General features: G+C 36.7%; 2 protein-coding genes and 1 long non-coding RNA gene across 4 annotated transcripts; 2 read left to right on the top strand and 1 right to left on the bottom strand.

Annotated features, from left to right (window-relative positions):
• The first annotated feature begins 2,488 nt into the window (after window positions 1-2,488).
• SAMD7 (sterile alpha motif domain containing 7) lies at window positions 2,489-20,263 on the top strand. The gene is made up of 7 exons (XM_079155952.1): window positions 2,489-2,712; window positions 3,984-4,108; window positions 6,469-6,547; window positions 7,287-7,915; window positions 9,179-9,300; window positions 15,402-15,512; window positions 18,488-20,263. Exons 1-7 carry the CDS (start codon window positions 2,627-2,629, stop codon window positions 18,668-18,670), a joined length of 1,335 nt encoding a protein of 444 aa, XP_079012078.1. The 5' UTR covers window positions 2,489-2,626; the 3' UTR covers window positions 18,671-20,263.
• A 21,109-nt stretch (window positions 20,264-41,372) lies between these two features.
• Window positions 41,373-67,386, top strand: SEC62 (SEC62 homolog, preprotein translocation factor). 2 transcript variants are annotated; one of them, XM_079156030.1, is made up of 8 exons: window positions 41,373-42,125; window positions 48,806-48,914; window positions 49,741-49,846; window positions 55,846-56,050; window positions 56,282-56,374; window positions 59,132-59,192; window positions 61,435-61,554; window positions 65,546-67,386. In XM_079156030.1, exons 1-8 carry the CDS (start codon window positions 42,090-42,092, stop codon window positions 66,013-66,015), a joined length of 1,200 nt encoding a protein of 399 aa, XP_079012156.1. In that variant the 5' UTR covers window positions 41,373-42,089; the 3' UTR covers window positions 66,016-67,386. The 2 variants fall into 2 exon arrangements, with proteins under 2 accessions (XP_079012156.1, XP_079012157.1); XM_079156031.1 differs by lacking the exon at window positions 41,373-42,125 and adding an exon at window positions 44,855-44,975.
• A 637-nt stretch (window positions 67,387-68,023) lies between these two features.
• LOC306670959 lies at window positions 68,024-70,458 on the bottom strand. The gene is made up of 2 exons (XR_013766546.1): window positions 70,342-70,458; window positions 68,024-70,220 (listed from the first exon to the last, which is right to left on the bottom strand). It is a non-coding gene; the product is annotated as an uncharacterized lncRNA (long non-coding RNA).
• Between the last annotated feature and the right edge of the window lie 1,631 nt (window positions 70,459-72,089).

The raw sequence follows: 72,089 nt of genomic DNA, 5'->3' as shown, positions 1-72,089 counted from the left end.
TGTGTACCACAAAGTTTTCTTAGAGAGTCCCAGCAGGGTTGAACACCAATTCCCCACAGTGGTAACCCACATATCAACTCATCCTTTATTGACTTTTCACTTCCTGTTCTCACTTTCTTATTAACTCTCATGGACTTCCTCCAATTGCTTCTTAAATATACTATCTGCACTACACTCCTTGTCTCAGGGCCTGCTCTGGGGATCCCAAAGTAAGACAACCTCCTCTGCTTTTAGTGATTCATCTCCATGGCATTTCCCAAGGGCAACATGCTGAGGAAGAGGGGTGGCCGGCCTGTAGGCAATTCTTGCTCCTCTCCGCTTCCCTCTCCTTTTTCTTCCTTCTTCACCCAATTTGTCTCAGACATCACATCAAATACAAGATAAGCACTGTATTTTTTAAACAGCTTTGTTAAGGAATAATTGGTACAAAAGAATTACACATGTGCAGTGTGTACAATTTGATAAATTTAGACATACACTCTATCCATGAAACCATCACCACAATCAAGGTAATAGGCATATCCAACACCTCCCAAGCTTCCTCTGTCCCTCTCCTTTTGTTTGTCTTTGTGATGAGAATACTTAGCATGATATCAATCCTCCTAAATTTCAAAATGTAGAATGAATGAACTTTGAACACATCGTGCTAATACTGCCTGATTCCACTTCTAAGAAGTGTCTAAAATAGTCAAACACATAAAAGCAGAGAATATAATAGTGGATACCATAGGTTGTACCTGGGGGAAATGGAGAGTTGTCACCCAATGGAAGTTTCCACTTTGCTAGACAGATAGCTTGTAGATATCTGCTGCACAGAATAGTTCTTGTGCATCGCATTTTATAACTTCAAAAAGTAGTGCTTGCTTCGCATGCACAAGGCCCTGGATTCAATCCCCAGCAACACACACACACACACAAAAAGTCTGTCTCACTCAAGGATAAGTTTAAATTTCTGTCCAAAACCATCAATTCATGACACAAAGACCAACAATTTTTCCAAGTAAAACTCCAAGTGTGTCCCACTCTATTCTGTTGTGCAATGGTCTAGGGGACGAAGGTAGGACTGTGCCCAAATCTCAAATGCAAACCCACATCCTACTCAGCCACATCTCTGTTGGCATTCTCACCACGCTTCCAAGTGCCTGGTAGATATTTTTATTCTTATTTTTTAATATTTTTTTAGTTGTAGGTGGACACAATACCTTTATTTTATTTATTTTTTTAATGTGTGCTGAGGCTCAAACCCAGTACCTCACACGTGCTAGGTGAGCACTTTGCCACTGAGCTACAACCCCAGCCCTCAGATATTTTTATTCTAATCTCGAATGTACCCTGCCTAAACTCTCTGAGGCCACTATCAGAGAAGAAATCATACTGATATCCCGAAGATGCAGTGATAAGAAATGGAAAAAAAAAAAAAGAGTCAAATGCAGTGGCTCATGGCTGCAATCCCAGACTTGGGAGGCTGAGGCAGGAGGAATGCAACTTCAGGGCCAGCCTCAAACACTTAGTGAAACCCTGTCTCAAAACAAAAATGAAAAGATCTGGGGATGGAGCACAGTGGTAAAGCACACCTGGATTCAATCCCTAGAATAATAATAATAATAATAATAATGGCCAAAGGCAATGTTAGGTGACACATGGACATGAATTTTCAATTTCAGCAGTAGGTTTAGGTCTGAAAAAGAAGCTAAAGAAAGGATTGCACACTTAAATGCTGTTACTTTTAGATTTGGAACCATGTGAATAAATTAACTATATTAAAAATTAAATCAAATAGAAGCACAAGAAAGGAAAATAGGAAAGACAGACCACTATGATGGAAAACAACATTTTCTTCCTGACTTCCTTTCTTTACATATAGTTGTAGGTATCTCAGATTTTTTTTAAAAAGTGACAAGAATGGAAGAGCTAAAATGACTAGTTTGACTAATACTTGCTTAATATTTTAAATTATTCAAAGAATAATAATTAACAAGCAGTACTAAGGCATATATTATCCTTTTAACGGTTATCCTTTTTTCTGATCACTAGGTTCTGATAATAAATTTTAAGAATATTTGTGTTTATATAAGATTGTATGTAATTTGGTCACTTTTTCTAATTAAATAGTCTCACACATTCAGCCTGTGTCGACCCTATTCAGATATATTTTTAGTTATTAAGAAGAATCTTCCAACTAATTTTCTGTTTCCATCTTATCAACTATTTAGGAATATTTTTCCAAAGATTGAACATACAAGAGCATGTATTTATTTGTACCCCTACAAATGAATCAAAACAAGTCATAAGAAAGGAAGTTGGTATTCCTGGAATCTTGAAAGACTGGTTAATTTTATTATTGGTTCTCGTATGGCATGCCATTACCTGGACTGCAATAAATTCCAAGGGCATATTTACAAAACAGTTCTACCGTTGTCTCCCAGGGCTTCCTGTAGAGGGGTTTTGTATAACCAAAAGCTTGGTGTTGCCAGTCTTCCCAAGCATCGTGAAAATACAAACAATTTTCATTGTGTTCAAGAGGAATTCAAATATTTCACAAAAAGCAGAGATCTTTGTTAATGTGCTTATTTGGTTCTTTTTAGAACTCCATCAGAGGCAAGAGCTACTGATTTCAAATTCAGTGATGGCCATGAACCCCTTACTGACAGCATCAGGACAGCAAAGGATTCCACTGGTTCCCTCACCATTTGGACCTCCAATTGTGGACAGGTATTTCTTTCCAATATAATAGTCCAGTAAAAGGAGAGCACAGTTCAACATTAACTTTTAGACTGATGTTAACTCCAGTGTCATTCTATTGTCTAATGTTGTCTCAGTGAGATGTGCTGCAGTAATTCAAGTCAAGTTGCTGGTCTCCTCTGCCACTACTTCATCTTCAAGGCCTGCTTGACCTACTTGCTCAACAAATAACTAGCCAACACTTACAGGCCTTGTGCAGATACAAACATTGGTGTGTTAGTCTTCCAGGACTGCCATAATAAATTACACTACTGGATGCCTAAATAACAGAAATTCATTTCTCTAGTTTTGAAGGCCTGAAGTCCAAGATACAGGTGCTGCCCAGTGGGTTTCCAGTGAGGCCACTCTTCCTGGTTTGCAGACACCCATCTCCTTACTGGGTCCTCAAATGGCCTTTGTTCTCTATGTAAATACAGAGAGCACTCTGGAGTCTCTTCCTCTTCTTAAAAGGACACTGGTCCTATCAGATTAGGGCCTCACACTTATGCTCTCATTTAACCTCAGTTGCCTCCTGAGTGGCCTTATCTCCAAATGTAGTCATACTGGAAGTCAACACTTAAAAATGTGAATTTAGGGGGAAATGATTAAATTGAGTACTTGTGATAGACAATTCTTTCTCTTCAACAATAGCGAAATTATAAGTATTTTGGTCATACACTCTGTCAGTATTCTATCTTCCCATTTCTGGAATGTCTTTGACATTCTGAGAAGAAAATAAGACACATTATTCTTGTTTAGGAAATGTGAACAATAAAGTTGGACTCCTACATACAACTGAAGTTTGGGGGAAAAAAACAAATTGTTCACATAGATATTCAAACATTGATCCCAGATGGCAATCCCAACCAAAGTATGTCCATTAAATAAGAACAGAATTTGTGGTAAGAACAGAATGCTGGTCATGAAAAATCATTAAGTGTCATTGATTTGATAAAATCATTTTTTTCTAGATGTCCCTTAAAACTTTCCCTTCCTGTTTTTTTCTGTTTTGTTGTCACCTGGGTCAATCTTCCAGAACTAGAGAAATGAATTTCCTTGACCCGGCTCAAGTCCTTCCTCTTAATCCTTACTGTATTTGTACACAAACCAATAAAAATCACACAACTTTTGTACTTCAGTTTGGAAAGAGATGATAGAATCCCATGTAGCAATTTTTTTAAAAAAATCTCCCTGCCTAAGCAATGGAAATTTGTCCAATTTCATTCTCATTTTCCCTATTTTATATCTTTTTTTCTCCCTAGAGATGTGTTGCCTCCCACCATAGGTCCAACTGACCCAAGGCAGTTCTGCGTTCCTTCCCAATTTGGATCCTCTATTCTACCCAATGCAAATATGCCAAATATGATGTCTAATCGCATCTACTCAGGTATGAGCAATTGATGTTTGGCTCTCATTTGTGGAGTCATGGTGACCAGAATGGCTGCATTAAGCTTGCCATCATTTTGCGGCTGAATTTTGGTGACAGAACTGTGTGGTGAATTTTGAAGACTGCTGTGTGGTAGTTTCTGTAGTTGTTACCTAGGTTCAAAGCATGGTGCCACTAGAGTGTGACCGAGTTGAAGTTGCTAGCCTCCTGTAAGCATCCCTTTATTCATATATCAATGAAGAATTTCAATAGTCATGTCTTTTTTATCTTACACATGAGAAACTAATACAGTTATGAGAATCAGTGGACCTGAGCCCCTAACGATGGCCTGGGTTGGGGTGTAGCTCAGTGTCAGGGCACTTGCCTTGCACATGGCAGGTCCAGTTTTGATTCCCAGGTACTGAAAACAAAAAGCCTTGTGACCTTTGAGGTCATAGTCAAAATGTGGCTTTTATTCTGAGTAAAAGGGGAAGTCTTCTAGGAGTTTGAGTAAAAATATGACATGTCTGACTTAAAGGCTACCAGGAACATTCTGGTTGCTGAGATGGGAACACTTGCAAAGTTCAGGGGATAAACTGATAGGAATTAAGCAGCTGTTAGAATAGTTGAAGAATTCTGGTGGTGAGGCCTTGGGTGGAGGGAACAGAAATAGCAAGATAATTAGATTCTGTAATTATTTGGGTGGTGTCATTGATTTGATAAAATCATTTTTAAAAACAGGATTTTTTCTCAATTTGGATGTAGGAGGTGAAAGAGAGGTTTTACAAATAACATCAAATATGTTGGTCTGGGAATAATCCAAAAGGTAAAGTTGCCGTTCATTGAGCTGAAATTGAGGAAGATAAAGGAAGAGTTCTTGGAGAGGGAGAGATATCAGAGGCTTAGCTTGCTCAGATCACATTTGAGATGCCTAAGAGCCACCAATTGGAGCTTCAGGAAGGCAGCTGAAGGCAGGGAGGACTTGTGGAGAAAATCAGGAGCCATCCCCTTGGAACTCATCAGAAAATATAATATCAGCTAAGACCATCTATGGGTGGAGAAGTTCAAAAGATGATCCCTAAGACACACCAACAGAGTCCAAAGATGAGGAGGAATGAACATGGGAGAAACAAAAGGGGTAACCAGCAAGGTTGGAGGAAACCCAGGAGAATATATGGCCACGGGAAGAAAGTGCTGTAAAGGGAGAGTGAGCTCTGTGTCAAATACACCACTCTTAACCCAAGTGAGATGAGGACTCCTTAGATTAGCATGGATGTCATTAGTGATCTTTCTTTTTCTTTTTTGATGGTGTTTGTATTGTTTTCATTCCAATCTCTTAGAAAATCTTCTTTTGCATTTTTAGTAAAGTATTGGTCCATGATGGGTGAAAAACATATTAAAATGAATTTAAAAACTGGTTCTTTACCATGGATGGCTTGAAAAGCACCAGAATAGACTCCTAAGTGCATTAGGAGTCCAGAGAAAGGAAAAATCAACCAAGTTACCAGGCAAGAATGGAGCCTGAAACCTGGTAATGCTGCTGTTGAGGTATTTTGGAAGACTGATGTGAATACAGGATGTATTTACTGCTCAACTCCATCAAAATCCATCTGGAAAACTTATTTTACCTCAGATATACTGAAAAGTCTAAATATACATAGAGAACATTATATAACCTTATTTATCTACTTAACTCCTCATTGCATTTATTTCCTGGGATTTTGGTACATCAAGAAACATTCTTTTAGAAAAGGTCAACTAATTCTTGTATGAAAGAAACCTATCAATTTTTCTTTTAAATTAAGAAATCCAGGTGAGGTAAATGGGGAGATTTTGGTTAAATTGTACAAACTTTCAATTAGACAGGAGAAAGTTTGAGATTTATTTTTCATCATGGTAGCTATAGTTAATAATAATGTACTATGTACTTGAAAATTGCTAAGAGATCTCCAATATTCTACCCACCAAAAATAATAATTAAAAAAACAAATGAAGTGATCATATGTTAATTCACTTCTACAATGTATACATATATCAAAATAATACATTTTACCCCTAAATGGATACGGTTAAATAAGACAAGAAAAGATAGATCAAAGATTCACAGCTCACCCTCTTTCATTTGCAATATGGCAGGAAAATGTCACCTATAATGAGAATAGTGGTTAAAGAAAAGAACTAAAAATTATTTTGAGTTTATCATGCTGTTACCAAAGATGATCTAAGATATGGAACATCAGTGATCCGATACTATTTCCAACATTGTGTTCAACTGGTGGGTTATTTTTTGCAAACATTGTTTTAAATCATTATACTTCATTATTTTCAAAGGTGTGCTTTTCATTTGTTTGTGGGATGGAATGATGACTTTCTTTTTTAAGGTTGGGGCCTTTTACCACCTGAATCCATAAGGGCAATGAGCAGAAGGAATGAAATGATTCGAAGGCCTCACACTGCCAGGTAACTTAACAATGTTGTTGTATTTATTTTCTGTTCATAACTTGTCTATTTATAAATGAATATATATGACAAATGGACACACACTCACACAAACACACACACACTCTGATGACTACAGAAAAAAATTACAAAAAGAAAATATACAAACACGTATACAGGTTTGTTAACAATAAATGCAAGATTAAAAACCACATAGAGAAGATAACAGTACTATATGTTGTGATAGTCTGTCAAGGTCCCATAATTAATGCATAGGTGTGATGCCTCTGAAATTCATATTGGCATTTCTGGCTTAAATGACATTAGTTCTGCCCCAAGGTAGGAGCCAAGTTTGCCAACCCCACTTCGGACACTGTCAGATCCCAGAAAACTTGACATCAGCCCAATAGTGGCTTTCAACTGCAGCAACCTGCAGAAAGAAAAACAGAGCACTATATCTAAGGTATGGCCCCAGGGTGAGAGAAGGCATAGAATCAATTTTCTCATCACTGAACCCTGAGGAGTCCAGCTAACCACCAATAAGAAAGTGAAGTAAGCAAAACTACTAGCAAGTCCTCCTTTCCCACTCACCCCAGTCACTTGCCTTAATTGATAACCACTGAGACTTATGTTAACTCACTGAGTCCCTCTAAGATTGTGCTGAGGAAACAGAGGTGCTACCTAAGGGAAGGAGGGGCCATGAAAATTATATTTCCAATGGTTTTCTTGGGTTGTATAAAATATATTGTTTTGTTTTTAGGGCAGAAATGGGAATGTATTCTATTTACCAGCAAAGGAAAATGGAAAAAGTTAACCCAAAGGGACTAGGTGGCTTAGAGATGCCATTCCTCTATGGTTCCAGTATCCCAGCTTGCCCAGCCATCTGCCAAGGCAGGAGCATGCTCCCTGCCAGTGACCTGCATTTCCACAGAAGCACCCTCAGAAACCTTCGGGGAAATTCCATTCTGGTGGCAACTGGACCACACTTTATAGAAAGTTGGGGGCAGAAATATCATCGACTCAGGAGAGATTCAGGGAATCAGAAACCTCTAGACAGTGATACTGAGAGTTCCAAAAGTCAAGCAGAAGAAAAAGTCCTAAGCCAGATGCATGCATTTCCACACGAAGAGGATGAGCACGCAACAGACCCAGAAATTAAAATATGCCACAATCAGAAGTCAAGCGAAGCCAATGTCAAGCCAACTACAGCTGTCACCAATCCCTGTGGAGCGCTCCAGCCCACTTACGGAAGAACCCTCAGAGTTCACACTGCTCCCCTAGAAGTGAAGACCTGGGATAGTGAGAAGGAGAAGGCTTCAGAGAGAGGTCTTGAAGCCTGTGGTGAAACCAACAGGGTTTGCCCTCCAATTGCTCCACTGTCTCGGCTAGGTGAGTGTCCAGGGGTCAAGTGCAGATCCCCACTAGTTGCAGATTGTCAAGTCCCGACCTTTATACACAGAGAACTGCAACAATCATGCCTCTCTTTATCCTTCTTTTTCTTAATCCTGTTTAGAACAACCTTTTTTTTTTTTTTTGGAGGTGGGTACTGGGAATGAAACCCAGGAACTCTTTACCATTAAGCCACATCCCAGTTTTTATTTTTATTTTTCGAGAGAGTCTCACTAAGTCGCTGAGGCTGGCCTTGAAATTGTGATCCATTTACCTCAGTCTCCTGGGTCTGGGATTATGGACCTGCACCACACCCTGCTTAGAATAACTTTTCTGTGTGTGTGTGTGTGTGTGTGTGTGTGTATGATTTATTTTACATTTTAGTTCAGGAGTCTCTCTTTTCTCTCCCCCATTCCCTCCAATCTAGAATGACCTTTTTTTGAAGTCACTTTATTATATCGGTTCTACTAAGCCGTATCAATGACGCTAGTCTTTATTTATATATTGAAAAACAGAAAACTTTCAACAAAGGCTAAGGAAGTATGAGGAAACCTACCAGAATTTTAAATTAAAAAGTTAATTTAAATACTGTTAATTTCTTCAACACAAAGTAGACGGGCTTTTTGCTCTAGAGTATGAATTCTATCTCTTCTATATCTAAGTGTAGAAAAAAATAGGCAGTTAAAGAGAAACTTAACCTCTCGGTGTCCATTACTGTTGTGATACCTTCTACTCTGAGGGTATCACATATAAACACCACTGCCAAAACCATGCAGTGACTAGATTCTAGAACTTTTTAGAAAAAAAAAATATTTTAAGACACAGAGATTCAGGGGTGTATGAAATCAAGCCACCATACTAATTAACTACTTCTCTACAAAGTGTTAGTTTGCCATTTTGATGGAGATGTAGCTAAATTCCTAACAGAGAGTGTGATAATCACAGAACATGGTGGCATTGATCTGGAGAATGAAATCCACAAGGCCTTTCAGTTGGAATCTGGGAGTAGATGGAATAAATCTTTGTTTGCTTATAATACTGTTGTCACTCAACATCCTTTCAGGAAAGGAATTGAAAGGCAGAGGCAAAGCATTTCCCAGGGACTGACTATCTTTTTAAAAGGTTACAAACTGGCACATATAAAGGGAGCATGTTCTGTCAGTCTAAGAGAAATTCATATAACTGTACAGAAACCTCTGCTCCAAGCTGCTCCCTTTTCCTGAAAATTTGATGTCACAAAATAATTGCCTTTCCATCTTAAAGGAACACATGCCCTGGTTACAGTTGGGGAAAATCTTTCTTTGGATGAAGATATTCAGAAATGGACTGTGGATGATGTGCACAACTTCATTAGAAGCCTTCCAGGTTGTTCAGATTGTGCCCAGGTGACTCAATATTTAAGTATTTTCATAAAATGGCAACAATTTGAAATTTATTTCCTGAATAATGAATTTGGTCAAACTTGCCTCTTGCCCCCTTTCTCTATGATTGGCTTCTCTAGGACAGGTGTCTCTGATGGGTGGATATGGGTCACATGCCACAACCAGCACCGAGAAAGGCTTTAGCTTCTGTCCCAGCAAGACTCCTGAGAAATGGAAATTCTCCCCAAAATTAGAAGGAGGTTCAGAGGCTAAGCATTCAAAAAGAATGAGAGAGTCCTGATACATTCCCTGCTCATGCATATAGCAAGCATTTTTAGAGTACATGCTTCTGTATCAAAAGTTTTAGGCTACTCATCCTAAATACCAGAAAAATAAACTTCATTCTAAAAAAGACAAGAACCCATAGATCTGAAAAATAGAAAATTAACAGGATTGATTGATTGATTGATTTTGTGAGGATGTAACCCAGGGTCTCCTACATGTTAGGCAAGAACTCTACCTCTGAGTGACATACCCAACTCCTTAACTATTTTTAAATTCTACATTTATGCTGGGACAATATGTAAAAATGAACACACATAATTCAATCTGGCAGATAAATACTAATCTTGAAATTATAATGAACTGTCAAGACGAATAGAAATAAAATTAGCCTCATTTGTGTGGGAAAATTGGTGACAAAAATCATGGGTTACAGTTTTTGAAATTTATATCACTGCTACATTTTTATGCGTATAGTTTATCTTTGAATGGTTTAATAACAATTAAAAGCAACCAAGCATCTACTAAATCTGATATCATTCTTTGGTTTACATATTTTAAAAAGAAGGCAAGAAAAGGACATTAAGGTTTATCATAATCATTGGATGCTAGAGATAATTATTTTTTTCAGATCTCACTTTTGTGAAATGTTTTTCTACAGTATAATGCTATTAATTCTTTTATTGTTTTCTTTTCCTTTTTTTATTCTATTCATGGGACTTATGGAAAAGCCATTGTAACTAAGAGTATGACTTCTAAAGCCAGAAAGTAACAAATTTAAATCCTGTCTTTTCCATTTTCTGAATATATGACTTAAAACAAGTTTCCTCTTTTCTATGTGCCTTTCACCTACAAAATGAGGATAATAGTAATAATACATTTTCAAATGATTTCTGTGAGCTTTAAAAACTGTCTGATACCTTCTGAGTACTTGATAAATGCTAATTTCATCATTTGCATAACCTGTTAACGTTGTTTTCCCTATGTCCTCCTGATCAATGGGTATAAACTTATTTTACTACTAGTCACTAGTCCTGGGTAAACCACTTTTAAAATTCATATCTACCATTTATCAAGTGCCACATCAAATACAGACATAATGATGTTATTAAATTCTGATTATAGCCAGAAACAAACAATCCTTTGTATATAATAAGCATATGATTGCTGACTTTGGTGAATTAAATTTGTTGGAACTTTGATTATTCTTAATAAGTCAGTGATCCAGTTATTAAAGTGCAGTTTATAATAAACTACTTGCAATAATAATCCCCAAAATCCCTTTGTGGGTGATACACAGAAGTCACCTAAACTTGAGTACCCCAAACATTGCTGACTTGCTCTTTCAGAAATAGGTCAGTGCCTTCAAGAAGAAATGATATCAATTATTTTTGGATGCTTCTCAAATGTCTTAGGGGTGAAAACACGTTTTAAAGTCTTCCCCTCCAAGCTACTGCAGGTAACATCAACCGAAAGACTGGGTTTGCTGTGGTATGCTGTCCTTGCTGTGCTCAGGGAGGTTCCTGTGCACAGAAATGGGGAACTTCCCTGATGTAGCCCAGTGCATTCTGGGTGCAACAGCCCAGAAGCAGCACTGCTTGTACACGGGTCCCTTGTCAACAATGTCCTGTCCACTTTCACTCCAGCCCACCTCTCTGTATGAGTTGCACTTTGCCCATAGGTTAGTCAGAGCTGTGCCCACTGTCCTCCCCTGTCTTCCCCTCCTCACCTCTGCCTTAGGTGCCCATTTAGCAATATCCAACCACCCACTTCCTGCTGATAAAGGAAGAAATTGAGGGAAAAAAAAAAAAAAGATTACAGCTAAAACCCAAACCTCTGTGCAATTAAGCTCATTTAAAGAGATGTCTCTGGAGGGTTGGTGGCTCAGCTATTTAGAGACCCATAGGACAACCTATAACCCATTTTGTTATTCTAAATAAATGTCTAATTCCAAGAATTCAGCAGATAAAATATTTTTATCTCTAAAACTAACTGAAATTACTAAAAATTGGAGCACATTTCCATCATATACATGCCCAAAATGCTCTGGTAAAGACAAAGGGGGCACATCTGAGTGACAGAGGTGTGTCACATGGTGGGCCTCCTGTACCTACCATGACCGAGGGTTAGGTCCTCACCCACCAGTCCCTGGCTGCCTACCTCTCTCCCTTTTAAAGTTTATTCATGTGTTTTCTTCTTCTTTGGATGCTCACAAACGCCCCCTTCACCACTCACTGGAATCACTACAAAGTAATAAAAATGAGGTGAGATTTCTACCATCAATATAATCAACCATTTTCATCAGCACTCCATCTTCTGCATGGCGGTGAAACACAGCAGGGAAAATCCTGGGTCAGAATCATGAACAATATGTTATTTAGCAAGTTTTTCTTACTGTGTGTGTTGAATAACTCAACCTTTTCTACATCGATTCTCTTGTTTACCAAAAACTAATAATGATAATAATGCCTAGAGTGACAGGCACTGTAATAGACACGTAACTTACATTCTCTTTTAAATACAATTTATATCATAATCCCCCCCACCCGAAAAGATACTATCCTTATTTTGCAACTGAGTAAAACTGAGCATCAAGTTGACTAAAAGGGAAAATACTTGGAAAATATGCATGTGACTACAAAACCTGTCCCTTTCTATTATAACCACCCTTATATTAAGATTATTGAGCTATATGGTTTCCAACCAAGCATGCCTGGTCTCCTAGAAATTCTCTAAGGTGGCAAAAGAGGCATATTGCTTTTGATATTTTAAAAAACTATTTCTAAGAAAAGTAGAATTCCTCCAAAATAAGGCTAGGCAGACTAACCCAAGCTGCCCACATTTTTACTGTGGTTCAAATTAAATTAGTTCATATTAGCCATTTTGTGATTTGCTTAATTGAAATAGGAAAACATCTAATTACTTAATACAATTTGTAAATGACTCAACTCTTGAAACTCAAGATCCTGGTCTAAGAGCTTTCCAAGAAATTTCTGTTTTCCAACTGGTCCCAAGGCATGCCCTCCAAGGCATGGGCTCACACAAGGAAACATGCACACGTGGTTCCTCTTCTGAAGAAACTCAAAGTCCAGATGAGGGACACCAGTCTGGGGTCCCACATCAACAGAAGTGCTCTTGCTCTAAGAGGGGATATGAGGTGTGTAGGAACACATGGGAGGAAATCATGGTCCCCTAAAGGAAGCAGCCTCTAAAGTGAGACATGAAGACCAGGAAGGAGGAAAGGCAGAATGGAGGGAAAGAGGGAGCTTTCCTGTGAGGGCCAGAGCCAGAGAGAACTTCACATACATGGATTTTGAGAATAGTTTCCAGTAGCATGGAAGGCCAGGACCAAGGTGGGAGAAATGAGAACAGCAAGACAGGATCCTAAAGAGAGAAAAGGGGCCAGGTCACAAAGAGCTTTGAAGACCCAGGGAAGGATTATGAGTTTATCCTAGAGGCAGTGGAGGTTTTAAGCAGGAGAGGCATGATTCCCTTTATATGTCAGAAATGTTACTCAGGTTGCTTTTGTGAAAATAGATCAAAGGGAGCAAGACCACAGAGCAAGAAGCCTCACGTGAGCTATAAGGAAGTTAAGCCAGGGTAGGAGCAATGTGGGTGAGCAGATAAAACACTATCTAAGAGGCCGAATTGGCAGGATTGCACTTCTAAATTAAACACAGACATCAGGGAGCCTTCAGCATATAGAGATGGTCATGTTCACAGAGGAGTAGTCATCAATGTCAAAAGCATCCAGGAATTGAACAAATAAAAGAAATAAGAACTAGAAAATGTCCAGGTGTTTGATACAACGGAGGCACCAGGGAACCTGAGGAGAGCAGGTTTAATGGAATGGAACGGACAGAACTCAGAACATGTAAGACTGAAGAATGACCAGGAAGTGAGAACATGAATGCCGAGAGGAGCACCCAACCCCTTTTGAGAAACACAGCCGTACAGGGAAGGAGAGATGTGTGGCAGGATCTAGAAATGACAAATGTGTATGTTGTCATTATTGTTCATTGAACAATGGTGGAGACTTGCTTAAATGCCAGTGGGAAGAGTCAGCAGAAGAGGAAAGGTTGAAGACAAAAGAGGAAATTTTCTATTGAGTGAGGGTCCAAAGTGAAAGAGGCGAAGACCCACAGCAAATGTGGAGAGACTATCTGTAGTAGTCAGGATATTCGGTGCTCCGCAAAAGCCTGAGTGTGAGACAAAGCAAGAATGTTCAGAAGTGAAATGAGATTGCGAGAGCGGTAACCTAATCTGTGGATTAATCCACGTGAATGAATTAAATGGGTGGTAACTATAGGCAGGTAGGATGTGGTTAGAGGAAGTAGGTTACTGGAGGGTGTGCCTTCAAAGTTTATATGTTTTCCCTGGTGAGCGGAGCTGTTTCCTGGTTGCCATGTCCTGCGCGTTTTCCTCTGCCACACCTGGGCCCAGTGCTGTGGAGTCAGCCAACCATAGCCTGAACCTCTAAAACCAGAAGATGAGATAAACTTTTCCTCGTCTAGGTTGTTCTTGTCAGGCATTTTGGTCACACCAATCAAAAACTCAGTAAAAGAAACCTGTCTTCCATTAACCAGGACAGTGGGAGAAATATCAGTTGTTAAGTTCATTATTCAGATGTCGTGGAAATTCTTATTTATTTATTGGTTTTTCTTTCTCTCTCTTTTTAAAAGTATTTTTAGTTGTAGATGGACACAATACCTTTATTTATTTTTATGTGGTGCTGAGGATCGAACCCCAGGGGTGCTTATCCACTGAACCACATCTCCAGCCCTTTATATATTATGTTTAGAGACAGGGTCTTACTTAGTTACTTAGGGCCTTGCTAAGTTGTTAGGCTGGCTTTGAACTTGCAATCCTACTGCCTCAGCCTTCTGATTTTCCTGCCTCAGTCTCCGGAGCCACCATGCCTGGCCTTCTTTCTTTTTCTTTCCTTTTTAAATTAGGAAGCTATATGATCTGCTGAAAACAAAGGAGGACTCTTTTGGGTCTAAAGTTTAAGGAGGATGGAGAAGCCCTCAAAAAGAAGGAGGGAAAGCTCATGAGTAATCACAAGGATTGCCCGGCAGCCTGAGGTTGGAAATCATGAAATTATGGTCTCACCAATTGGTCCAGGCCCGTGTCTTTATTTGCCTGGAAACTTGGTTCACTAGTAGCTTTCCTAGCTTCTGGAAGAAAGGAAGGCACGGAAACATCCACTGCAGAGTTCGAATGAACAGGCCCTGCTGGAAAGGCCCAAGGGTGACTGCTTTTGCATCTGCAAACCAGGAGGCGATGTTTGCCTATGAGCTTTACCCCCATCCTTTTACTCAGGGTACTTGTCCATTTGTTGATTCATCCTGCAGTGTTCATTGCACATCTTCTCCCATAAACCACACTGCCTTATGGGTACTTTGATAAATAGAACATCAACCTTGTCCTCAAATAATAAGTGCTTTAGGTCGGAAATGAGTCTATAAACAGAGAATTACAGTCTAGTCCAGGGGTTACTAAAGAGCACAGTGTACCACTGGGACACAGGAAAGAGAACAAGTAGAAATAAGTTTGGGGATGGGAGTGTAGAACTGTGGTATAGCACTTGCCCAGCAAGTGCCTTGGGTCCAATACCCAACACCAAAAGAAAGAGAGAGAGGGAGAGGAAGAAGGGGAAAGAGAGAGAGAGAGAGAGAGAGAGAGAGAGAGAGAGGGGAGGAAGAGAGAAAGCTAGTTTTATAAAATTTTGTGTGTTCCTCAAATAATCTTAATATTTCTACCAAAACTAAAATATCTGTATACAAAGCAAGAATATTTTTTAAGACATTTGGACAAAGCTGACACCTTTTGTGTTTAACAAGGTATTTAAAGATCATGCAATTGATGGAGAAACTTTGCCATTACTCACAGAAGAGCATCTTCGAGGTGCCATGGGATTGAAGCTAGGGCCAGCACTAAAAATTCAATCACAGGTATGGTGATTTCATATACCTAAATATATATGAATGGTGTGATGATTAGATGTAACATAAAGAATATTTAACCTCTCTATTGAGCTTTCCTCTCGGTGGTGGGGACATGTTAGAAGTGAAAGAACCTGAAAACACTAGGTAGGAGGGGTGGTACAGACTCCTCGGTATAACTGACAAGGCAATAAGAAGTGGTGTGTGGCAAATGTTTAACAATTAGAACTTCTTAAAACAAATGAACCCTGATTTGTAGCATTTGCCGATCTCTGTGACATAAATCACTGGTCAACAACATCATCATGACACTGCACACAGAACTGGAAAGCAGCCCCACATTTTAGAGTATTTTCATCAAATACAATAGACATATTGTATCTCAGATATAATAGGTATAAATAATCTTATGCATGCAATGATAAATAATATAAACTTAATTAGGAAAAACAATTAAGAAGGCATAATATTTAAATATTTATGACTTTCATTCCAATGTAATTTTTAAATTTTAAGGTGTTCTGTTTTTTGTGGTACTGGGGATGAAACCAAGGGCACTCTACACTGAGCCACATCCCCACCCTTTTTATTTTTTTTATTTTGAGGTAGGGTCTCACTAAGTTGCCCAGGCGGACCTCAAACTTTCAACCCTCTTGCCTCAGCCTCCTGAGTTGCTGGGTTTATAGGCAGGCACCCACACACCCAGCTTGATTTTAAGTTTCAATAATGGCTTGCTCAACAATTGGCTCACAAACTTCCTACAAATTTAGTAAGTGGCTCTGGTGAGCTGGAACAAGCTGGTTCCAGTCACCCACCACTTCTTCATTCTTGTCTAAAGCACCATTGTCTCTCGACTACTGTGTGAACCTTCTGCTGTTCTCCCGGATTCTGCCTTTGCAGAGTCCATTCACCAAACAGTAAAACATAGTCCTTTTTATATGTAAGACAGATCATGTCACTCTTAGGTTCAAAACTGTGCTCCCCACTTCCCTCAGAGTCAAAGCTAAGGTCCCATATCAGTTGCACCCTCCCCACCCGCCACAACCCTGCCTTGCTGACCTCACCCTCCACTTCCACATCAATAGTCAGTACCGCTGCTCCTGCTTACCTGTCCCCAGTTGCTCCTTAAATGCTGGAGGCATACTCCATGCCAGGGCTTTCCCAGTGACTGTTCCCTCTGCCCAGGGTGCTCTTCCCCTGACGCCCTCATTCTTTGCTCTTTCATATTCAGCACTGAGGCTTGCTCTCATCGCCCTATTTTAATGTCACACTGCCCAGACCCCTATGCATGCTCCTGACATACCTCTTCCTGCTCTCCTTTCCCCCACATAACACCTGTCACCTTCAACCATAAGTGTGATCTATTTGTTATATTCATTATTTATTATTGCCTTACCCTTGCTTCCATTACAATATAAACAAAAGAGAAAGGATTTGTGTGTTTTGTGGGCTGGTGTAACCTCAGAACATGCAAGACCCAGAAATAGGTCAATAATTAGCTTTCCAAATAATGAGCTTTCGAAATGTAAAAGGAAAGCCAAAAAACAGTAACTAATTTGTTTCAGAATTCATACAGGACCATACCTAGTCACCATAAATGTTTATGCCAGGAACTAAAATTTCAGAATGTTCTTTGAAAACCATTTTTATTTGTCTAAAACTTTTAAGGTAAGAAAATTCTTTTTTTTTTTTCTCATATAAATACTTGAATGTTTCCATTGATAGTCTTTTTCAACATTTTATTTTGGAATGATTTTAGAGATAGTGAGGTTGTAAAGATTGTACATAGTTTACCTAGTTCTCCCCAATTTTAACATTTTATACAACCTGGTACATTTGTTAAAACTGAGAAATTTACATTGAAACAATATGGCATTCATTTTTAAATTATTTACTTTTCTTTAGTGAGGATATTATATTCCTTGGCATACTTATAATGACTTCATGATTTTTTCCTCAAATCAAATATTCTTTGGCTTCAATATATCATTCATTTTAATATATATATCATTTATATATCAGTATATTATATATAATATATATCATTAATATATATATATCATTCATTATAATATATATATATATTAGAATATATACCTCTATGAAGCCCAACTGAGCTATTATATCTCAGGCACCATGTGCCAGCATAAGAGGACAGGGCTCCCTCAGAAGATCAGGGGAAGGATGGTCATAGAGTCCTTGGGATTGGGAATTGAAGTGGCAGAATTGGAAGACTCTAAGTAACATGTGGAAGATCTAGAAGGTAAACAGCCAAAGTTCATCACTGGATAAGATAACAAGGTCTCGACATCCAAGATGGAAATTAAAGGAAAGCCCTATAATAGCCAGCACAACCCCCAAGCACAGAAACTTAGAAAGTGGATCTGAACTAGCCATACAAGGAAAAGGATGGATGGAAGAAAAAAAGTTACTGGGACTTGGAACTCAGATATATTATCAGAAGAAAGGTAGTTTGGGATCTGAGCTGAGACAGTGTGGCCTGGGTTCCGTCCAGGGTCAGGTTTGTAGCAAGATCAGCTGAAGTCCAGAGTAGGGTCTCAGTCAATGACAGGGCACCAAGCCTCAGAGCAGCTTCATTTGTCTTGCCAGTGACCAGCCAGGAGAAGGACTGGCTGGCTGTTGGTGGAGGTGGGGGGTTGGGGGGGACCCTCTCATGGAACCACTAGGGAAGGTCAAGATGGTGTGCACTGGGAGTAGAGTCATGACCAGTGCCCGTGAACCACAGCAGAACCAGGAAGGGGAACTGGAAAATCAGAGCCATGCTGACACACAGCTTTATGGATGAAAACACTGTATGATTCCAAGAGAAAGAAAAAGCTCACCAGATTCTAGCACTGTGATCCTGCAAACCCTGTACAGGCTCCATGTCTGAAATCACCTCAGCCTCCCTGCCATCTGTGGTTAGTGCTGGGTTAATGAATGAATTCACAGACTTAATTACTGTAATTATTTTGTCTTCAAAGGTATCTCAACATGTGGGAAATATGTTCTACAAGAGAACTCTTTCACTTCCAACCCATACAAGACAAGCATTTGATCAACCAGCAGATACAGCTCCTCTTTTGGATTTTAAGTCCTGTAGTGATATGGTAAACATTCCTCGTTCCCAGGACATAAGGATTACTAAAAGTAGTTCGAGAAATTAAAAACCCTCAAAGAGCAAGGGCAGTCTGCACCAGTGTTCCAAAGAATCTAAGATTCACCAAGGTTGAGTGAGATCTTCCCAGGACCAGAAGGAGGATGAGAGGGAGGGAGCTTCTCATGGGGCTGTCTCAGGAGGTTTTGCCAGGGCTGAAGTGACAAAACCTCCAAGGAGCTAGAGAATTGTCCTTGGAAGAAAATACTAATGAAGAAGAGAATTTGCAAACACAAAGAAAGTCACAGTTGAGTGTTTCTGTGAGAAAATCTCTGAAGAAGCCAAAAGAGCTAAAATGAAAAAAAAGTTCTGGAATTCCCATTCCCCAGCCTAATAAAGACAGACTGAGAAAGGAGGCAGAAAAAGAAGGGGAGAGGCCCACAGTTCCAAGTCTGACTATGTATTGCTCAGGACTAGATCTTTTTTCTGAAATGAAACTGTTATGACTGAAAATGACTGGAGAACTCTTTCCCTGACAAGGAGATGAAAAGTCACAGTGTTCACCTCAGATTGTATCCAAGAAGTAGGAAAGAGTTATCTTTGCAAAGTAGGTTTGAACTGGCAAGAGAGAGGGGAACATTAAAGTGGCTTTCTGCTCATATCCATGGAGCTCCTCTTTTCCAGCTTAATGTTTGGCAGAATGTCCCTGAAAGGATACACAGGAAAATGATAACAATTTGCCCAAGGAGGGGACTGGCAGATAGGAGTATGAGGAAAATTTCTTCCTATGAATCGTCTTGAACAGTTTAAATCTTTAACCATGGGAATGTATTTTCTATTTTAAAATTCTACATTTAAAGGTTGGGAATGTAGCTCAGTGCATAGAACACTTGCCTAGATTATGCCAGCCAGCCCCTGGGTTTAGTCCCCAGTACTGCAACAACAACAAAATATTACATTTAAAATAGCAGACTACAGCAGGCAGCCTCTAAATTAGGCCCCAACAATATCTCTTCCTGGTGATTTACTCCTCTTAGGTGGGCTGGACTTACTGAGTCTTTTCTAATCAACAGAAAATAGAAAACGTGATGCAGGTCACTCCTGTGGCTTCGGACTCAGTGCAATCTGGCACTCTCCTTGGATCGCACTCTTGGGGCAGCCAACTTCCATGTCTCCCTGCAGTCCCCGTGGAAGGCCCCACATGGTCAAACTCAGCAATGGATCTTCTGAAACTTGCCAACAGCCACATACTTTTCAGGTAGTGAAGCTGCTATAGCTCCAGCCCACAGCTTGATGGCATCTCATGAGCAGCCCGGAGCCAGAGGCTCCCAGCTAAACCACGCCCAGGTTCCTGAGCCACTGAGACTGAGATGATGTGTGTCATCTTCAGTCAGTAAGTTGTCATCTGTTGCACCACAATGGAGAACCAAAACAAACACGTTACATTTAGTAAACACAAAAAGCATGCTACCTACCTCACTCTGTGACTTGGAAGGCAGATTTTCGGAGTCATAGTCCCACAAGCATGCTAATTTAGTTGAACTGTGCTTTCTTTCACTTTTACTATGAAGACAACAGTTTGTTTGTTTGTTTTTTATGACATACAACTATATTATACCATCAAATATACTTGCAAATTGCTAGTTTACTTTCTTGGTACCTTTGCTGACAGACAGAAGAAAAGTCATCCCCTAAAATTTCAAAATTTTATTTTGTACAAGATGCTTATGATGACAATAAGTAGATGAATAACAAGGATCAGGAATTTTACTAAAAATAAAAGATAGCCTCTTCAACAAATGGTGCTGGGAAAACTGAAAATCCATATGTAGCAGAATGAAATTGAACCCCTATCTCTCACCCTGTGCAAAACTCAATTTAAAGTGGATCAAGGACCTAGGCGTTAGACCAGAGACCCTACCCCTACTAGAAGAAAATGTAGGCCCATATCTCCATTAAGTCAGCTTAGGAACCAACTTCCTCAACAAAACTCCTAAAGCACAAGAAGTAAAATCAAGAATCAATAAATATGATGGTATCAAACTAAAAAGCATCTTCACAGTAAAGGAAACAATCAAGAATGTGAAGAGAGAGCCAACAGAATGAGGGGAAATCTTTGTCACCTGCACCTTAGATAGAGCATTAGTTAACCCCCAAAATATATAAAGAACTCAACAGACCTAACACCAAAATTACAAATAACCCAATCAATAAATGGGCTAAGGAACTGAACAGGCACTTGACAGAAGAAGAAATACAATAGATCAACAAATATATGAAAAAAAGTTCAACTTCTCCAGCAATTAGAAAAATGCAAGTTAAAACTACACTGAGATTCCATGTCCCTCCTGTCAGAATGGCAATTATCAAGAATAAAAGCAACAATAAACGTTCGCAAGGATGTGGGGAAATAGTGCACTCATACATTGTTGGTGGGACTGCAAATTGGTGCAGCCACTCTGGAAAGCAGTGTGGCAATTCCTCAGAAAACCTGGAATGAAACCACCATTTGACCCAGCTATCCCATTCGTAAGTATATACCCAAAGAACTTAAAATCAGCATACTACAGTGACACAGCCACATCAATATTTATAGCAGCTCAATTCACAATGATTAAGCTATGGAACTAATCTAGGTGTCCTTCAACAGATGAATGGATGAAGAAAATGTACACCACACACACACACACACACACACACACACATTACACAATGGAATATTACTCAACCATAAAGAAGAATGAAATTATGGCATTTGCCAGTAAATAGTTGGAACTGGAGACTATCATGCTAAGTGAAATAAGCCAATCCCAAAAAAAAAACAAAGGCAGAATGTTCTCTGTGATATGCAGATGCTAAGGGGGGGGGGTGCTAGGAAGAATAGAAGTTCACTGAATTTGACAAAGGGGAATGAAAGAGAGGGTGGGGGTATGGGAATAAAAACGTCAGTAGATTGAATGGTACATAACTTTCCTATGTTTATACATGAATACATGACCAGTGAAACTCCACATTGGGTACAATCACAAAAATGGGATCCTAATTAGAATAAGTTACATTCCATGTATGTATAATATGTAAAAATAGACTCTACTATCATGTATATCTTAAAAGAGTAAATGACATTTTTGAGAATTTTTTTAAGTTTACTAAAAAAATTTTGAAAAATACCTCACTTTTTCATTCCCTCTTTGTAGTCATTCAGTGCTTAATGTGCTGAAGAACTGTTTTGTCACATGATCTTTTACTTGCTATAATTCCCAGCATTCACAAGTTTCACAAAATGCGTGGTGTAAGTTAGCAGATGCTATGGTGGGGGATAATAAGAAAGGTTTAATATTGTAGTGGCAAAGGGATTGTGTATTTCAATCCATATGATGATTTTTAAATATTTTAGTTCTGCTTAATTAGTCAATCAAGTTGGTAACTAATTAATTGATTAGAACAGATGTGTCTCAATTTTGCTCTGATGAAATGTTCTGATATGTCATCCTGGCATGCACTATCACCAAAAAAAGCACTGTGCTTAATTTTAGATCCATGCATAAAAAAGAGCCAGAAAAGATATATTAAGGAGGCTCTCCCAAGCTCTCAGGACACTTCATCAGAAGAAGGAACTGAACTTGCTTGTCCTACTCTTACAGAGCTGGGGCCTTCTGGGAAGTTGAGGCAGCATGAAGCTCCCCCTCCCTTCAAACTCCAATTCTTACAACCAAGTCAGAAAGATTTCAGACAATTGCTCAGAATAACAGGCATGAGTTTTTTGAAGAGATAGGAAAAGGGAAAAGGGACACTCTCAAGGAAGAAAGGGAGTTTTCTTGGAGAGAGGGGATCAGAACTCCAGTATTATTGGGAATCCCAGAGAAGTTTCCAGAGAGTTCCACCCAGGTTCACCTCTTGACATTTAAATGACAACAGAATGACATTAGACTTTCAAGTCCACATTGCCATACAACTCCAAGTCCCCCTGGTCCATGCTGATGGGTTCTAATTGGATTCTTTAAGGTTTTTTTTTTTTTTTTTTTTTTTTTTTGCAGTGCTGGGGATCGAACCCAGGGCCTTGTGCTTGCAAGGCAAGCACTCTACCAACTAAGCTACCTCCCCAGCCCGTAATTGGATTCTTAACCATAAATTCTTACAGATTTTATGGTTAGAAGGAAGTAAACTTATCTCCCTAAGTTTTGGGATCTGGTCTATGAAGAGGGTCACAAAAGTCTCCCCTTCAAGGTAACTTGGGTTCCTTTTATGGACATTACTTCAGACCCACAGTTCTCCTGAAGATAACAGGTAGTTTGCTGAGGAATGTGACATAGCCTTTCCACTTAAACCAGGCAGGGCTGCAGGTAAATTGCTTCTTGGAAAAGAAAGTATGTGGGGGGCCCATTGTATAGAATTAGTCTCTTAACCTTGTGTCCCCACCATTCACATCTGTCTGTCCCCTAACTATACCAGTACTGCTTTCTTCCCATGTTAAAGATTCCTGGGGAAGCTTTTAACAAAAGGGACACTCCACAATAGAGACAATTTTGAAGAGTGAAAATTTTACTTACATTATCAGAGTTTTTAACTTTTCTTCAAATATTACTTTAGTCTTAAGCATACTCTGTACTCTATGAGAATAAAATGTAAGACACATTTTTTTTTTTAAAAAAAACTTTCTTTGGTTAAAAACTAATCACAATGAAACCATTTGATAAATAAGGTATTGTGACAGGAAATACTCTGTTTATACTAACTAATTGAATATTCACACAATGGAGTGCTATGCAACTCTTTCCCCTATGGAAATATTAAAACTACTAAAAAGAAGTAATAGAAATTAAATATTATCCTATTGTGTCCCAAAAACATAAAGGACTTAGGCAATGATCATAAAGACTTCAAACATCCAAAAGTTAAACAACTGGATATTAAGTCCCTCCTGATGGAAGTCCACAAAACCCCATGTGAAGTAGTTGTTAAAAAAAAAAAAAAATTTTTTTTATTCTAACCTAATTAAACCTCCAGATCCAAAAATAATTTACAGGAAATATAGGAGACCGGGGAAAGTGTTAAACATCACCACAGTTGTAAATATAGTGAAATCAAGATTGTGGGAGCTGGGCACAGTGGCACATGCCTGTAATCACAGCAACTTGGGAGGCTGAGGCAGGAGGAAATTTCAAGTTCAAGAACAGCCTGGGCAACTTAGTGAGACTGTGTCTCAAAATGAAAATAAAAAGGGCTAGAAATATAGCTTAGTTGTAGAGCATACCTGGGTTAAATCCCTGGTACCACAAAAAAAAAGAGAAAAAAAAAAGATGTGGAAAATCACAATGATCTGATTTCCTGCAATGAATAAATTGCAAGGAAAAACAGAGAAAAAGAAAGGGATATGGGAATGGGAAGCATAGCAGAATGAATCAGGCATTATTAGCCTATGTACATATATAACTATACAACCAGTGGGATTCTACATCATGTATAGACAGAAAAATGAGAAACTGTACTCCATTATGTGCAATATGTCAAGGTGCATTATACTGTCATGTATAACCAATTAAAACAAAAATTTTTTAAAAACATAATAAAAATAAATAAATTTTTAAAAACATTTAAATTCTCAATTGGCAACTTTTTAAAATGCTGATCATTTACATTTAAAAATGAATACACCTTTAAAAAAAAAAAGAAAGAAAGAGAAAACTTATAGTTTATATGATTCTTAGGCAGGCACAGTGGCCTATATCCCAGCTATTCAGGAGGCTGAGGCAGGAGGGTTACTTGAGTTCAGGGATATAAAGCCAGCAACCTAGAAACAAATGGAAACATTTCAAAAACAAATAGAAACAAAAGACTTTTAAGATTCAAATCATTCAGATGTAAAAATTTGGAAAACAGTGGCATTGGTTGTAAAACCAACTTGATCATGATATACTATCTTTTAATGTTTTTTGTATATGATTTGCCATGATTTGCCAATATTTTACTAAGAATTTTTACATCTATGTTCACCAAGGATATTGGTCTGAAGTTTTCTTTTCTTGATGTGTCTTTGTCTGGTTCTGGTATCGGGGCGATACTGGATTCATAGAATGAGTTAAACTGTGTTCCCTCCTTTTCTTTTCATGGAATAATTTGAAGAGGATTGGTATTAGTTCTTTAAATAGAATATTTTAAAATACTTATTTGCTATTTAAAATATAATATAAGGAATATTTTATTTTTCCCACTAATACTATAAATGTACTTCAAAGATAAGCAGTTCCTTTTATGCTAAATTTGCACACTATTATGTCATTACAGATATAAGAAAAATCTGCTTTATAGAGAACTATGTCCAATTAACTATCCTTATCCTGTATCTTCTATGGAAGATGAATTCCTCTCCACAAGTCCACACAAGGAGCAAGGTCTTTGATGTATCTAATAATAACCACAAGATATCATTGTAAAGCTGTGAGAAGCTAATCTCCCCAGTAAAGGATATAATTCATTTGAACATTATTGGGTACCATTTTGAAAAAACTCTAAATGCTTTTGGGTTGTGCACATATTTTAGAAAAACTACTATTCTAATATATTTCACCTCCCTTTTTGACTTACTCTCTAATAGGTGAATCTTATTTTGTTAACTGGAATTTTTTTTAAAGTTTACTAATCTGATTGTTGAATTTAATTAAACAATTATTTGGCCCTAGTGGTAGGAAATTATTTTCATCAAATAAAACAAAACAAGGACCTTAAACACCTTGTTACTGTTAAAAAAAAAAGGGGGGGGGGAGACTATCTTCTTAGTATAGATTAACCCTTAGTCCTTGTGGAGGGAGCAGAGAGACAAACTATAATTTTTTTATTTCTAATTATTTTCAAAACGCTTTTTGGAAATTTCATTTATGCCATTTTTTTAAACTAGGTTTGATCCCCAACACTGAAAAAACAAAGTTACTAAAATTAAGCCAATCATTTTGTGGTCTCTAGGTTAATCCTCTCTTTCAACACATGCATTATATCAGTTCTCTTTTCCAGTAATTTACAGATCCTCAGAAATAGTTAGTTCTTCTGTATTGCTGTTCTACAATTAATTCACTCAATAATTGTTTTCCAAGAAGCTATGTACCAGGCTTGGTGCTGCAGGCTACGAATCAAAGGCACACAATGTAGAGCCTACCTTCACCGAGTTTATGGTCCATATTCATAATAAGGGCATCTTTTAAAAACAGGAACATTCCTCTGTGTGTCTGTGTCTGTTTAATGAAGCCAAGTTTGAGGGGGAAAGGTATTAGAAGATGCTCAAATCTTTTATTAGTCCATTCCATGTCAGTTCCCTCTCAAATTCTTAGTTCTTTGATAAATAATGAAACTTATTTAGCAATCTCCAATGCTCTTCTGTGCTTCATTTTGGAAATAAGTTTCTACATATTTTTCTGCACAGTTGCATTCCTACATAGAGAAATAGCTTATTTCACTCCAGAAAGGATAGGAAAGCCCAGAAAAGGTAATAAGCCAGTCATTATGAGAACCTGAAACCCCTACTTCCCTTTTACTGTTTATTTTTCTATCTCCATAACAGCATGCCTTGGGAAGCACAAAAGAAAGAGATTGTGTCTCCCTCCTGGAGATCAGCAACCCACTGTGTGGATGCCCTTGTACTGGACGCCTGGATCCTCATAACCATCAGTGGTCCTACTTGCTTAGAGAGACTACTCTTTGCAGAGATCCTGATGTGTGATATTGGGGGCTATGGGCCACACGCATCTTTGTCAAGGAAGAGGGGCCTCCAAGCAACTGAGGGTGTATAATATGTTCTACTTAAAGCAAAAGTCAATGCCCCTGAACCCATCTGTAGCCTCACCAGAAGTAGTCAGAAGAGAGAGAACTGTTAAGAAGAATGGGGGTTGGGGATATGGTTCAGTGAAAGAGTGTTTGTCTAACATTCCTGAAGCTCTGGGTTCAAGCCCCAGCACCACAACAAAGAAAGAAAGAGAAAAAAGAGACCCAAGAAGAAGGAATGCAAAGAAGATGTGATGTTAGCCTACTTTTTAGCATCTACCATCTGTGGCAACAACAGAGCTGGAGAAATTAGAGAAATTGTTACCTACCACCCAAAGGCCTCTCTTTTATACTGATTCTAACCATCGAAAAAAGAATAATATTGACTCACCCCATTACACCATTGTAATGGTTAATTTGAATTGTTACCTTGATTGGATTAAGAGATGCCGATGATTAATAAGAGGCTTCTGGGAGCCCTCCCTAAGCATGGGCAGCACCACCCAATAGGGTGGAATAAAAGCTGGAAGAACAAGGAAGCAGATGCAGATGCAAGTTCAGCTCTTCTTGGAAGGGTGTTTGATTGCTGCTCCGATAGACTGAGGATATCGGACTCTTGCTTCCAAAGTGGACTCTGCTAGCAATTCCCCAGATACTTTCCAGAAGCCTTGGTCTCAGACTAGGGTAGCACTGTTAATCTTTCTTATTCTGGGATTTCCGGCTCTTGGACTGCACAGCTGTGGTTCTTCCATCTCTCCAGCTGCAGATGGGCCATTGTGGACTATCCAGCTTCTGGTCATGTAAGCCAATCTAATAAATCCCCTTTTATACTTCCTGTTGATTCTGTTCCTCTGGAGAACCCTGACCATCCACTTTGTCTCATAGAAAAAGGGAGAGATTTTTAACTGTATGCTCAGTAGATTAGTCTGTGGTTTGGATTCACCCTTTATAGTCATGCCACCAAATGACTGGCAGATCTTCAGCAATCTTTGGCCCCTGGCCCCCTCCCCTTCTCTAGCTGTGTCCTCCTGGGGAGCCCATCTCACAGATGTCCTAAATTAAGATTCCAGAGTTCTCTGGAACTCTACCTTTCCCAAAATATCAAACTCACTACCAGGGTTTTCCCCAGTGAGATTCTGGGAAGTCTCATTGATCTCACTCTGTGGAGGAATATTTCTCCCTTCCCTAACAGACAGTTCGACAACAAATGAACAGAGCTTCCTTCTTCCTCCTGCTTGACTTAACTCCAAATTCCTGAGGCCTCCACATTCTGAATTCAGAGTGAGTATTTCTGTAAGATATCTTCTGTAAGATAGTATTTCTGTAAGATAGAGTTCTGTAAGATAGTATTTCTGTAAGATACAGTATTTCTGTAAGATATTTCTGTAAGATATCTGTTATTTCTCCTAAACTGTTGGAAGTTTCCTACAGTGAACATCTCAACCATTCTTCCACTCACTGTCCCAAGGTCAGGGGGAAATTCTTCAAATGAATCCCAGGATATAGGATTCTAATATCTCCTTTTTTCCCAAAGGCACTGGCATCTTCAGATATACACCAGGATGCACAATCTATGAATTATATTTATAGAATGGCAAAGAAGTAAGTTTTCTCTTGGATCTACAATCCATTCTGCTGCTTCTGTCTGACTTACCTTGCTTCTCAAATTCTGTTTTAAGCATTTCTGAGTTTGTATTCCACACTATTGTAAAGCTGTTTAATAAACTTAAGTTCTACACATTGCACAATCTCTACAAGGAAAATTTGGTCTTATGTTATAAACCAGACTAAAGGAAACGGTGCCACCAGAGCTTTGGACCTTAGACTAGAAGTCATTTGCCTGCTCTCTGAACACTGCAAAATGTGGAAACTGTAGGAAATTTCTGTCTTCCTCTATGCACCAGGCTGGTGATTTGCTAAACGGTTGACCTGTTCTTTGACATTTGTGTGAGTAATCCAACAAGTTCTGTACAGGAAGCACAGTATTTGCTGGAGTTATTTCAAATGCAGAGCTGTGTTTTGTTTTGATAATAAAACTCCCTGCAGTTTTTTTTTTTTTTTTTTTTTTTTTTCACCTGCAAAACAGAGATTACAAGTGTTTACAGAAAGCACTGGTACAATTTGATAAATAAGAGTTGAGGGCAGTTCTCTGATGTTTCCAGTCCTCTACAAAGCAGCATTTTCTTTTCAGACACATCCATATTGGGGTCCCCAAACATCAAATAGATAGAAATAGTTTCCTTCAGAAGAACTTTTATCCATGGCATTTTTTTTTTCTTATGAAGGAGATGATGATCAGGAAGTTAATTGTTACATGGCATTAAAATTACAGTCTGTCAGTTAAGAATTCTTTAATACTCAGCTTTCCCTACGCGATGAAGTTGGCCACTTGTATTTTGCATTGGTACCAATGGTTTGTCATTAAAACCACTCATGTAATTGAGCAAGCAAATAAATAAATAAAGATTCACAGCACAGGGAACAGAATGAACCAGCTGATGTCAGATTGTATAGGGTGTGTAGACCCAAGAGGGGTAGCAGCAACTCCAAAGGATAGTTCTAAAAACAGGATGAAATAGCAACATGTTTAGTCTTTGGGAACATGGAAAAGAAATATACTCTAGGCCTGATAACTGTTCTTATGCTAAGGGCATAAAAAAATCATTATTTACTAGGCTTTTTCTATACCCACCAAGTCTTTAGGCAAAATGACATCTGCAATGAATATTTGAAGCACTACTTCCTATATAAAGAAATTCCCCCCCACCTTTTTTTTTTTTTTTTTTTTTTTTTTTTTGTAGTGCTGGGGTTTGAACCCAGGGCTCCCATATACTAGGCAAGTGTTTTTACCCCTGAGCTACATCCTCAGTCTTAAGAATTCTATAAAGTAAATAGCCTAATTGGATTTTTTTTCTTTTCTTTTTTTTTTTTTTTTTTTTTTTTTGCACCACAGATTGAATCCCAGGGGCATTTAACTACTGGGATTTTCCAGTCCTTTTTATTTTCATTTTTTTATTTTGAGACATGGTCTCACTTAATTTCTTAGGGCCTCACTAAGTTGCTGAACCTGGCTTTGAACTTGCAATCCTCCTGCTTTAGTCTCCTGAGTTGCTGTAATTACAGGGGTGCACCCCAGCAACTGGCCTAATTGGGTTATTTTTTATGAAATGTAAGTTAATAGAACTGAAATTTTTAAATCATAAATCAGGGTTTTTTTTAATTAGGATAAAGGACAAGAATAATAACCTTTTGAAAGCACAGTATTAGTATATGAAAAAGATGACTGAATCTGGGTAGATGCTATGAAATGTAATAATTCTTATAAAATTTCAAACAGTACTCACGAATGTTAAAATACTTTATTTAAAAACAGTATGTTGGGCTGCGATTGTGGCTCAGTGGAAGAGTGCTTGCCTAGCATGTGTGAGGCACTAGGTTCAATTCTCAGCATCACATATAAATAAGTAAAATGAAGGACCATCAACAACTAAGCAAATATTAAGAAGAAAACAGCATGTTTGTTCTTGGTTATCTTTTGGGATCCTTGATTATACCAAAATTCACAGATGCTCAATCCCTTATGTAAAATGGATAGTCTTTGCATATAACTCACATGCATACTCCTGAATACTTTAAATCATCTCTAGATTGCTTGTAATAACTAACACAATGTAAATTGTTGTTATACTGCATTATCTAGGGAATAATGATATGAAAAAAGTTTGTACATATTCAGTGTAGATGCAACTTTTTGTGAACATTTTCAATCTACATTTGGTTGAATCCACAGATGCAGAACCAATGGATATAGGAACTGATGATAGTTTGTTCAGTTATCTTTATGTTTTGGATATCGATTGTCTTCCATAAAGCTCATGTGTTGAAAGCATGGTTCCCAATGTAGCAAGGTTCAGAGGTGGGACTTTTAGGCAATGATTGGACCATGAGTGTTCTGATGTTGTGAGTGGATTAATCCATCTCATGATAGCTGAATCATGATAGTTGAATAATCAATCCATTGATGGTTGAATGGACCACTGGGAGGTGGAGCTTAGTTGAAGGAAGTAGGTCACTGAGGGTGTGCCTTGAAAGAGTTTACCTTCTTTCTGGGCCCTTGCTATCTTTCTGTTTCCCTGCTGCCTGCTGCTGATAGCTTTCTTCCTCCAAGTCCTTCCACCATGTTTCTGCCTTGGGGCCAGTCAACTATGGGCTGAATCCTCTGAAACCATGAGCCCAAATTAATCTTTCCTCCTCAAAGTTGTTCTTGTCAGGTTGGTTGCAGCAACAAAAGGTTGACTAACAGTCATCTTGTTTTGCTGTAGTGTATTTGTTAGAATGTTCTACAATGCAAATGACCAAAAAAATTCAAACTGACTCCAACTATAAAAGAAGCATCATATCTAGTAACCAAAAATGTCTAAAAGCTTAATCAAGTGGTTCACCAAGGTTCACCAAGGATCCAGTTTTTCTTTGTGCTGTGTTCCTTGATTTCATCTTCAGCAGTGATTTCTAGGCAGTCCAAGGCTCATTTCTCAGGGTAGTAAAATGGCTCTAGAAATTCAGACCTAACATTCTCAAACCACAGGGTTGAAAGGAAGAACATGTGTCTCTTTGTCAACATTCAGAGCCCTGGGAGTCACTCTGTCTCATTGGTTCTTTTGGATCTTATGCCCAACTACTGAGGCCAGGGGGGCTGGATACACTGATTAGGTTGTCTACTAAGACTAGAATTTTTAGAACAATTTTTAGCCCCATAACTTTGCATTTAATTTGTAATATCTCACTCTTTTGTTCCCCTTGAGGGCAACAATTATGACTCCTAAATTTCTTGCAGTATTTCAAAGCATCTAAAACAAATGCTTAACAAATGAGATTGAGTGATCAAATAATTTAAGATAAGCATGTCATGATGACCATGGTAATAATTTATAAATTGTTATCTAATATTCCAAGTTCCTTTGTAAAACACTATTAGGACCACAGGTTGATGCACGTTCTCCATGGCCCTTCCAGATCCTCTCTCCAGCCCCTCCTTCATTCTCAGTGTTCAAGAGGTTGACTTCAATAGACTGCATCAAATGGCCTTGCTTTCCTCTGACTTTCCCTCAGAACCAGCTAGTGGAACCAACATGAGGAGTTAAAGGAGTAGGAGGAAGAGAGGTAGGAATATTTATTCTTTGTTTCCCTCCCTGCTTTCCCAGGCCACCTTCTCTATGGAGCCACAGCTCATATCAGGCAGCCCTCTCCCCAAGTCCTGCCTTCTGGGAAACAGTTCCTCTGCCAGTCCTTTCAGGTGTAAAAATGAGAAGGCTTCTTTGCTATTGCTAGTTCTTGTTGATTTCCTTTAATCCTTCCCATACCTGTGTCAATGATCCTGCACCATCTCCTCAAATACCTCATTTAAGTGTGCCATTTGTGTACTGCCAAGATCCTGACCCACACGTATGCTATCGTAAAATCCAGTTCAAACAAGCTTAAATCCCAAATGGAATTTTTTAAATCATGTAACCAAAAAATATGGAAGTGGCTTCAGGCCAGTGCAGTGGCTCAAATGATGCCCAAGGCTATCAGAACTGGAAGGGACTTTTTAAAGTCAGATTGTTACTTTGATTATAGTATAATTAAGTCTGTTGTGCAGAACTGGTGAGAGGAAGTTTTCTTACCCCATTTTGCAGATGGGAAAAGAAAGAGAAATGTGGTTTGTCGGTCTGGTTGTTTCCAAATCTTATCTTAGCAAATTGTAAACATTTGAGGTAAATGAGAACTTTCAGAGACAAAAGAAAAAACTAACACTATGTGAAGAACCTAAGGAGAAAAATTAGTGGTCATTCACTTACATCTTTGCACATGGTTAACTTCATTAATCTTTTATTCCCCACAGTATCTAACCAGTCTGTACTGAGTAGGTGTTCAGTAAATTGATGGATAATGGAAAGTTCAAACTAGCTCTTTTCTTTTCTTTCCTTCCTTCCTTCCTTCGGTCCTTCCTTCCTTCCTTCCTTCCTTCGGTCCTTCCTTCCTTCCTTCCTTCCTTCCTTCCTTCCTTCCTTCCTTCCTTCCTTCCTTCCTTCCTTCCCCCCTCCCCTTCTTCCTTCCTTCCTTCTCTTTCTTTTCCCCCAGTGCCAGGGATTGAACCCAGGGATGCTTTACCGCTGAACCACATCCCCAGCCCTTTTTACTTTTTATTTTGAATTAGAATCTCACTAAGTTGCTGAGGCTGGCCTTGAACTTGCAATGCTGCTGCCTCAGCCTCCTAAGTAGTTGGGATTACAGGTATGTACCATTGTGCCCCACTAGCTTTTTTCTTTCATGTGATGCTTCTGTACCTCTGCACTTCTATCTACTTGCCAGCTTTACTGCACTTGTAAAATGAAGAGACTGAAGAAGACAAAGGAGCACCAGTATGTGATTTATATGAACCAAGGACAGCAAAACATACACTAGTTTTGATTATTTGAAATTAAGACATTTGCTGCATATACAATATTTCTAATAATGCTACAATACCAAAGCTAGGGAACAAGGTAACATAAAGTATGTTTTTAATGTTTCTATTGTTTCAAGTACTTTGAATTGTTTGCCCTTTTGAACAATGGACAGTTGCCCCACTAACCTGAAATATCTTTATGAGATTTAACGCACAGCTAATCTTCTATTTGATGCCCCTCCCATCAACCTTTTATACTTTCTAAGTTTGAAAAATATGTTATTCTTGCAGAAGAGCAGAAAGGAATAAACTGTCTCCCTCAAACCCATTTCTAGGGGTGCAAACCCCAACTGTGAAGGCAGGGCCTTCATGGCCTAATTACCTCCTAGTGGCCCCATCTCTTAAAAAAACACCTCTTTTGGGGATAATTTCCAACATGTGAATGTTGGATGGATACACACGTACACTCAAAGGAGAGCAGCATGTCTTAGTTAATTTTTTCTACATACAAATATTTTTTTTAATTTCAAAAGCAATAAATTCTTATTATGAACAATATAAAAATTTGAGATTACCCCCCCCACACACACACACATACACACAAAGGAAATGAGAGAGAGTAGGCTTTAATTCTACCACTTAAGAGTGAGTTCACACTTTGATGACTATTTGAAGTTTGCTCACTCCTCTTTCTTCCTCTTTTGGGGATCTTATTGTAAATATTCTCTTGCACACCTTTACACACCATTAAATTTATTTATCTGTCATTCCTCACAGAACCTAACACTGCCCTACACAAGTAGATTTTCAGTGAAAGGATGAATAATTGGCTGTCCCTATAGCAACTGCTGTACCATTTGGTTCCCATGTGTCTGCCAAAGGAGTACCACTTCAAGGGCTTATCTGCAGCCATCAAAAACCATAATGCTAAACTTCACATCATGTACAACTACAAGAATGGGATCCTAATTAGAATAAGTTATACTCCATATATGTATAATATGTCAAAAATACAGTCTACTGTCATGAATATCTATAAAAGAACAAATAATTTAGGGGGAAAAAAAAAGAACCATAATACTACACCTGCCAAGTCCTTAGGAAAATCCCTCCTTAAAGGGAGCAAGACTTCACAAGTCTATTGGCAGTGCCTTCCAAGTGAAAAGGCCCTCAATGTGGAGCTAGAGTTAGGTTTGAATTCCAATTGGATAATTTCATTTCTCATTTTACTTCTTTAGCCTCCATTTTTCTAATCTGTGAATGAAGACATTGACCTACAACCTATAAAATCCCTAACAATTAAAATTCTTTGATATATTAATATATCTAAACACACATATTTGTGTGTATAAATGCATGGGTATACACATGATTTTTAAAAAGAAGAAAGAATGCAGGGACTACGCCTGGAGGTGCTAGTTTGATGAAATCTAATTTGGTTTGCTTATTTTCTGAACAGTGAAAGTCTTACAGGAAATCCAGCCACTGTTTTTCATCCTACAAACACTTTCTGTGGCTAAGTTGAGAAAATGAAAAGCAGGAAACCCAACAAGAAACAACAGAAAAAAGTAATGAAAACATTACTCTATGTATGTGGATTTTATTATTCTCAGTCAGATTCTCAGATGATTGTCAAAATTCTGTCTGAAATTTCCTTTCTTATTTTACAGCTTTACACTTCGTTGTGTCATTTCTGAAACACTCCCCCATTTTCAAGGTTATAAGCAAAAACATCTCTTTGCTCAGTTGTGAACAATGAGTTCTGAGAGAGAACACTGAAACAAACAAACAAAAAAGCAACTGAAGCAAAAAAAAAAAATCCTAATCTCAGAACAAGTTGAGACGAGAAAATGTGTCAGGGCTTGAGCAACGAGAACTATTACCACCCACCCACTCCTTCTCATCAAACCCTAAGATGTTTTAAACTCCACATCGATTTCCTGAGGACTTTTAAAAATGAGATGTTTCTAACATGTGTGGTGCAGAAATGCCTCCTCACTCTTAGTGGAGGTAGATTAAGCATGGTAGATGGGATCGAGGGAGGCACACTTGGGGAAGTGTGCCCCTAGGAAACCTGTCCACTCATGTGCAGGGAGGCTTTGGAACACACCACATGCATAAATAATGTCTGCTGTCTCAAATAACCACTCAGGTCACGTTTGTCTGTTCCCAATATGGGTGGTAGGCACTCTGTCTTTACTCCTTTCTCTAGCTTGGGACATTTTGTCCCTATGCTAGTGCACCACAGGGCCAGGCCTGGCAAGAAGTGTTCTTCCATTGCTGGGTTGGGGTTGAGGTCAGCTATCACTATTGTGGCTGCCAGATGGGATATTTGCTGAATACCTGGGTCGTCCTGTTCCTGCAGTCAGTGCAGTGGCTGCTGCTTGCACCTTGGTTGGTAAAGGAATCCTCTTGTCTAGAGCAGCAGTGCCTCTTTCTCTTGATGTTCCTCATACTTTAAAAAAATAAATAAATAAATTTAAATTTTATAGTTTAAAAAATTAGGCCATGTGGTCACATGGCTCAGGAAGAAACTTGGTGAAAACCCTCTGTTTCAACCCTGTACTCTATCCACTAAATGTCCTCTGCTAACAAGCAAATTGTGCATATGGTCTTGTTCAAACCTCTTGGAATTGTAGTCATTTTTACATCACTATAACAAAATATATAACACAGCTTGTGTATGAAGTAAAGAGAGATTTATTTAGCTCTCAGTTTTGGAAGTTCAAAGTTCAAGGTAGAGTTCAAGGGGATGGGGAGGTATTGGTTTGTCCTCTGATGAGAGTACATGGCAGCACATCATGGTGGGAACACATGTCATAGTGAGCAGTCACATCTTGAACTGGAGGACAGAAGGAGGGAGAGAGGGAGGGGGAGAGAGAGAGAAAGAGAGAGAGAAAAGAGAGAGCTGAGTCCCACAATTCCCTTCAAGAACACAGCCCCAATGACCTAAAGACCTTCCACTAGATCTCATCTCTTAAGGTCCACAGTATCTCCCAAAGCTATGACCCTGGGAAACAAGTCTTTAATATATAGACCCACAGTGGACATTTGACCTCCAAACCATAGCATCTTTTTTTTTTTCAAGCGTTAAAACACAAACTTTGAGTTTGTTTCATATAACAAAATATATAAACCTTATTTCCCATTGGTACATATACAGACAGATTATCCCCTCCTTTTAAAAGTTGTATTCCATTATACACACCTACCATGATTTATTTAACCAGTCTCCTGTTGACTTTTTAAGACTCTTTCAGTTTTTTGGTTATACCCATAAAGGTATAGGCATATCTGTAGGGCAAATTCTTGAAAATGGAAAAATGGAATTCTGGGCCAAAAGGCTTTTACAATTATAATTTATACAGATATTGCAAAATTGCATTCCAAGTTGCACCAATTTTACTCCTGCCAGAAATATGAGTGAATGCCTGTGGCTCCACACTCTCACCAACAATTTCATTTTTGTTGTCTGATAAGTGAAAAAAATTTCAGTGTAGTTTTAATTTGTAATACTTCCCAATGGGAAGTAGCAATAATGCCCGCCATAATTATCTATTCATTCTCTGCCTCTGGAGGAGACAACTAACCTGAGTATTTCCTTCATTGGGCTAGCTCCACCACGGCCATTATTTTCATCAGCTTTTTGTTGTTATGACCAAAATGCTCAAAAGAACAACTTAGAGGAGGAAAATTTTATTTTTGCTCACAGTTTCAGAGGTTAGGTCCATAGGGGGTCAAATCCACTGCTCTGGGCCCAAAGCAATACAGGACATCATGGCCAATGAGCATGGTGGAGAGTGCTGCTCTGTTCACAGTGGCCAGGAACTGAAGAGAGGAAGGGGAAGGGGTCATAGGGAAAGCAGAACTTTCCAGGGCTTGCCCCCAGTGACCCACCTCCTTCAGTCACACCCCATCTGCCTATGGTTACCACCCAGTTAATCCATTCAAACTAAGATGGACTAATTAGGTTACAGTTCTCACAATTCAATCATTTTATCTTTGAATATTTCTGTATTAACATAGGGGCTTTGAGGGATACAACCTTATATCCAAATCATAACAGACACATATTTTAAAGTCCAATAACATTTCCATGGAGAGGGAAGTTCATTTTACCCTCTCCAAGGGAGGGAGGAGTTTTAATGTGGGGAACCAAAAGATATCCATCCTTAAATAAAGCATCAAACAGAACAAAATTACAAACTCCAAAACAAAAACATCATGGAACAAATTGTGTCTTTGGAATCATTCAAAACTACGTTAATAATCCAGTTGAAAGAAAAATAACAAATTATAATGTATACTACATAATCCCAAGAATTTATATAAAATATTGTGGGTAGTACAATTGAGTAGACTAAAAAAATAATTCAGGAAGTTTTCACTGTGGGAATGACATGTTTTCTGACCCTTAAAGTTTCTACCAGGTAGGAAGGGGAAGGAAAAAAAAAATAGGAAACACATGGATGTGAAAGTGCATGTGATGAAATGGGAGGGAGAATGGTCTCAAGGTGACAAAATGCATGGTTCCTTAGGAGAATGGAAAGGTAGGACTGGGTAAGGTCATTCTAAGGAAGAAATGATAATGTTGGGCATGATCAAATGACACAGCAAAAGATGAAAAGTCTTAATTTCAAGACTCCCTTCAACTAGAGTTCTGGTTACAATTAGATGCACTGGAAGAATATAAAGAGGACACACATGATGAGGCCTTCTTCCCACTGTTGCTGGTTAGCAAATGCATGGAGATAGGGTTTTTCCACAGCATTGCATCAGCATCCATTCTGGATCTTTGTGGGAATAAAGCAACTGCGGCAGTGCTGGTTATAATTTCCTAATCCTAGCATTTAGATCACAGCTCTCCTAACAGCTTGCTAAACTCAGTGTTGCTATGGCCTTCCTAACTCCCCCAAAGTACAGGTTCTCCTGGCTGGTCTATTCTGCAGAGTCTGGCAATTATTCAGGTAGGCCCAGCTTGGAGCCTGTTCCTACCAATAATTTTGGAAGCATCAGTTACCCTATTTATGCTACTTATGTCTCTTTCTTATTAAAATACTTGTATTTGTTTCTTTTTTCTTTGGCTAGTATGCATGAAACCCTGGATTCCATCCCTACTAAGGAGGAGGAGGAGGAAAAGGAGGAGGAGGAGGAGGAGGAGGAGGAGGAGGAGGAGGAGGAGGAGGAGGAGGAGGAGGAAGAGAAGGAAGGGAAGAAGTCCTGACCTATATGTGAAAGATAATGATACTACTAACTTTTCTACTCCAAGTGACAAAATAATTACCATTCTATTTAAGAAGACAAAGTGGTTTGTTGTATAATCTTAATTTAATAGCAGTATGTTAAAATTTATTATAGTTTTTTGAAAACAAAGTATCCATGTTTCAATGGTACATACTGTCTTTCTTGTCATTTCTTGAGTAGAAGTCTAAAGAATCAGCTCTTTTTAAAATGTTAATTTAATTTTCAAATAAAATAGGGTTATTTCAATTTATATTAAATATATTTCATATTAAAGTGTTTCTTTTTCTTTGTGGCAATGGCACTAAATCACTAACATTATTAACTACATATTTTTAAATGGTTTTATAAAAACCACAGCATAAAATGGCCTGGCCATTAGTTTAGTTCCCTACAATTTTTTTCTTTTCAGTTTTGTCATACAAATGTTTAACATATAAAATAGAACCAGAGAAAGTATTATTTAAAACAAAAAACCATGTGTACCCATTTTCAGACTGCATAAAGTGATCAATGGGAACATTATTTCTACATTGTCCAGTTCCACTTACTGAGAGTAGACTTCCAGGGGGATCTGATTTTTTTTTTCAAATTCCCCCCATGCTTTAGTCTTCCAGAAAGGGGATCCAGATTAAAGAATTTTTGTTTCACAGAACATGGTGATGAATTTTTTTAATTTACAAAACTGTGCCCAAATGATTCCAGTATTGAGAATTCAATTTTTCTACCCTATGAAGTGAGGGAAATTCTGAGTTTCAGAGGCAGTCCTAGGGAGAAGTAACAGAGCCCAGAGATTCAGAAAGGTGATAAATGTTCTAGAGAGAGTGAAAAAAAGAATGCAGGTAGGCAGGAACAAGGGAACAGACATGGGGTAGACCTAGAGGATTAGCTCGTGAACTCCTGAATAGCAATACCTATGGTGAGGTACTCCATTCAACATTGAAGAAGGGGTAGAAATAGAAAGCCTACTAAAGGAAACTGAGATGAGGTTAGAGAGGCAGGAAGAAAGCAAAAGCTAGGAGGTTCCCTGAGGGGAATCAAAAGACATTTCAGGTTCTTGGATTTAAATACCATTTGTGTATCAGTGACTCTATAGAAGGAAATTATTCCCTTATCCTCTTAGGCTATATAACGGGGGCCTGTGAATTAAACTGATAAAAGACAGTTTAACAGATGAAAAGTATAAAATTTCGTGTGATGTTAGTATGTTCAGCAATTATGGGAGCTTCACAGGAAAGAAGTGAAAATCCCCTTGAGTTCAATCCCCAAAGGGGGAGAAAAGTGAAAAACCAAGGAAGCAGTTATACATGGAGGCTTATATACCATTTTAACAAAAAGCAATAAATTGTTGAGAAGCAACTAGATAAAGGAAAAGGGTTTGGGATGTCTAAGGGTGGGCAAATTGTGGGAGAGCAAGAATATGGAGTTACATGGGGTTATTTAGTAAGTTTATGAGATTCATCTCAGCACTGTCTTCATCACTTTTGATAAAGATTGTTTTCTTCTCCCTGGTGAAAAGAAAGGAGACACTTTCACAAGGAAAATCTATGCCCTGATTTTTAGGCAGATACGGGGAGGGCAGGAGGGTTTTAAACAAGGGAGTAGAAGATGATCTGGAGTGTACAGGATAGAATTGGGAAGAACAATTAGGATGCTATTGCAGTAATTGTTCACATATGTAATGATAAAGTGCTGATGAGGGCAATGGCAAATGGAATGACGAGACGAGGGAGAATTCCAAACATCTCTGTTGTGGAATCAATAAGATTAGTAAGTGATGACTAGAAAGGTATGGCTGGGATACTTCTAAGGTTTCTAGCATGAGTAACTGAGTGAATAATGAGGCAGTATCAGAGGTAAAGAATATAGTAAAAGGGGCAGGTTTTGTTGTGGAAATGGTGATTTCCAGTTGGATATCCAGTAGAGATATATGGAAGAAAGTTGGAAATAAACATGTATGCAAAATTTTGGAATTAAATTGTAAGCATGAATAAGATTCATCAGAATGTACAAAGAGAAAAGAAGGGAAGAAGTCGAATACAGAAACATGGTGGCTAGAAACATCTGAGAACTGGGTTGAAGGAGAAAAGTCAAAAAGAAATCAGAAGGAAAAAGCTGCTATAGGTCAATTATCCGTTATCCAAAATACCTAGTATCAGAAGTGTTTCACATGGGATTTTTTTTGGATTCTGGAATATATGCATACACATAGAGATATGTGGTGTCATAAACACCTTATACGCAGCCTGAAGGTACACATTTTTAGTGTAACTACATCTTGATTGCAACCCATCACATGAGGTCAGTTGTAGAATTTTTCACTGTGGGGCCATGTCTGCACTCAAAAAGTTTTAGATTTTGGAGCATTTTGAACTTTCAGATTAAGGGTGCTCAAGCACAGTTCCAAAGCAGTGTTGGAACACAGAGCCCAATGTACCTGATCTGCAGAGCAAAGTGATAGGGAGATGGAAAAAGTAGCAAGACCTTGGGGCTAAGGGCCCTGTGTGGTTGCCCTTCTGCCCAACATCTGCTTAGGAGAGATCTGGTTTAAGGGATATTCTAAAACTAAATGACAATGGAGGATGCTTCGTAAGAAGAAATGGACATAGCTGAGGAGGTTCCTGCCAGGAAAATAGCTTTTGCTTCACACCTCCCCCATGGGGAATGATTCATCATTTTGGGTGGGAAGGTTTGGAGGGGAAAAAGGCATTTTGTATTCTAAATTATTTTTCAGATTAATTGGTAAGAATCATTACTACTTCCTCACTTCCCTCCTAATCACACACACCCAAATTATACATTATAGAAAGAAACTAAATGGTTTCCTTAAGAGCAGAATAACATAGTCCAAAAAATCTTCTGTAAAAAGATTAGGCATTAAGATGCTGCAAGTTGCCTTAATTACACATTAATTGATAGTAGGTTATATATGTGATGGGAAACAAAGAATTTTGAAACAATAAATGCTTATAACATCAGATTAACAGGAAAAAAGCAGGCTGCCATTACTGCAAGAGATTTGTTTGGGGAATGGGAAAATATACAACATAATACACACAAACATGCACACACACAAAGTAGGAATAAATACTAGAAGAAAATTAAAACAACTTAAGAGACATCTGAGTGGTACAATTAAACTTATTTTCTTCATCTTACTTTTATTTCCCCAATTTTCTGCAATTAAAAATGGTTTTAAAATCTCCATAAAGTCATGGGACTTTGTATCTAAACTCTTGCAATGTAAACTCCTCTTTTTGGTCGAGGTGGCTCTAAAATACCAATAGTCCTAATTCACCTAAATCACCAGACCGCAAGTCGTAGCATGCAGTCTTCTTCATCCCAACATCCTGGACTCTTTCTCCTATTCTTCTTACTTATAACTTCCCTGGGTTCTCCGCGACTTCAGGATTCTTTAAAAGTGAGTTTAAGAAACCTCTTGGAAAATGACATGGAGAGCCTGATCTGTTTAAACGAGCTGCAGTACCGCGTACGCCGCGGGAAAAGACCATTGACAGGTCTCGGCTCTGGGCATTGGATGGTCAGTGTGTGTCTCCACCCCTCAGTTATCTCGGTTTTCTCATCTTTTAAATGCAATTTCATGAAATTTGGAAGAGGTGAGATAAAGCTTGCCGACATTACAGGAATTGCCACTGGTAAAGGTTTCTAGGACTCGGTAGGTCTCGTCCATCCACTTGTGTGAAAGGCCCCACCCCAAATATACTGAGTCGGACTCTGAGGGGGCGGGGCCCGGGAATCTGCATTTTAGTAGCTTCCCAGGTAGTTCAGATGCTCAGTCAGGTTCGAGAACGGAACTCTCTTCCCAGCCCTCCTAGTCTCCGATTCACTCCTCGACTTCCTCTGGGTCCTGAAGAATTCTTCAGTTCCCGCAACAGCGGGAGCGAAGGGGAAAAAAGCCGCTGCCGCCAAAGGCCTTGGGGCGGCCGACCACCCCCTTCTCTCGGCTGCGGCCGGCGGGTTACATAACGGGCCCCGGGACACGTTCTCGCGAGATTTCCACCGCCCCCTCCTCGCTCCACGTCAGAAGGAACCGGGCGGAGCGGCCAACATGGCGGAACGCAGGCGACACAAGAAGCGGATCCAGGTAGCAAAGCCCAGCCCCGGGGTAGGGGGCTTCAGCGCTCTCGGAAGTGAAGGAAGCGGGGAAGGTCTCCTGAAACGGCGCGCGAGGGGAAGGCGGGGTGGGGTTCCGCCGCAAGGCAGCCCGCTTCAGGCTGTGTAGTTGTGAGGGGCCTGAGGTGGGGCGGTGTTGGCTACCGCGGAGACTGAGGTGGCGGTGGAGCAGCTGGGGAAGGAAGGAGGCGCCGCGCTGGGAATCCGGCTGCGGAAGCGCGGCTGAGGGCGGGGGGTTCCTGTGGCGGCGCCGGCCCAGGCCTGCGCTGGCAGGTCAGTCTCCCCCGGAGCGCAGACGGTGACCCTCCCCGCCCCGGGGCCCCTCCTCCGTTCCCTTCACCCATTCTCTCGCCTTAGCTATCCCGAAATTAAGGCCACGGTAATTGGGGTAGAAGGAGGCGGAGGGCTGACCTACAGCAACCGGTTCTTTGTGCGCATAGACGGTAGGAGGGGAACGGACCTGGACTTGGTCAAATGCGCCAGGGGCGCAGGCTGTGATCTCCTAATCCAGATGTTCTGTTGCGTTTACGTTTTTCCTCAATATTTTAACCCCATAGTCCACTTGAAGCTTGCTGGCTTTCTTCCAGGCGACACGGTGTAAACAAACACAACCCCGCTGGTGCTGCAACGAGCTGGTGGCACCCAGAAACGTTTCACATGCCGGTTTGTCATCCCCATAACCTACATAACATCCCTCCCTCATTCCACATGCATATCATTTGTACATTTCTTCCCTGCAATTTTCCCCCTGTTGTTCTTTGTCAAGAGGATTAAATATGTTGAGCATCTTAGACTCTCAGCTCAGATGTTTATTAGTCTCCTCAGCAGTTCATATTCTGAGATGCCAAAGGCATCATAAATTGATAGCATGTTGTAAAGTTGTCAGTTATACTAATCTCCAATCATGAGTTTTTGATTCCTCGCTTTTCTATTTGTGTCCTGTCTGCATTTTGTATCAGTTTATTGGCCCTCTCACAGGTATTTTGAGCAAGTTAAAGTTAAAATTTTTTAAGTGGTCTTTTAAGTACTCAGAAAAAAATAATCTAGTAAATTTGCAGTTTGGCAGAAAATAAAGTGACTGTGAACAGGGTACCAAAGGGAATTAAAAGAGGCAAATTCCAAGTTCAGACAAGCCTGAAGACAAGGGCTTCAGATTAATAGAAGTTTCTAACTGTACTATTCCTAATCTTTTGAAATTTAGTGCTACTGGTTTTCTATAGATAACATTTTATTAGAATTTGTTTTGGAAGTTGTCAGATTTGTACTTACTGTACTCCTTATACTTGACAACACAAATTTTGTGCCCATTGATTTACACTGTTTTATAGTTTAAACTGCTCTTTATTATTGTCAGGAAGGCTATATAATAGTTGCTGATATTTCAATTGTAACCTTATATTAAACAGAAAGATGAATAAACTGTATAGTACTATAGAGGTAGTGGCACAGAACTAAAACTTTAGCCAGTGTGCCTCTTTGTACTGCAACTCCACCAATTTTTAGAGTAATTTTGAGCAGGTTACTTACCTCACGTTTCTGCATATGTAAGGGATATTTACCTTTAAAAAATTGTTTTAAAAGTGCTTGTCACATAACCTCTTCCTTGTCCTTCTCCCCCAGCATAAAGAACTTAGGTTGGATTGTTATTTTGGGTTTTGTTACGCACTTTTTGATGTGCTGAAGATTGACAGCTGTCTATTCAGTGTTAAACCATTAAATTGTGAGTTATAGAAAGTATGTCTACTTACTTTCTGATTTTTATTTGAGGACCTGATTGTTAAAAATTAGTTTGGCATACTGTAAAGTAAAAGTACATTATTTTCTCATCCTAGTTTTTTACATGACTGTGGAGAATGTTTGTGGGAGATCTTGGAGTGGTACTTTTATGCATTCTAACAAATTTGTAACAATACACTATCCTAGTCAATCTTTTTTTCCCCCCTACCAGGGAATCAGAAACTCTGTTATTGGTATCACTTGAGATAAAAAAGATCAAATGTAATGACAAAAGTTCAGAGTTTGTTAAACGATTATATTGTAGGACTTTTTAAGGCAGAGTATTCTACAATTACACCTGTTTCCTGTTATTTGATATTTCATGATTATTCATAATGTGAAAAGATTTTATTTTAAATAGATTCAGTAATCTTGAATTATAATATGTAATTTGGGGGAGGATGTTTGATACAAACAGATAAGCTCAGGGTTAAAAAAAAATTAGTAACTAATGCTAATTCATTTGCTTTTTCTAATGCATCATAATTTCAGATTCTTGTGTCCCATCAAAGTTGGAAGCAAGAAGACTATTGTCACGTTTTCTTCTAGGACTCAAAAGTATTTGTCACTGAAAACCTGAAGTGAGCTACATGTTCATTGACATTATGAACAGATTTTAATGATGGATGTTCTCAAATAAGAGTGAATTCAATCCAAATTAATGAAAAGTTTGAATAGAGTTTTAAGTTATTTAAGAAATGCAATTATGTACATTTTTAAGGAACTACAGTAACTTCATATAGATTTAACAGTTCTGCTTACCAGAAGTATTGATTAAGAATCCTTGTGTCATGAAATTTAAGAATTAAAAATGGGTCTAATAGGATTTATTTTGAAACTTTTTCACAAATCATTCTGGTATGAAAACAGATGATGGGCCTAGAATGTACTGAAATTACCCACTGCCCTCATTTTTACAGATATACTGAGGTCCAGTGAGGTTATGTGACGTAACCCAGGATTGCTCATCAAGATAGTAAAACTAGTTTTAGACAGATCTTCTGATTCCCAATTGAATGTTCTTTCTACCTCACCATTGATAAAAGTAAGTTATTCAGAAATACTTTAATCCTGAATTCTTTATACTAAATTGTATAAAATACTTACTATGACTTGTCCCTGCTAAAGAGAATCATCTCATCCAGTATTCTGTGTATGTGTATGATATCCAGTTGAGTTTTGGGACATTTAAATGGCTCACTTGTTCTTAGAACTTTATAACCTCCATCAGTTATTTTTGTTGGACTTAGCTGTCTTCCTGGCACTAAACCCCTGACATATCATAGGCTTATGTGCTTAATTTCAGGAAAGAAAAGAAAAAATAAACTTTGGGACTCTATAGCCAGACTACAGGTCTGACTTCTCAGGACCTTCTGAAGAAAAGAAGGAACCCAGGAAGCCAGTCCTAGGTCTGGAATCTCCCCATGAAGGTTTAATAGAGGGCTTTGCAGTTAACAAACCTGTTGTTACAGAGAGAATGCAATAGAAGAGAATTGGAAGTTTTACAGAAGGACACTACTACAGTCAAGATACAGAGCTGTGTAACTTTGAGCAAATGATTTATCTTAGGTCCCCTCCAGGTTTCAGATTTTATTTTGTTAACCTGTTGTTGGTGTTTTCACAAATATTTTATACAGCCTTTCTTGTGTCTGTGCACAAATTTACAGTTTGTGAACTTAAGCCTTTTTCTTTTTTGCTCAATCGTTATTAACAGATCAAGGAAGTTATTCCTATTGGCAATAATTTTTAAATTCCTCTGTATCAGAAATTCTGTAAGATAAAACCCAAGGTTTACCTACTCTGGATTTAACTTTTTTTTTTTTTCCTCAAAAATGTTAAGTATTGGCTAAAATAATGGAAATGGTAATCTATTTCATTGTAGTATTTGTTGATGTGTTCTAAAGTAAAAATAGTATTTGTTAAACAATCTTATAAGAATGTGCTAACCAAACTGAATTTAAACAGTTTTGGATTGTGATTTACAGCAATCAACATACTGGTATTTGGGTACAAAGAAAAGCAGTCTAGCCTAAACTTGGCACTTACTGTCCTCATTCTAACACATTTTAATTTGTTGACTAAAAAGTGCTCTCCATTTGCTTCAGAGTTGATTGGCTGGTTTTCTTTTCATTAGTTGGGTGCTAATTTCCCAAAAGGCTGTTTTTTCTTTTTATAAGCCTTGAAACATTAAGAAAATATTTTGTTCACATCAAAAGGGAACAGAGGGAAGATACTATAGTCCAATGTATAAACAAGAAGCAGGTTAGACTATCCTATACCCTTATTAGGCTGCAGCTGGGAAACAGAGTGAATACATCATACAGGATCCCCAACTTCTCATAGTCATGTTCTCACTGTACTACAGCAATCTTTCTTTCTGGCTCCAAAGCCCCAGCAGATAACACAAATTGTATTGTTTTTATGAAGGCAATCTACAATGTGGATAACAATTATAAGTTACTGATACTTTAAGAAAGTGTCAGTGGACAAGTAATTCTGTGTCTAGTTAGGAGAGATTATCCAAATCCTGTGTTTTCTGAATCTCTTCTGTTCATTGTTGCTTAGTAGTATCTTTACCAAGAAGGGTATACAGTTGTGGAAAATTGACTCACTTGAAGTTAATTGTTAAAATGAGATTTAAAAATTTTGTGGACACATAATAACATCAGATTCCCTATTGCATCAACTTTTCAGCTTTTTATGTATCCTGATATTTAACCTGATTTTACATGTACTGCTTTGATTAGCTGTCAGAAAATTAGTATGTTTATCTGTATCAGGAAATGTTTTAATTGAGTTAGTATAAATGTTGACATACCATGTCTAAAAGTGACATTGTTCTCCAGAATTACCTTCCTCCCAAATTTCCTTTCTGTTATTGAAAATTATACTTTCTGTTGATCAACATACCTTTCATTCATTCTTTATAATTGAATCCTATTTATTCTATATTTGTGACATTTCAGATATCTACATTTTCTTCCTCTTCTTGGTCTGGCATCACATCACATTTACTTAAATATTGTAGTAGTCTTCTAACTAGTTTCCCTGCTTTATGAGATGTTGTTATTTTTTTCCAGTTCATCCCACACAACCACCAATGTAATATTTAAATCATTTTTCTAATTCTCTTCTATTCAAAAACTGCTAGTGTTCTTTCTGCTACTTACAGAATAAAGTCAAAATTTCTCAGCTTTTACTTACACATATTAATCTCCCAGGACTTATAACTAGTCTCTCCTAGAGCCAAATTTTGTGCTTATTCTTGGCCACAGTATTCATATTTTCGTTCAGTTTACACAAAACTTGTTCATCTTTCAAAATCCAGTGCCTTCTTCCAAGAAATCCTTTCTGTTTTATCCACATTGATAATCTTACTTTTACTCTGTAAACATATAAAATATTTTTCTTCTCCTTTTGGAAAATAGCAATTGCTTCTTTTGATAATTATGTGCCAAAGTGAAGGTGCCGTGCCTTACAAATGTTTGGTATTAACAGTAACATCTAAAGGGTATAGGATAAGCACTCAGGAAGTATGTATTTGAATGGTTTCTACTCCCATAACTTTTAATCAAATTATCTATCCCATTAACAAGTATCAATGAGATACATCTTAAAATTGACACCAAATGTATCAAATGAGGGGGAAACAAGTATAGGTGTGATTATAAAATAGAATTGGTTTCTGTAAGCCATTTATATATCATGATTTTCAACTATTGTGTAACTTTTTCAGCTGTATGAATATATATTATTTACTAATATATGAAGCTCGTGTTTATTACACATGTATATTATACAATTAAATATTGTCATTTAACATACGATATCAACATATAATATATGATAACATTATAGCATGGTTTCAAAACTTCTAATATGGAATTTTCACCTTTTATTACATCAGGAAATGTATTTTATAGCTAAGACTCAAATCATGGTCCTTGTAGATGTTAGTGCACTTCCAGTGTTAAAATATTGGATTTGCAATTCTTTAGGATTCTGGGGGAGTTTGGGTACATATTTTTAATAAAGTTTTTCCACAAATATTTTATTTTTACAATAGTCTATTCCAGTTGAGTAGTTCAAGATTTTAATTTTTATTGCCACAAATAACTCACAGAGCATATAGTAGAAAATTCTGAGACAGATACAGAAGAAAACAGGGAAGAGTTAAAGCAGCCTTCTCAAAACTACTTTGTGAGTGTGCTTCCATTAATCAGATGTTCAAATGACAGTAATATCTGTTTTCTACGGTTCTAATTTTTGCCTTACCTTTATTGGGGAAGAGAAGAAGGCAAGGTAGGAAAGGAGTCCCAGACAATACCTGGTATCTGCAACTAGAGGGGAAAAGGAAGGGAATGAGTACCAGTTGTCAGCATCTCAGGATTTCATAAAGCTACCTCATTGAGGTAGCTATCTTTGGTTACTTTGAGAACTGTCCCAGTCTGCTATACACATTATTCAGGGTATATACCTTTGATTGGAGCTATTTTACACTTATTTATGGTTCCTGTTTCAGCTTTGACATTTGGGCATTCACTATTGGCAACATCTTATCTTTTAAATTACTGCTTTGTGACTATTAAAAAGGTGAACTAGTACAAAATAGTTACCATACTGGAAAAACAACTTAAATGCCATATACTTGAGGCCAAGAAGCAGACATGTCTGGCCCCTGTGTATTTGAAAAATATATAGTTTTTTAAAATATCCATTTTTCTCTTTTTTGTGCATTAGCAGGCTCCAGAGAAGGCCCAAAGCAAGGCTTGTATTTCACTTGAAAAGATTTGCAGATGAGTTCTGTAAATTATTCTTCAGTGCATGAATTTTTCAAGTAATTGATTACACTAAATTAATATTCTTACGTTGCAGGAAGTTGGTGAACCATCTAAAGAAGAGAAGGCTGTAGCCAAGTATCTTCGATTCAACTGTCCAACAAAATCCACCAATATGATGGGTCACCGGGTTGATTATTTTATTGGTAGGATTATATCAATAAAACCATATTAGTGTACATATCGTATGAAGTTACCTAATTTGGATTTTGTAAAAGTTTTAGAAGTACTTTCCAATGTGTTTATTGAAGTTCAGTGATTGGTATGACCATTGATTATCCCGTTCTTTTCTTCTATAATTAAAACTATCTATAATAAAAAGTTAAAGTTCTTTTTAATTACATTTGTTGGACATTTTAAAAATAGGATTTACTTTCAGTTTCTGAAGTACTAACTTTTATTCTGATAGTACATCTATTTGGAACTAACTTGGAGCTTTGGTTTTTCATATTCACAGAAATTCCTCATCTTCTCTTTAGTATTAGTGATTTTGATATTCATTCAGAGTTTTTTTAAAAATAGACATACTGGTCTCCTTAAATCTAACATTTAGTAGTTGATTGTTTTCAGAGTTATTCCTCAGTGGGTTAAAATTTGATGAGAATTTTTATTACTATGTGGAGAAAGAGGAAGGTTTTTGAATTTGTTCATCCTATATTTGATAAGTGCTAGTTGCATACAAGTATTTTGCAAATTTTGTCATAAATGTTTCCCCATGAAACTACCTCACTTTAATTAGTATTTCTGAGAGTCATTTATTTTCCAGCATTACTTTAAAAGATGCTTATCATTATATTTCATAAATGGAGGTTTTAAGGAATTCTTACTAATGATCATATTATACTTAATTTTACATTGCACTAGGTTTGGTTTTCTGTTGTCAGAATGTTGAAATTTACCTTATGAAATATTGTTTACATAAACATAAGTTCCCATGTGTACTAAATTTAAAGTAATAAATTTCTTCTTTAGCTTCAAAAGCCGTGGACTGCCTTTTGGATTCAAAGTGGGCAAGGGCCAAGAAAGGAGAGGAAGCTTTATTTACAACAAGGGAGTCTGTGGTTGATTACTGCAACAGGTAGTATAACGAAATAGTTTTAAGTTTTCACCAGTCTTAAAACTCTTTTTAACTATTTTTATCATTAAAGGTAGTTATTTTGCAAAAGAGCTCAAATACAGCCTTCACATATAATCTGGATTTCATCAGTATCTGGGAATGTATTTGGTGTTAAACTATTATATTTTTAACCATCTCATTTTTATTTATGTTCTGTTATTACTGTGTATTGCCAGGTCTGCTAAACTGAAGGGTCAGCAATATATAATATGCCAAAGTCTATAGTGAACAAGCCCTTTCTTTTTTAGAGCAAATGGTTGGGAATATTTTTCTAAAACTTTTACAGGGATTCCTATAAGCCTTGTTATCCTTAGTTTTTTAGTGTCTCTGCCCTGTACCATAAGCTAGAAACTGTTCCCTATTTTTAGTGATTGCTAATGTAGTTCTTTGAAAATCAAGGTAGCTGCAACATCTACCTTGCCTATCTTTGAGAATTTCAAGATGCTGTATAATTTGGTAACAGACATATTTTTCACAATATGTATTTTTTTCTTTGTAGAAACCCCATGGGTTTACTTATCAATACTTGTTAAGCATATTTATTAATAGGTGTTGAATGAATTTTGTTGTCATGATACTGATGTATATAATCTGAGAATTAGAGACTTTAGATTATTTGTGTGTTTATAGGGAGGTACACATAGCATTTCACTGCAGTCTTCACACTGAATTAATATGTATTCACAAGTATTTTGTCTGTCCTAATCTTGCACCAAAGATTAATAAATAAATGATTTTTATTTAGTAATAAATTATTTCTAAGTAACACCAGCACGGTTTTTTAAAAGTGCTATACATAATTACATCCTATTGTTTTACAAAAAAAGAGTTGGCATAAAATCTGTGATGCTTACATGCTGAGATATGGTACTGACTACTAACACTTAAATTATCAGCCACTGGAGAATCCTCTTAAAACCCACTATTTCACAGCCTTGTTTCTTCAGTTGTTATACTAAATTATTATATTTTTTTATTTTTATTTTTTAGCACCACGGATTGAACCTAGGGGCACTTTACTACTGAGCCACATCCCCAGCCTTTTTGTATTTTATTTAGAGACATGGTCTCACAGAGTTGCTTAGTGCCTCGCTAAGTTGCTGAGGCTGGCTTTGAACTTGCAAGCCTCCTGCCTTAGCCTCCTGAGCCACTGGGATCAAGTATTTCTTAAAATTCTTAGTTGTCAAAGACCAGAGATCACTAACAGGCATTTCAAAAACAGTAAGGTTCATTGTTGGGGTGGGGATGCACTAACAGTAGTACAGTTGATATTTACTTGTTCTTTACAGCAGTTTGTCTGATTAGAATTAGCTCCAAAATACAAACATCCTGCCCACTTAAAAACAGATTTATTTTTTACATGTGGTATAAAAATTAAGAGTTATTATAAATGCAGCAACTGAGGCATGAAGAAGTTAAGAACCTTGCCCAAGTCACACAGCTGGTAAAATGTAAGGTTCTAAGTACGGTATTCTGGCTTCATAGTCAATGCTCTTAACCACTGCACTATGATGACTAGCTCCTCCAACAAAATGATAGTTCTAATAATGGAACAAAGATTAAAATTGAGTCACCTGCCAATACTAATTTTTTAGGATATTTAATCTCTGAGACCAAATCTCTGAGGAGAGCAGCCAGTATTAGCCCATATCTTTTGGGCTTTTAGGAGACATGGGACCATTTTAAAAGCCTTTAAAAACTCCAAAGACCTAGGTTCAGAGAATGTCCTCTTAGAAGTATTCTTCCTTTTCATTTTATATGTTATTCCCATTCATGTCAGGTTGTGTCTCTCCTTTTCTCTCACTAAAATAAAGCCTAACTCTATCTATGTCTTCTCAGCCATTTCTTTTGAGTCCTATTGAGGATTGGATGGCCAATCCTCATGTGTTCCTGCTCAACCAGAGAAAGCCCACAGTAAGACTCTTGTCCTTACTGTGGACATTTTCTAAAGCAACCAAGTGGACATGATGAGTTTGAAGAAAGACACAAGACAGGAAAGTGTAGGATAGGAAGAAAATGATCTTTTCTCGTATGATCTATACGTTTTGTGGCCTACTTCACATATGAACTCTTCAAACTAGTCTGGATGAGATTTTGCATCACTGATCCATAGTCTAATAATGTCCTCCTCACTCTTGTGCAAGTTAAGTCACACACACCTCTCTTCTGGTCTTGTGATCCTAACCTGCCACTTCGCTTCAATGGTTCTCTTTCCTCTATCCAACCTGCCTATCAAAATTACAAATACCTCTCTCAAGTCCTACTACCATGTAGTATTCCCCAGATCCTCCAGATCATGTTAACCTTTGTTTCTAAAGTTCTGCTGACTTTTATCAAATTAGTATCATTCAATTTGGTCCTTAATTATTTTAGAATTCTTGGATATGTGTTAGTGTTTTAATCTCTTGCATTGAAATCTGAAAACAATTGTAGAATCGTTTTCTCCATAGCATTTAACACAATGGGGCACTTAATTAAAATTCACCATTGCTACTACGTAGGTGAAAGCACCTAACACATGCCAGGCATTAAATAAATATTTGTTTGAATCTGAAAAAAAGAAATTTAAGAAGTGAGAAAAAATGCAGAAGTAATTTTAAAACTTTTTACAAGTAGCTTTTAAAGCATTTATTTACTCAACCATATATTTATCAAATATAATTTCTGTGACTTGCTCCCTATCTCAGAACACATATTCTAATCTGTTAGGTAAGATTTATAACTGATAACAATAGCCGATGAAACTGTCAAGAATGACTTCACAAAGCAATGGAGGTTTGTTTTTTGTTTCATTTTTTAAATTTTTATACCTTTATTATTTATTTTTATGTGGTGCTGATGATTGAACCCAGTGCCTCACACATGCTAGGCAAGTGCTCTACCACTGAGCCACAACCCCAGCCTGGGAAAAAGTTTTAGTCAAAATCTGAATCAGTGGGCTGGGGTTGTGGCTCAGTGGTCAAGTGCTTGCCTCGCATGTGTAGGGCACTGGGTTCAATTCTCAGCACCACATATAAAGAAATGAATAAAAAATAAAGGCCCATCAACAACTAAAAAAAAATTTTTTTTAAATCTGAAACATAAATAGGCAGTTACCAATAAATAAGAGAAAAGAGATATTTATTGCCAGGAAAAGGGACAGGACATATTGAGATAGGGAAGTATGAGTTGTTGTTCTGTGAAAATATCAGACAGATATTTCTTTGTACTCGTGATTCATCCTATATCATATGTGTAAAGCCAAATAAGTAGAGGCTTTGATTTTATTACAAAGGTTAAGTAATATCAATCTCACATTTTTATGCATAGAATGAATTGAAATAGACATTCTCTAAAGACCCATCAATGAAGTCAGTGATTGTACTTACTATAGAATGGATTAGTGCTATAATGTAATGATCTTTGAAATCAAATGTATATGTATTCATAATTAGTAAATGAAGTTGAAGATTTTGCCATAACAATAATGATAACATTTATTGACTCTATGAATACCAGGCACTATGTTTAATAGTTTACAAGCTTCTCAATCCTAAAAATCCCTATGAGATTGATATATCTCATTTTAGAAACCAAGTGAAATCAAGAAACTTACCTAATATCATCCAACTAGTAAAGTGGTAAAGGTGATATTTGAACCTAACTCAATGTAAAATTATTTTCAGCAATGGTCTGATTGAAGTTAATAATCTACTTTTCTTTTATGGGTGGGGGCAGCCTTGCAGGAAGAGTGACAAGCGATAGAAGTAGACAGTCCTACTTGTCCTATGCCCTTCTGTATCTACTCATCAGGGAAAAGTTTTGTTTTGTTTTTTTCCCCACTTAACTAAAGTTCAGTGGTTCATTTCTTAAATTATTTATTTCTTTATTAAGAGTTATTTCCACTGACATAAATTTCAGAAACTGGAGATAAATAAAATGATATAGAAGAAACTCTAAATTGTTGAGAGTGTTTTGTAATTAACCACATTACCATTTGAGAATACACACTTAAAGTGTCACACGTGTACTCTCAATAAATATGTGGATATTTATTTTATGGGCATCTATATACTATGTAATATAAAATGCTGTTTTTTTCAGTTAACATTAGGTGAATATGATTTATTTTCATTTTCAGGTTAAATGGTAATATTACAGAAAATCAGGAAATCACATAAATGCACAAAATTGGAATATATGTTCATTATAAATTTGTCAAGACATTCTGAAGTAAAAAATATAAAATTTCCCTTTATATTCAAGTACCCCACTACTATTAAATCCAACTTAACTGTTCATAAGTAGCTAATCTACTTCTGAACAGAATAGGCCAGATGAGGAAACCTAAAAGTTAACTTTATGGAAATGATTATGGATCGGACCTAATGGGCTACAAATGGAAGCCCAGCCAGGCAGATGAAATATGTGTTCCAAAGGGCACAACAAATGACTCTCATTTGTTGGTCATATGGACAGGAAGAATCTATTTCACAAGTGACATGATATTCTGGCCCAGGCACCAGTGAGGTATAGGTAGAAACATGGATGGTCATTATTAGCAGGTACAGATGGTACTAGTGAGACCTTGCTTCTAGATTGTGTTGTGGTAGTTGTATGTTACCAAGGCTGAAATGAAGAAAAAGATAAGAAACTAGAACATAAGATTTGAAAAAGTTGCTCATAAGTGACAAAAATAAGGGCAACCCAGTTTCTTGGGTAGGATTTTAAGGTTAAAAAGGAACTCCCAATCAGCAAGGTTGACTTAAGTTGGGATCAGCTGAGCTTCTAAACTTATCATATAAATGAATAAAATAAAGATCTCACTCATGAAGAGTTTACAGTCTAGTGAAGGAGCAAACAGATGTAACAGATTATATAGTAAGAAGACATGTGCTATGCATAGGATAACAGGAAACAAGAGAGGATGGGGTGGGCTTTTGGTTTATACAGGGTAGATTGCGTTAAGGGAAAACTTGAAGAAAGGTAGTGAAAGAAAAGACATGTTTATTTTGGGGGCAACATTCCAGGTGGAGAGATCAGCCAGTGTAAAGGTCCTGAGGTGAGGGTGTAAAAAATAATTGCTAAAAAGAAGGAAGAACAGTGTATAGAGAGAGAATGTAACAAAAGTAGGAATATAGAATATTTTGCCAAATTTATTTTTCAGACTGATCTTGTGAGAGTCATCAGAGTCCATAAATCTTATTTTACTATATTTAATAATTCATTACTTAATTGAAAATATCTCATAATAATGCCAACCTGAATAATGAATGCATGGAAGAAAAAATGACATCTAGAAAGATGGTGAAGAGATATGAATAGGATCAATCAAATCATGGACACACTTTTTTCTTTTGCAGCACTAAAGACTGAACTGGGGGTAGGGGGATGGGTTACTCTACCACTGAACTTTATTATTCCCAGCCCTTTTTATTTTTTATTTTGAGAGAGGGTCTCCCTAAGTTGCAGAGGCTGGCCCTGAACTTTTCAATCCTTCTGCCTCAGCCTTTCAAGTTGCTGGGATTACAGGTGTGTGCCACCACATTCAGCATGGACACACTTTTAATCTTTTAACATTTTTTACAATATTTTCCTCTTTATTATTTCTGGCATTTGAGACTTAACTTTAAATGAAGCTAGTCTTAATTACTCTTAATGAACCTAGAGATAAACTTTTTATCAGTAATTCCAAACCTATAATCTCTTTTATACCTACATTAAATAGTTAAAAGTGAAAAGTATATTGAATATCACTGAGTTTTGACAACTTTCATATAATCTAATTGACCTGTTAGGTTTTTTGACTATTGGTGGACTACATTATTTTTCCGTGGGCTTACTAGTTGCAGTTTCTCTTATTGGTTGCCAGTTTATTTCTTCCTTTGCTCATTTTATTCAGGTCTTGATCCTTTTTGCTTTTTAGTCTATGTCTATATAATTGTTGGGGAATATAATGTTATACCTTTTTATTCCCTAAGGCTTTTAAAGAAGCAGTTTTTCCATCGGGCTCTAAAAGTAATGAAAATGAAGTATGATAAAGACATAAAAAAAGAAAAAGATAAAGGAAAAGCTGAAAGTGGAAAAGAAGAAGACAAAAAGAATAAGAAAGAAAATATAAAGGAAGAAAAGACAAAAAAAGAAAAAGAGAAAAAAAAAGATGGTGAAAAGGAAGAATCCAAAAAAGTAAATTCAACTAAAATTAAGTAAAAATGCATATTTGATCCACTGGAATATAAGCATATTTAAATATCAGCAGCCATTTGAGATAATCATTGGGATTATTTACAAATACCATAGTTAAGAATTTTTGTGTTAAAAAAATAGTGAAAAAATTTTTGTCTATACAAATGTCAAATTGCTTGCATGTCCTTGCTTATAAGTGTTATTTCTGCTATTTACTTTATGTTTTCATAGGAGGAAACTCCAGGAACTCCCAAAAAGAAGGAAACAAAGAAAAAATTCAAACTTGAGCCACATGATGATCAAGTTTTTCTGGATGGAAATGAGGTGAGATTATATAGCCTTTGCTTAGATATCCAGTTTTTCATGGGAATTTTTAGTAATATGTTTGATGCTTTCACTAAGAAAAGAAATAATTTAGATAAATCTAATCATGCACCTAAGTATATGAAAGCTGTTCGTTTTTTAGAATCAGGTTCTCTGAATTTAGATTTATTTTTAAAAAAAATTAAATTTGTGTGAATAAGAGGAAACCTGAAATAATAATGGCTTAATACAAAATAGATGCATATTTCTTTCTCATCAGTGTAATCTAGAGGTAAGCAATACAGATAGGGCAGCTTTGTGGTTGACCCAAGTTCCTCCTTTGTTTTCACCTTTGTAGGATGCTTCTAGCTAAGATTGCCTCATGGTCCAAAATGATTGCCAACCTGATATCTATATCCAAAAGAGGAAAAGAGTGAGAACCATGCTCCTATTTAAGAAGGCCTCTTAAGGACACTGTCCAGGAAGCTGGCAATTTCATTCTGCTTGGATTCCACTGACCAGAATCTAGTCACATGGTCATGCTTCCCCAAAATAAAGTCTTAGTAATGCACTTTTTATACTGAATGGTCCTTTGCCCAGTTAAAATGCAGAGTTTCCATTATTATCAAAGAAAAAAAGAACAGAGTAGTTAATGGGGGACATAACTGATTTCTGTCCCTTCTACACATCACTTGAGGGACCTAAAGTTTTCAACATTACTTGATGTTTGCTTAAGGAGATAGTTTTTATTGTATCTTTCATAATTGGAAATTTGTGTGGTGGTAACCATCTGGGAAGAGTAGTTAATGTAGTTACTTAATCAGTACAAAAACATTAGGTATATACAATTGAGCTTTTGTGAATTCCAGGGTATATTCTTTCTTACTATACTTAAACATTAAGTAGGATATATAAAATACTGGCTCCTAGGGCTGTGTGTTTGAAATTCTGGAAAAGCTTTTTTAAAAATACGTGCTGTATCTAGGCTTGTTGCAGACATATTTGCATGAGAATCTCTAAAGGTGGGGGCAGGGATATGCATCTATACAAATGTTTTCAGGTAATTTTAATGGTTAAGAACCTTGGTTAAGGGCTGGGGAGATAGCTCAGTTGGTAGAGTGCTTGCCTTGCAAGCACAAGGCTCTGGGTTCAATCCCTGGCACCGCAAAAAAAAAAAAGAACCTTGGTTAATGCATTCTATGTGACAGAACCTGGGTTTAATACCCAATACCAAAAAAAAAAAAAAAAAGACAAAGTTTGGTTAGGAACCTTTGTAATAGAAGTACACTAGTCTTTCCTAAGGTGAGAGCTCAAGTACCATCAGTTAAGCATTGAGCATCAGCTACATGCCAGTCATTTTTATAGATGCTGGGAGTAGCATGGTAAATACAATGAAATTCTCTGCACAGAAGCACTTAACAGTCAAACACAAAGGCATTTAAACTTGTTACTTTATTGAATGGTAAGCATTTATGTTTAACAATTATGAACAGTTATTCTCAGAAACTAATCAGAAAGGACAAGTAGGGTTTAAAGATCCTGGACACTTGAGCTGAGCCTTGAAGGTTGACTGGCAGATTGCCAAGTGTACCAGGAAGAATTTATGTCTGTTAGGGAAGGAAGCAGGCTGAGCAAAAGCATGGGTGCTTGCCATCCTGAAAAGGCTAGATTTTATTATTAGAAAGCACCATGCACTCCAAAATTTTTAAAGTTAGGAAATGTCTTTTTTCTTAATGTGTTTATTTAGAATGGTAACTAGCAGAAGTAATGTCTATGGACTTACTTCCAAGGAGAATGTGAAGAGCAAAATAGGGGTTGTAGTGGAACCCCAGGTGCCAGAAATAGAAGAACCAAGTTGGAAGGATAATAAAGTGTTCTGGTCAAATAGAACTAGAAAATGAAAGAGTAGTGTTATTTATAGAAATGAAGAAATAAAACTGAGAGTTACGAATGATGTTTGAGCATACCTTCAATCTGAATGATGTTCTCTTGTAAAAAATTGCCTGCCAAAAATAATCAAGCTTTGAAACAGTGGTTCCCTACATGTGGTCTACAAACCCTCCTTGAAGGAGTAGACAGTGAAATTACTGCAGGGAGTCACTGAACCTTTATGTTCCCCAAGCATGATGTTTAATTGTAGTTCTTTGTCTGTTATCTGTAGGAAAGAAAAGAATGTAGTTTAGAGCTGTTGGATCTTAAAACAGCCTGACTGAAATCTTAACTGTGTTCTTAGCCCAAACTGATCCATTATTACACAGGGACCAAAGGGTTGATAATTGTTGATCGTTAGGTTGAATAAATAATGATTTGTACATATAAACAAATTATCGAATGCATGGAAGTATATATAAAACATAGCAGAATTTAATTTTCCTCTTGTGATCATTTTCTAACTGAATGGATGCCAAAAGAACCATTATTACTGAGGGAAAGGTTTTGGAATTTATCTTAGAAAGTAATCCTCATATGTTAAGAGGTTGGTGACTGCTTTAGAGGACCTAAAATGTAGAATTAAACTTTAATTCTGGATGCAGTAGTTCACACCTGTAATCTAATTACTTGGGAGGTTAAGGCAGGAGGATCACAAGTTTGAGGTCAGCCTGGGAAACTTAGCAAGACTGTCTCAAAAATTTGAAAAGGGCTGGGGACGTGGCTCAGCGGTAAAGCACTCACCTACCATGCACAAGACCTCCAGTCCCTAGTATCACAAAAAAGAAAACCTACTTTCTAATGTACCTTTTAGAACTGGTAAGCACTGAGGTTTCTTGGTTCTTCTAGGTTTATGTGTGGATCTATGACCCAGTTCACATTAAAACATTTGTCATGGGATTAATTCTTGGTAAGTAGCAGGATGTAAGTAGCACTGAAGTATAATCTAAAATTTAGAAAACAAATGCAGAACCACAAAGGAAAATATTTCTAAATATAACAAAATGAGTACATTAAAGTCAGAAGATAAATGGTAAACTAAGGAAAATATTTGCTCCACATTAAAATGAAGATTTTTAAGAGATTAACAACTTGGTAGAAAAATGGTAAGGTAGCACACAGGTAAAACATAACAATAACCAATCATCATGATGATATTTAAACTCATATAAAGCAACAATGATTAAAGAAATTACAGAGTTTGACAGTGAAGGTCTTAGTTGGAAAGTCTCTGCAACAATTGATAGGTATATCCGTTGTTTTAATTTTTAGAGAGGTCAGGTTGGCAATACCTTTCAAATTTTAAAGCATATACTCTGACCCTGCAATTCTACTTCTAGAAATTTATGCAGTTTTGTGCATTTAGTTGCACAAAGCATATGCATTTACATGTTACCTATTTTAATCCAAATCCATCAGACTATATTTAAGAGCATAATCTAGCATATAATCTTTCAAATTTTAAATACCCTTATCTTTGGGCTTAATAATTCCATTTAAAGGAATTCATTCTGTCATGCAAACACGGTTGCACAGATGTACATGTACAAGCATATTTGCACTGATATTATCTGTAAGAATTCAAGTTCCTTAACAGGAAAAAAGTAAAATAAATTACAGTATAATTACCATGAATCTTTTAAAGAATTAGGATGCACTGATTGAAAGATACCTAGAATAGCCAGGGTGATGATGCATATGTGTAATCCCAGCAGCTTGGGAGGCTAAGACAGGAGGATCAAGAGTTCAAAGCCAGCCTCAGCAATTTAGCAAGGCCTTAAGCAACTCAGAGAGATCCCGTCTCTAAATAAAAATGTTTAGAAGGGCTGGGGGTGTGGCTCAGTGGTTAAGTCTCCTGGGTTCAATCCCCAGTACAAAAAAAAAGTATATCTATAATATATCTAATTTTAAAAAGAATTGCCAAAGAATAAGTATTGTATGTTTGTTTGTTAAGAAAAAAAAAATCTGGGTAACTAGATTTAGCTATGTGTATAGAAGCAGTCTGTTGGAATACAAATAAACCTAATAGTTAACCTCTGAGGAGTAGAACGAGAATTAGGAGATGTAATCTTCACTATACTTTGTGATTTATTTTTTTAAACATGAGTATATTTCTCTTAAGTTCAGGGCAGGAATGGGTGGGGAAAGAATGATACAACAAATACAAAAAAATAGATATTAATTAAAATAACCTTGGTGAACATGTTGTCATAGGATCTCATTCAAAACAGCTCTTTTATGATAAAAGTTGAAACTTAAATCCAAATAGCTAATCACCATTGACTTCTTAACACTGTTGAAGTCACTTTGCTAAATATTTACAGATAGTATCTCATTTCATCCTCACAACATCATCTAAAAAGTTAGAACAGGCACTTTTTAAATATAAGGTAACTTTGTCTCAAAAGGATTAGGTAACTTGCTCTGGATTACTTAATTTATAAATGAGCTAGAATTTGAATACTGTTCTAAAGACCTACTAATCTGGCTTCTAATTTCTTAGACTTCTTTTATGTGGCTCGACTTTACTTGCCAAAAAAACTAGAAATGCTTATACAGTATGCCTGATTTTAAAAAATTGATCTATAGCAGAATCACCGGGTGAGCTTCTTGAATCTGGATATCAGAGCTCCACCCCAAAATCAGAATCTCTATGATGGGGATTTTTTGGTTTTTGTTTGTTTGTTTTTAGGTTTCTTGGGGGTTGGGGGTGGGTTTTTTTGTTTCTTTTGTTTTGGTTTGGTTTTTTTTTTTGTTTTTTGTTTTTTGTTTTTTTTATCTCTCTTTTAGCTCCTCTACTCAGTAGACAGATGCCCTAATATTAAAAAAAAAAAAAAAAAGTATAGATCTAGCTTGAAAATGAGAGCAATTAATAATTTAAGGAACAGTTTTAGATTTATAGACAGTGCTTTTTTCTAATTAATTGCAATTTAGACTAAAAAACCCCTAACCTGATTTGAAAATAGTATAAAATGTTAGGTTGAATGATTGAAATTGCTCATAATTAACCATTTTTCATTTATAAAAGTGTCAATTTTGTGTTTCATATTTCATGTTCTCAGTTTTTCCCAATATGTTCTCTATTATTACAACCACGCCATTTAAATTTTTATTCTAAAAGTTATCTACATAACTATCATTTCTTGTTCCAGTGATTGCAGTAATAGCAGCCACACTCTTCCCTCTTTGGCCAGCAGAAATGAGAGTAGGTGTTTATTACCTCAGTGTGGGCGCAGGCTGTTTTGTAGCCAGCATTCTTCTCCTTGCTGTTGGTAAGTATTACTGTAGTAAAACTAACCTCAGTAAGGTAGGTATTAAGCAGTTGGGACTGTAATCTGGAGCTTAAGTAAAACTTAATAGCAAAATTAACATTGGTAAATCAAGTTATATTATTCTACTTTCTGGTTCAAGTCCCAAAACAGCTCAAACTTCATTAGATTAGGTCTAATCTAAAGAAAGGATTTACTGGATTTTTTATTTTTAATTTTTTAATTAATATTACATTTGATTGACAGATCGTAATTATACCATGAGGTACAATGTGATGTTTGAATGATTAAATCAAGTTAATTAACCCATACATCATTCTCTATGGTGAGACATTTGAAATTTATCCTTTTATTTTGAAATAAAACATTATATTTTAATCTGAAAAAGGTTTGCTTTAAAGATTAAATAGAGCAAGAATTTAGTATTTTTGGAGTAATTTATTATTCAGTAAAACATTTTGATATTTCAACAAGGCCAGTGCAGGTTGTATTAAATATTTAAATTTTGTGCTTTTACTCAATAAAGCATGTTAGAATTCTGCTATGGCCAATTTATATATGGTAAGATATTAGGTTTTATTTGTTCTAAACAATTGATTTGCCACTTTGGGAAAAATATATTTTCTGTTCAGGTATCAAAATAAATTTTAGATGCATTGAGGAATTAAATGTTTTAAAAATCAAATAGGAAAACATAAATGGATCGGTGTCTTCCCTAGCTAAAAAGCAAGATAAAGATAACCAAAAGGGCTAATAAATTTAAATCATATAAAAATTAAAAGACCCTTTTCACATAAAAAGGACAAAATTAAGAGCAAGCAGCAAACTGACAGGGGAGACAAAAGATTAAAATTTCCATCTATTCTTTCCATTTGATAAGAGGACCTGAATATTAGACAGCAGAGAATATGAACATTCTCTCATCCTTTAGAAGAGAGAATAAAAATGATTAATATTCATCACTAGTAAATAGTAAATTAAGATAATGAGGTATTTTTTGCCCATTTAATTAGGAAGCTTTCTTCTTTTTAATATTAATACTCAAAACACCAGGGAAGGTTTGACTAGAAGGAAAATGCAACCACCTGTAAATAGTGATGATCATTATGATTTTCATTTTCTTATTTACACTTGTGTTTTTCTACAAGAGCATGTTACTTAATTGGGAGGAAAGCAACAAATGTTACTTTACCTAAAATCCTGGTCTTTGAAGATTTTCCCTTGTAGGTTGAGCAGTGCTAAGTTTTTACTTTGGGAAAGTACCTAAAACTGTTTACATTGAATTCCTTGATCTTTCTGGAGTATATGCTATTATGAAATGAATTTCTGATTATTTTTCCCAAATGACAAATCAACTTTTCTACCAAGTCCTAAAAGTACTTCTTTATAAAATAAAAAATAACACCCACATTATTTTCCTAATATCTGTTGTTAGAGGACATTATTGGACCAAGATTATCTTAATTGGGTGTATGTAAGATTCTATGATATATAAAATGTATTCATTTTTATAAAGCATTACTCTCATAGCTAAGCAATTTCCCTTTGCACATCCCTTCACCCTGGTTATCAAGGTGTCCTGCGTTGGTGGCACACCTGTGAACCCAGAAGCTCATCCAGTATCTTTCTTTAATTTATCATGATTTATGCCTCTTTTTCCCCTCTGTAATCTGCTTGAGTGAGGCCTTCTCCACCCATCTTTCATTTTTCTTTCCTGTCTTAATCACCTTCAGAAAACCTCTACTGCTTTTGCAGGTAATACAAACACAGTTGTAGACCAAGAAATAATATCTAAACCTATTAAGTAGGTAACTAGTATTGGTATAAAAGCTGTATCAAGGAGAAAAGCCATAAACTTTTATATGACTTTAGATATAATAAAATTGGTGCCTTCTAGCTATCAAACCAATGAAATTTAGAAGCTCCTTAAAATTTTCAGTAAAGATTTAGCTCTGCTAAATATAATCATCCCACTTGCTTATCTTTTAATTAAATCATTAGCCACAATTATAATCACTATATTGTTTTGCTCTTTATTTTAAAGTATTTTACGGTTTATTCTGTACTTTTTTAAAAAATAATTTTTAAAGTTGCTATGGATTTAAATATGCATTATGGAGCAAATAGTCCTATAAATTAAAGTAGGAAACAAACCCAACATGTTGATTCTGTTAGAAATACCCCTCCAAATATCCTTTCAAATAGTATTGCTCTGTAGCCCACTTACAAAATGGATATTACTTTGATATTCTATGAAGTATTATATATTGTTTTCAATTATATTTGGTGTTACTTTGAATATGCATTGTTAATTCACCATTTAAAATAAGACTTTCAGCATGTGTCACCGTTAGTATAGATGTACATGTCAGTTTTTCTATGATCCTTTCCTTTTTGCCCCTGATAATCTAATATCACAGGGAGAAAAACCAGAAAGCATGTTAGAATTCTGCTATACCCAGTTTATATGTGGTAAGAAATTAGATTTTACTTGTGCCATTTCTATATTGCTTTTTCTTGAATTTGATACAAGATTTCATACTATGAATCATCTGTCTTACAAACCTATAAAACCTATCATAGCATCATAATTGTATTTGGAGAAAAAAATGTGCAGCCTCCTTAAAAGTTACTCATTTTCTCTATCATGGAATTTGTTCTTAAGTCATAATTTCAAACATTTGCTTTTTTGGTTTAGGCCACCAAAGATTATAATAATGTAGCATTCTTTTAGCATACTTATATTCTTGTGGAAATAAAATACTACTTTATAGATAAGGTAGTTTATTTTTAAATGCTATGCTATAAAAAAATCAAGGCACAACTATAACCATTTTTTTTTTCAAAGCAAAATAATGGAAGAAGCATAGATGAGCTTTTTTAAGGCTTTATATGAAAACAGTGATATACAATCGTGAAGGAAAAAATATCATAATTGATTAGCCTATATCATTCATATAATCATGACCTTTATAAAAGGAAAAATCACTGAGCCATACTAATTGGTTAATTAATAGAATACTACATGAAATATTGGAGTTTTTAATAATTTTGTTACTACATATTTTAAAATTCAAGTTTCATTATCCCAGTTTTGTCACAATATATTATTCTAAAAGAGTAACATTATAAACCATATACCTTTTTTCATTAGCATTGTATTATTTCTTAATATTGAGAGAGTTGGTCCTTAAATAAGTTGGTCCTTAAAAATTATATAATTTACCTAATTAGTAAAACAAACAGATTAGAAGATGGAAACTTGCCAGTACTAAGATTCTTTATCCAGGGTTGACCTATCCTTTAGGCCATGTAAGTGCATGCCTTGGATCTACTACACTTGTTCAACCCTCAGAAATGTTTTTATTTCTTTTAAAATCAGAAATAGTTTGTGAGATAGCTCCACGGTAGAGTGCTTGGCTGGCAATACTGACATACACATATATATGTATATATTAGTAAACTGCAGTATTATGTTTGCATTTGTACCATTATATATAATATAATTTTATAGAGGAAGTACCCTACAAAGGCAAAAGTACCTAGGGCTTAGAAAAGTCATGACACAGCCCTGCTTTTTCCTTTATAAAGACTCTTTTCTTAGGATATACTTCATTTCTTACATTTTTTTCTTTTCTTACACCATGATCTCATGAATGCTTAAATTTCCAACTGACTGCTATGTTTGCTAAAGTATAACATCACAAATTGCATAGATCATAAGTGTATATCCATGGAATAGTACCCAGATGAAAAGATAAAAGACATTTTTTTGGGAGTGGCATTGTAGCGCTGTGCACTCAAGTTCAGAGCAGAATGTTCTGCTGTGAGAATATTGTGATAGATGCTAAACTAGTCAGGCTTTAAAAACTCATTAAGGTGCATGAACTGTGCAAATAAAACTAAATGTTTTCCCAGCTTTTTATTAACAAATATCCCCTGCTCTCTGAGTCAGTGTTTGAATTATGCAAACAAAGACATTTTTCTCCCACAGCTCGTTGCATTCTGTTTCTCATCATCTGGCTCATAACTGGAGGAAGGCACCACTTTTGGTTCTTGCCAAATCTGACTGCTGACGTGGGCTTCATTGACTCCTTCAGGCCTCTGTACACACATGAATACAAAGGACCAAAAGCAGACTTAAAGAAAGATGAGAAATCTGAAACCAAAAAGCAGCAGAAGTCCGACAGTGAGGAAAAGTCAGACAGTGAGAAAAAGGAAGATGAGGAGGGAAAAGTAGGACCAGGAAATCATGGAACAGAAGGCTCAGGTGGAGAACGGCATTCAGACACAGACAGTGACAGAAGAGAAGATGACCGATCCCAACACAGTAGTGGAAATGGGAATGATTTTGAAATGATCACAAAAGAGGAACTGGAACAGCAAACAGATGGGGATTGTGAAGAAGAGGAGGAGGAAGACAATGATGGAGAAATGCCTAAATCTTCACATGAAAAATCATAATCCGACTAATTGGGGGACTGAATAAGGGCAAGAGGTTGGGATTTTCTATGTTGGCTGATCATCATAATGTACACATCTTATTTGTAGCATTCTTTATATCCATTTACTGAAATGTATTTGACATCCAAGCAGTTATTCATTTTATAGAATATTGGTACTACTATTGGTACAGTCTAAAGCCATTAATAAGTTTATCCATTTGATAATTTTACAGTAAGTAGGTCTCATTCATTTTGATAGTTATCAAAGAAGCATTTTCCACAATGACATTTAGATTAAGGGCATTTTTGATAGTTGTATGGCTTTTTACTGTTAGACTAATCAAAATAACTTTAGAAGGAATAAAGAAATTGCAACATTTCAGATTATGCAGAGTTATGCAGCCATTTCACAGTTTCTTTAGGATGAAATTCATAAACTCTTTGTTCTTGATAGTTTGCTTTTGTTTTTCATCATAAAATTATACCAGGAAATTTCTTAAGATTCTGAGTTAGCAGGGTTCAAAAGCATTTTGTGGAAATAAGCCAACTAGTAAAAATGCAGTGACACTTCTAGTTTAGCTGCAAATTCTCCTTTTCCAACTTAGGAAATCCAAACTGTTTGTACATTTGATTCAGAAAAAGATGGTCATCTCCAGTAGAGAAAGTGAAAAGCATTGGTTGGAAGGCGATGGCTCTTCCACCTTCTGCCCCATCTCCTTGTAACGTAAAACGTATTCTGTATATAATTTACGAATAAAACATTTTATTTTAATTGTTACTTATTATTTAGACATTTCTCAACACTTAAATTTGTAAAATTAAGACCATGTAAGGGTATGTTTTTAGAGAAGTGGAAGTTTCGATAACCCACAGAACACCTGTGATCTTTCTACAGCAGCTTCAGTTTTGTGCCAACATTCCATGTATTTGAATATGAGTAAAAACGATCCTTATTAAATAAGAGCAGACTTAAAAGTAGCTGTTTGTAAGCCTTAATGTTCATTTTGATTTATTTTAAAACTTTACATTCAGAAATGGGGTACTGTATTATCAGACCAGGAGGCACTGCTGTGAAAGATAATTTACTGTTCTAAAATATCAATTTAAAATAAAGGATATAAAAGAAAACATAGAGAACCATTGGACTCTAATTGCTTCAAACTAGTTTTGTTTCAAAACTTAAGAGCCTTATTTACTTATGAGCATAATCATTCCTTGGAGTTATACTCTTAAAGTGATAGTGAATATTAAATTATTTTCCTTGAGTAACAGAGCAATTTGCTTTGTAGTTGAAATAGATGGAGTAGGTCTTTATTTTTTTTAGGTTGTTTCCAAGTGTTTGACTAAAGATATTAAAGTCTTCTAATTATGTTTTTTCTGCATATTGATACATCCTGTCCAACATGACTTGATTGCTTCTTTGATAGTGTTCCCTGTAAGTGACTAGAATGTGGCTCTTCAGTGTTAATGCAATCTGTCAAGACTGCAATCATTTCAAATTTTCTCTTAGCAAATGTTCTTTGATTTTAGTGCCTGGGTATTTTCCCCTCACATTTGTAGAGCTCTGTGGCTTTATTTCCATAGTTAAGGATATATAGAATTAGAACTTCTGAGATTCTTAATCACCAGTAACAATAATACCTATTATGGGGTATTGAAAATGATTGCAAAAGTGTTTCTCAGAAATAAAATTGATTACTACTATGGTAATACCCAAATTGATTACTATTACTACTATGGTAATACCCGGGCACTCGCTGTTTGAAGTTGTAATATGTGTATTGTCTAGTCTTAAAGACATGTGGAGCATGACAGACAGGAAAGTCAGCTTTTTATTGATGCGTGTGGATTCTTACAGAATGTTAGTACAAAGTTTTATAAATATTTGGAGATCCCTGAGGGGAATTGTCATTCTTACGTGGGTAGAAAGTGAGTTCGAAATTTCAGCTTAGTTTCTATTGTACTCCTCAAGGTTGTATACTTTAAACAAACATAAAACTCAAAGGCTGCCTGGGTTACAGTGCTCAAGCTAACTTTAAATATCCTCCAGAGCATGGAGAATTGTTTACAGTAGTCGATAGAATTGATGATTAAAATAAAAGGGAGCAGGGGAGATCTTCAGATTTGCTATGCCACTGTAAGTATAAGCACAAAACTTTCGGATAATGTAGGATTTATTGTGGCATGGTTATAAACTGATCTAAGTAGGATTGAACTAACAGGACTAGTCCAGATGGTAAGAATAATGCATATATGAATGTTCTTAAAGTTACTATATTAAATAGGGTGCTTTTCCTTTTCCCTCCCACTGAATTCTTTAATTTTCAAATACAAGGCCTAGACAATGTTAATTGAATAATTTAGATGAATACTATTCAGAAAGTAATAAATTTTAATATATCGCATTAAAATTATGCGGTGGTGATGGATTTTGGTGTTTTCTCCCTCTTTCTGGTTTTATATCATGAGTACCAATTAGCTACCGACTAGAAATTGTGTCTTTTGCAAATTTAATTTTTTTTTCCTAACCTTTATTAGGAACTGGAAAGATAGCATCTGCAGTTCTTGTATTTGTGGTGGTTATGTGCTATGTAGTCAGTGTGAACACTGAATTAGCAAATACTAAACCATTGCTCCTAGTGGAAATAGAGGGCTGGATGTTTGCAAGCCTCTGGTCACATTTTGTTTAAACAGTCAATATGTAAACTTGTTTTAGCTGTTCTTTCTGTTATAAAGACATTTTATTTAATATAACTGATTCATTAACACTGAACACACAACCAGTAACTATACTTCATGTCTGAATGGAGCTTTTCTGACACTTTTTTTCCTCCATAATGCACATCACAGTCTTAGGCCAAGTGCCTTATTGGACACACTAGACAGTACTTCAGCACTCCTTGGGGGCCATTTTAAACAGTGAAGTCACCAACAAAAAAGCACAAATGTGAAAAATTATGGCATTTATTAGAGCAAAAGGACACTTGTTTACAGGATGACAGTTGGAACAAGAAGTCTTTGTTCAACCTCAGCTGAGAATGCATTGGGCAAGTCAAATTTTTTGCTGCTCTGCACATGGCTGCAAAAGCACTGCAGAAATTTTAGCCAAATTCACAAACATGGAATCTAAGAATATGGAATCTTAGATTTATTGTGAATGAAGATTTGCTGTGTTTATACACTTGTATTTAGCTACCTATGTACAGAATAGAATATTGCTGAATTGTGCTCCAGTATTTGAGTAACATTTAAATATCCACTCTGGAAGTAAATAGTTCCTAACGGTTGCATAATAGATAATTTGCAAATACTTTTAAATAATTTGTATTTACTTTTAAAGCAGTGTTTCAGGTCTTTGTTCTTTCATTAATACTGAGCACTTAACCATATACCAGAACTGTACTAGACAAAGTCATGAATAAAAATCCAGTACTCCTGTGGATCATCAAATAAGGTAAAATACTGTGGCAGAGATTTGCCAAATGGGCTGATCTCTCATATTTACCCTCTAGCTCTCCTCTGCCCTGTGCTCCATGAGGCTGATCTGAATCAACCACACAGTGATTACTGTACCTCAGCTTCTGGACAGGTTCAGCCAAAGAGCAGCCCGGCCAGAGATCTATTCTGTTGGCTCTTCCCCCAGTGGAGCTGCCTCACAGTTAAAGGCTACTACTTTTCCTAACTTTTCTTCACTATTCTGAGTTGTCATTCCCTGCTCTCTTCAGTTGACCATGGATAATGAGTTTTGAGGTTCATAGCCTGGAGTTTGAAGCTAATACACATCCTCTGTCCCCTATCCCCACACTTGTGTCATCAAAGTATTGTAAGAACCATGTGTTTCCTGTTAGAATTAAAACCAATGAACCACAAAGAAATTGTGAAGTTTTGTCAGATCCTTGTCACCAAACATTAGAAAGGAGCCCACAACAACACAGAGCATGTCTTAAGAGTTTTGGCAACTAAAATTCTCTTCTAGTAGATATCTATGTAGATAACTGTATAAAGAAATGAATTTAGATCTGCCTTCTTTGGCAAGCCCTTAAACCAATATCTGCAATATTTAGTTGAAAGTTTTTGGATAAGTCCAAATTCATTCATTTCACTTTTCCAGCCTAACCCAGCCTTTGATATTTAATTACATGGCTTTTTCATCCAGAAAAAAAAAAAAATTTAACATGAAAAGAGTACATCTTAAGTTTGTAGTTTTAGGATAATCAAAAAGGCCTATGATCTCCGGTCTGGGGTTGTAGCTCAGTGGTAGAGCTCGTGCCTAATACATGTAAGGCACTGGGTTCGATCCTCAGCTCCACATAAAAATAAAAATAAAAATAAAAAAAAAAAAGGCCTATGATCTCTATTCTTAATGTAACACTACATAAAGAGCAGCTGGTTTACGTTTCAACTTTTTGCTACATGGACTCTTAGAACATTTATAAATGCAGAAAATAAAATGCATGGATTATAGAAGAAACCAATTATATAGAAACGTAAGTTCTTGTGTTACTTGTGTTCTGATATAGAAATATACATGTGCATTTACTAAATTCAAGAGGGTTCTAATAACTGGGATGACACTGAAGTAGCATAACATAACATCTTTGCATCAACTGTAAAGTGGTATGAAAATACCAAATATCTATTATTGACAAAATCACAGTACAACTGTGGATTGTTTTCTATATTTATAATTGAAGAAAATACTAAATTTCCATTATAGTCTAGTGAAAATAACTTTTTCTCATCCATGCTCATGTATGCTCTGAATTCTAAAATCCCTGTAAGGTCTGGGAACTACAGGTTGTAAGAACACCTGACCTAACTAATCAACTCCACTAGGTTTCAAATAATACTATAACATTATATTCAAAGGCCAATAATGCTTAACTTAGTATAATTTAATATTTCACATTATTCACATCTCATGTCTACTTCATTAGCACAAATCAGCAAATTACGCATGTTGCATAATGTTTTGTTTAAGATAGATTATATCTTACATCTTACTCCTAGATAAAAAGTCAAGATTTTTTTGTAGCAACTTTAAAATGGAGAAGCAGGGCAGGATCCTTCGCAGAGATTACCTTCCAGTCATTTAACAAACATTTGTGAAGCCATTACCATGTACCAAGAGTTGTGCAATCATAGAATTCAAGGAGCTAGTTTAGTGAGAGACAAGTATTCATGCAATCAGTTGCAACAGGTTTGAGCGATGTCAGACGCATGTGTGGCATAACCATGAAATTCCAAGAGTGTCCAGCCCAGATCAGACAGCTCTGGAAAGAGATCTAGAAAAAGTCTCATGATCTTGAAGGATGAGTTGGTGTTAGCCAGGTAAAGAATAAACCAGTGCAGCAAGATGTGCAAAAATAAGAGACAATGAGTGAGCCTGGCATTCCCCGAAATGAAATATAGGTGCAGCCAGAAAAGACAAGTCTGGCAAGTAATTCAGGTGAAGGTCATTATTTGCCTAGAAGACCTTGTGTTGGAAAACATTCTTCCCCCTTCTGTCACAGACCTCAATTCATTCCAGGTGACTAACCTCAAGGAAAAGCAACCAGTCATAACCAGGCAGACTTGATGCCATCTTTATTACAGAAAAAAAAAAAAAAAAAAGTCTAAGTAAAAATAAAGAAAGAAAAAACTCCAATCTTATTCTTCAAGGACAACTATTTAAACTCTATAAACCCACTGTGCTTAACAAGTATGTCCATGTGTTCACTGAGATGGGAAGAGATTAAATGGGTCATACCATTTGTACCTTACTCTTAGAATATTCATAAATTGATGATCTGGAAAAAAAGTATCGTGGGAAACCAAACAAACCTTCCAGAACAAATCACTGACTGGCTTGTGGTTTTAAATTATATTTCTGCTCACTAACTGCAAGCTTCAAAATGTGAACTTAGGCTAACCTTAGACTAAGTATATACAAAATACAATATACAAAATGTTACAGACTACATATTTCACTTTACAATGTGTTTGATGATCAGCAAAGGGATTACAAGAGGAATATTTCATTACTAACTTTTCATATCTTCAAATATATATGTTCACCTTTTGTAATTATGTATTTCCTTCAAAGGAAAAAAT

Source organism: Sciurus vulgaris, assembly GCF_902686455.1.
Source record: "Sciurus vulgaris genome assembly, chromosome: 10".
Taxonomy (NCBI): Eukaryota; Metazoa; Chordata; class Mammalia; order Rodentia; family Sciuridae; genus Sciurus; species Sciurus vulgaris.
The sequence above is the reverse complement of the archived record's forward strand: the minus strand, read 5'-3'. Positions and strand labels throughout refer to the sequence as shown.

What these genes read in the sequence shown, in the direction of transcription:
- SAMD7 (XM_079155952.1), top strand. Translation starts at nt 2,627, where the DNA reads ATGGCCATGAACCCCTTACTGACAGCATCAGGACAGCAAAGGATTCCA. An exon ending in GGACCTCCAATTGTGGACAG is followed by an intron (nt 2,713 to 3,983) that starts GTATTTCTTTCC and finishes TTTTCTCCCTAG; the next exon opens with AGATGTGTTGCCTCCCACCA. An exon ending in TGCTCCACTGTCTCGGCTAG is followed by an intron (nt 7,916 to 9,178) that starts GTGAGTGTCCAG and finishes TCCATCTTAAAG; the next exon opens with GAACACATGCCCTGGTTACA.
- SEC62 (XM_079156030.1), top strand. Translation starts at nt 42,090, where the DNA reads ATGGCGGAACGCAGGCGACACAAGAAGCGGATCCAG. An exon ending in CCGGGTTGATTATTTTATTG is followed by an intron (nt 48,915 to 49,740) that starts GTAGGATTATAT and finishes TTTCTTCTTTAG; the next exon opens with CTTCAAAAGCCGTGGACTGC. An exon ending in TGTCATGGGATTAATTCTTG is followed by an intron (nt 59,193 to 61,434) that starts GTAAGTAGCAGG and finishes TTCTTGTTCCAG; the next exon opens with TGATTGCAGTAATAGCAGCC.